The following is a 68,296-nucleotide window of genomic DNA, read 5'->3' on the forward strand; positions in this document are numbered from 1 at the left end:
CTTTTTTCTAAGCTTGCCGGTTGACATGTGGCGTGACTACAGAAAAACACAGCATTCGTAGCAAAAGGAGCGTCTTCTGTGGCTAGGCTAATTGCATGCGAAAGGCACCCGGCACCAGTCCTGTGGTTTTAGGACGCGCAAGCTGTACAATAGCGCGAGCTCGGAAAATGTGTCAAACTGCACTTGTCTCGGAATCGGATCACTCGGACATTGATATGCCCTATTATTAAATGCACACACGGTTCACAGTGCTCCTCAACGTTTTCAAAACTAGTGCAACTGTGAGAAGGAGGGGACACCGCGACACACCTCTCTCTTCCTCTTAATAGCCTAGATCTCTATTTGCGCGTATGCGCCCGAGAGAGGGAGTCATATTTACCTCTCCAATCGCAAAAGTTCACAGACAACGGTGTTTCGTTACCAACTTTTTAGTAGTAACTCGTTAGGCCTACACTACTTTTATCAGAAAAAAGTAGTTACATTACTGCAACCCAACACTGATAATTTACCTTTTAGGTACCCCTAGAATGGCCTATTTTTACCTTAAAATGTCAAAAACTCCGCACCGCGGATGGGGGGAAACCCCCCTTCCGCACCAACCCCCCCCTCTCGGTCGCTTCACTCCCTCGACCGCTACGCTATACTTTCATCCTAGCTAGAAGCCTGCCTTGCACACAGGAGCGCGGTGTAAGCGCGGTGCATGTCCGTCCCGCCCGGACATCTCCACGTTGCTCCTTGAAAATAGAATTCGAGTCTATTTTCCTGCGCGGACGTCCACGTTCAATGTGCAGGCTCCATTGAAAATGAATGGCTGCTGCCCGCGGATAGAACGTGGATGTTGACTGTGCAGTGTGCAAGGCAGCCCGCGAACCTCTCGGACTCGCACTGCTCACGGAGACGTTAAGGAAACGTGCCATCCCTGTGTGCATGTACCGTAAGGGATACCCTAGGGTAATTTTGTCCCAAAGCTCCTATTCTGTCATTTAAAGTTTGAGTGCCCTAAAACTTTTGGAATACACTGTACAGTTCCCAAATATGATTCAATTATAACTCTCAAAGCATACATAGTTTCTAAGATCTAGAACCCCAAAATGGCCAGACTCTTCATTACCCTTTTCACAAATTCAGTTTTCAAGGCTTAATATAACCACGAATAATAAAGGTATACTAGGTACATCATCTGATAGGCAGGGTCATATTGAGGGGGCATGGGGATTTTTAGGCCTCTATCTTCCTTGAAACTAAAACCAGAGGTGTCAAAATCTGCTCATAAATTTTGTGTGCAATTCAAAGGCTTGAAAAGTGGGTGTGGCACCCAAACTTTGGAGAGCTTCATCTCCACAACTGTTGGACGAAGGATGGTAATACTTTGGATTCTTTCAATTGACATCAAAATGTACCTGTATCAGGCAAATCGGAGATGGTCACCTGGGGAGGGTGTGTGAATTGACATGGAATGACCCTTCATTAACATTTATGAAAAGATCATATTGTGAATAGGCAGTGCATATTTTGAAAATAAATGACTCAAATTACATGCTCCACCTGTAACACATAGCTTTTTTCACATGAAAGCTATTTTTACCGACTTTCACACCTATGGGAGACATGTTTTTAACATTCACCTCTATTGTTCCATAAAGTTACAATGGCCTATATATCATTGCACAGCTGTAGAAAATACCACCTGAATGCAAGCCTCTTGTGCCTATTGTTATTGTCCTGTGCGTTTCTCTCATCTCTCCGTAGCCAGTGGCCAGATCAGGCTGGTGGGTGGCTCTCATCGGTGTCAAGGTAGAGTGGAGGTGTATCTCTCTGGGCAGTGGGGAACTGTGTGTGATGATAGCTGGGACATGCATGCTGCTGCAGTGGTGTGCAGACAGCTGGGGTGTGGCAGTGCAATCAGTGCCCAAGAAAAGGCCTTTTATGGTCAGGGGAGCGGGAAGATTGTGATGGATGATGTCAGATGCTCAGGTAGTGAGAGGTCTCTGACAAGCTGCTCATACAACAGCAACCATAACTGTGGACATAGTGAAGATGCAGGGGTCAGCTGCCTTCCAGGTGAGTGGATGTATTTCATCATCTTTTGTAAATAAAATTTGAATTCGAAGGAAAATATGTGTAATATGGTGAAGGTGTTTTGTTCATCAAATGTTTCTGTGTAGGGTTTAAACCAAGAAATGATCCAAAGATCAAGTGATTTCGAGCCAGGTATACATAGATAGAGTATATATACAGTACATATATTTTAAAAATCAATAAATATTAAAAAGAAAAAAAAAAAAAAACAATTTGATGATCTATGGGTAACAAGCTGGGTCATACAGGTACGTGTGCCCCACTACTTCAGTACCCCCTAGGTGGACTGCAACTACAAACCAAGTGTACTGCAACTACAAACCAAAGTATGCACTTAATACACACGTCAATGCTTTGTGATGACAAGCAATTGGACCCGTGCTGTAGGTACGATTGAAAGGTGGAAGTATGCTATAAATGTTACCTAAAGCCTCAGTTAAACAGAAAAACCAAAGTAATACATGGAAATAAGCTTTGCCACAAAACTCAGTCTGAAACCCAATGGCTTGGAGGTGTTTACCATTTACAGAGGGGAGAAAGTGGCAAACTCTCAAATAGGTACTGGTGTGTCGCTGCAACAAACCAACACATCCATAAAATAAACATTTGTCCCCACACCACTCCCCTTCTTACTTTCCCATAGCTATTATACTGTATAGCTTTTCTTTTATTACCATGTACATGAAAATATTCACCCAGAGTGAAGAATCTTTTCAATAAACGCATTTGGCAAGGTTAGGGGTCTTACACACCAGGGCGGTAAAGCGTCGCGGAACGGCCACGTTTTTTTACTGCCGTCGGTGAAAATACATTGAAACATATCTGTCCTTACACACCAACCGGCGGTAGTCGGGCGTCAGCGGTGCGGGAGTCGGCTCCGCTCCGCGCTGGCTCCGTGCCGTGCTGCATTTGGAAAATAGAATTTATGCATATTTTTCACGCCGGTGACCAGCGGTGTCTCATTCAAATGAATGGCAAAGCACACTAGCTTTGGCTGTGGGGTTTTTTTTAACAGGACTGGCCGCGCACGCCGACGCTGTCAGTGTGAAAGGCAGAGAAAAACACACCGGCCGAAACTAAGCAGAAAGACCACGTTCGTCCCGCGACCGTTCCGTTCGGCTTTGGTATGTTTTGCCCCTTAGAGGGCGACTAGTAGACATGAGACAATTAAGCATGGGGTACCTGTTACAGTGAGATTAGAAGTACACTCTGGTGGATGTAAAGCACAGCAGCTCCAACCACGCAAACCCCTCTCCTGTTTTTAAATATAAGTATAAACATGCCAGAACATGAGCATTGGTGATAACTCGCTACAGTCACTCGACACAATGTACGGGGCTAGGGACAGCAAAACAATGGGAGCTACCTGGTACGTTGACGTCTTAACGTGCTACTCCTTCGACAGCGTGATGACTGTACTGGGCCAAGTACGCGAACAATTCCCCTGTGATTAAATGCAGACGTAGGATTGTTGTAAACAATTGCTATGATGTTACACCAAAGGCGATAAATGAATACATCATGAATTCAACCATGAAGCTGTAACTACCTGACGCCGACTCATTTGTTTCCTCGATGGCGTGATGTTCCACACCGGGCCGTGGGAAAAGATGAGGTGATGTGTGTGAGTACGCTTTAGCTCAACACTAGCTCTGTTGTTACGGTTTATGGCATGTGAGTACGCTTTTGCTTAAAGGCCAACATTCAGGATGAAGGCTATTGTGGACAAAAGTATTGTAAAATAGTGTAAAACTAGTACATACAACTACGTAACTGCAATCACCAGAGAGGACCAGTCCACCATCAATGTCTTTTAGCTCTCGGATTTTCTCTTCTCTTCTGCTCTTTCTCCCAGGCGGTCATAATTGTAGGAATGGTATACATGGGTTTGTATGTTTTGATTCTTCCTGGCTGTGCAAAATGCTATGTGGCTAGGCGTTTAACATGGGAAGTTCCATTGGACCAGTGTAGTACGTGGCAAGAACCTATTTTCTAGTTGGCTAGATGTTGTATCGGGTTCTGTGGTTTCTGTACTCCTACTGACTCCATTCTGGGATAACTTTTCTTAACGTGAGTACATCAGAATCGATTCCTATGCTTTTTTGTTTTATTGTATCACACCAATCACACATGAGGGCAATGTTTGAGTGACAGCAGCTTCCAAACAATCAGAGGCTGCCTCTGATCCCGAAACCCCGCCTTGTCGGCAGCGGCTATCACTTTGTAACACGTGCGCACTCCAGTGTTGCCAAGTCCGCTTATTATAAGCGACATTGGGCTTCTTTTTTTGAGCAGTCGCTTTGAATTTTGTAAAGTCGCGGGTTGCGTTTTTTTTGGGCTTGCTCTTTTCAGGGTTGGGCTTGCTGTTTTCTCCTGCTCTGCCGGTCATTTGGATGTTTTTTTCAATGGCAACTCGTTTTTTCTCACTCATCCTTACAAGTGACCCTACTACAGCATTGTTAACTCCCACTTTCTGTGGTCACTTGAGGGGATTTTAGCTGCCACGCAGACCCCCTCAAAGAGCAAGGTCTTCCCTGACTAGGCACGCAACTGACGACCCACCCCTTCGGTTGCTTATTTTGGGCTTGTTTTCACTACGCCCGTCAGTCGCTTCTTTTGGGCTTGTTTTCAGGACGTCAGTCGCTTATTTGTCGTAGAAAATCTGGCAACACTGGCGCACTGCCATGTATACAAAACAGCCAGAACCCATGTATAGAGTGAGAGGCGTTGATGTAGTTTGGCTTTTCTTGCTCAGAGAGCGATGGAGACAATGTCCAGTGACATTTGAGTTGGTACACCCAGCACAAACACAAATATTCACCATGGTTGAATTTAAAAATTCAAAAAAGGAATGTGAGAACAGTGACGAAAATCTCACTGACACCTGCTAACAATAGCACTGATAACTACCACGAGCTATACCACAACAATGGGCATTCCCCTGTTGCCACATTACAGGATGCGTTGCCGCCATACCTGTCAACTTTGAGCTACCAAAATTCGGGAAATTTCCATATTTTAAGCCAAAATTCGGGAAATTTTCCATCGGCGAAATCCTGAGAGTCAACGGGACAACAGAGATGGATTGGGTTGGACGGTGCGTTCTACTCTGCTTTGAAGACAGTCCTGTCTAAAATCCCCCAGCGCACGTTTTAAATGAGCATACAGCGTTGTTGTTTTGCCGGTAATGTTGTCTGGTACTGGTCCAAACTTCGTGCTGGTGCAGGTTGTGATTAGGTTAATCGCATGATTTGCTGTTCCGAGGCCGTTTTATGTTTACAGCGTTGTATGAACTGACTGTTTCTGAGGCAGAGAGTGGGCGCACACACACCTAGAGCTCGAGAGTGACTGGCATAAAATCTACTGGCAGGTAGCTTGATAAGCAAAACCCTCTCAGTCTTTGGCTCATCTGGTTGACTGACAGGGCCTTGGGGATAATTACTGATCATTTTCTGATAATATAAAAAAGCGGGAAGAAAGCGGGAAATGAGTCAAAATTAGTGAGTGTCCCAGGGGATGGTTGACAGGTATGGTTGTCGCAGAGGGCATGTTTTTCAGACCACACCCTGAGATTTGCTAACTTTTTCCTATGGGTGTTATGAGTAAGTCTCAATTCCCTCCAGTATGTTTTGTTACATGACACAATCATGTTCAAATTATGCTACAAAATCAATCTTTAATGCTAGCCTCATTATTTGAGGCCCTGGGTCATTCTACAGAAAAGGTTGAAAATGCTGTCACTGACATTGTAGATACCAATACAGCCAAAGTTGACCTGATAATCACATACTTTACATATGTTCAATAAATAGAGACTGTTTTTGTAATGTAGAAGTCAACTCTATTGGTCTACTTATTAATATTTTATTTTTTATCAATTTTTAAAAAAAGGATACCCTCTGTGTCACAATTATGATACATGAAAGTGTATTGCATGTTTTGTTTAAAAATACATTTTTCAATGAAATTAACCTCATTTACATTTTCATTAACATTACATGGAATGACTACAACATATACATATTTAAGAAATGGTTTTATATTATTTATAATATTAAATAAATATCTGTCACTCAAAATTGCGTCATTGGTGTTACTGCTACACAAAATACTGTTATTTTGAAAATTAAATTGGCTCTTGGGTGTTCCTTCAGGGCAAGAGGTCATTTAAGGAGGTGTAGTGGTCAAAGACATCATACGAGTCAGATATCTGTCTTCATTTATTCAAAAATGTCATGATTTCTTGAAGAATTGTACATGAAGCTACGAAGCCTGTCATTGGTGTTACTCAGTTTAAAGCCACAGAGGTGAGCCAATTCAAATAAAACTTGAATACATCAAATAAGTAAAGGATTTTGATATCACTGAAAGCATATTGTCTCCCACAGATTCAGCCAGTTTGTTTTAACTGTGGTTTTCCCCTAAAAAAGTCATTGGTGTTACTGTAATTTGTGGTCATTGGTGTTACTTTTCAGCCTAAATTAACCCATAACACCAATGACATTCATGTGTAAAAGCTACACCAAAAACATCAGAAATAAGGGAATTGGAGTAGGGAAACCAGTTTATGAAATCAGTTTATGAAATGAAATGCTAATAATATGAGTTTATGATTGAGTTTAAGCAATTAAAAAAGGTCATTTCCAAAATAAATTGGCATCTTTGCGGCAGTTTGACGTTTTGTGTCATTGGTGTTATGGCACGTCATTGGTGTTACTTTTCACCTCTTTTTGACCTGGTTCACTTGAATTATTGTTATATTCATCAATGTTTTCTTTTTCATCATTGATGTATTCAGTAGCTCATATTTTAAAGTTACTATTCAAGAACTTATTTGTATACTATTCCACTCCTTTTTGTTTAAAAATTAAAACATTGATGGCGAAAGTCACATAGATTCACATGATGTTGACTATTTACATTTTTAAATGAAGTTGTAAATGTTTAATCAGATATTTCTCTTGGTTTTATGGTTCCATGTATCTGATTTTAATGGAATATTCAAGTTTATTACATATTTGTTAAAAAAATGTTCTTTAATTTACTGTGTATTGTAGGTAACACCAATGACGAAAAAACAACAGATGCATTCTTTAATGAAATATATTTAAAAAAAAAATACATTAAGCTGGCCCTGGTGTGGATTAACTAAGTTAAGAAGTTATATATTAATATTAAAGAAGTTTTAAGTGCATTAGAAGAAATACATTTCAGTGGAAATAGGTTTCCCAAATTCAACCTTTTCTGTAGAATGACCCGCCTGTGCTACAACGGACCCAGTTACACAGGGGCTGAAGATGGTTCAGTGGTTAGCTTTCGTTGGAGCTAAGCTCTACACCCGGTCACACACACACACACACACATAGTGCCTATTGCGTCCACAGTTAATCCTTCTTGATGGTATGCAGACATTACCTTGGATACGGCAGAGAACCTCTAACAGGGAGAACGCCCAGTCTCATTGGTTCCCATTGTAGCCAGTTAGCTTTGCATGCATAATGCAGTAACGAGCGTGGGCCAGTCCTTCATGTGGGAAAATGTATGGAATGGAAAGGGGAACCCATGCTAAATACATTGCTACTGCCATTTCCAGTCACAGATATTATCAACAAAACATTCCTGGTAAGCACTATGACTGTTGTTTAACAATAGGCTGTATTGACAAATCGTTCAGGTGTGTAGTTTTACAGCAGGTTAGAAGATTTCAACATGTACTCGCTAGCATCGTGCTAATGTTTATGGGTTTGGCCCCATAAAAATTGAGCTTTGTGACCCAGTATATAATAATCTAGTGGCGCAAAATAATCGAAACGCTACTCAAATGGGGTCTTATTATTTCTAGCTTCGAACTTAATATTAGTATTTCAGGACAAAAAATGATAAAAAATCACAAAAATTATAATGGTAAAAAACTCCATTGACACCCATTCATTTTGCACTGTCCCGTGGTTAGGGTTAGCCAATTGTGGCTAATAGCAAGTTCCGTGAGTGAACAGCCCCTGGTTATACGGTGACTCCTGATACATCACAAAGACTTCCTGTCTCGGTCAAAGGTGCAAAGTTACACGCACACCAAGAATTTCTCCTTTTTGAACTCTGACATGTCACCCATAATGTTGTGTGCATTGTAAAATTTTGGGCAAAACTGTGGTCTTACCCTGCTAATTGAACCTTCACACTTCACTTAACTGGTGAAATGTGCCATTAATGAAGATCGGCCAACAGGCTGGTCCACTTGAGCCATGAAACTTCCCACACTAAACTGACAGGTGTCTCAGTTTTTTTTATCCAACCCCTGTATGTATATGGGAGGGAGACGTGACGCCTTGTTTTTTCGTAACATTGGTTAAAGACCTACAAAAGTGTTATTTTTCCTCTTAAAAACAAATGTCAATAAAGAAGATGTGGTACTATATGTTTCATATTAGTCTTAGATGAGAAGAAACATGTTTGTTAAGATTCATGGAAAGGTTTATATGTCAAATATCCTGCGGTGTGACTGTAACATTATTGAAACTTGGAATATAATACATATATAAATTATTCAACAGCATTTTGAATAATGTTTGAAGCATTTGGCATGATCACGTAAATATTAACTACATATTAAGATATGTGAATGTGAAAAAAACTCAAGACAGTAATATTAACTACAAGTTCCATTTCGTAACACAAATTGCGTCCTGTGGGGTGACATGTATGTCAATGTTGGTGAACGGGCAGCTGCAAGGCCAACTACAAGGGTCTTAAAGACAGCCTCCTAACCAGTCTGTACCTCAGCTATTGGAGAGTGGTCTGGAAGTTTAAGGTGACTCTTCACCTCTTAATATGTCTACATATTGCAATGTTTCTGTCACGCAATGCTTAGGTTCATTTTATGGTGTCCTGTGGTGTGACTGCTCTTATAGAAGGGGAAAAAAGTTTTTTTTAATAAATGAAAACACATATTAAGATTAAACACAATATCATTATCTAGTTAGCATGATCTCAGAGGTCAGTCATGTATACAAAAGGATTAAAATGGCCACAATGCAGTGAATTTCCTGTGGTGTGACTTCATGTCATGCGGCGTGAATTTGCTTATGCAATGTGTTACTCAATCCTTACTTGTTTTTCATGTATCATGCAAGGATATAAGGATACCAGGAGATTTATTTGTCACATTCACACAATTATTACAAGTAATACAGTGAAACCATGCAGTGAAATCACAGTAATCTGCCTGTACAATGCATAAGCGTGTGTGGGTGGGGGTGGGGGTGGGAGTGCGGATGGGTAGTAGTGTGTGTGTGGGGTGGGGTTAAAGGAACAATAGTACAAAGAGCACAGGGGATATATTTGTGCAGAATGTTAATACTTTTATTGTATCTAACAGAAATGTCACACCAAGGATGTCACACCGCAGGACACATTTCCCCAAAAATGGCAAAAATTAGGCGAAATTCCACGGACCACTATGAGCTTTATTTTTTTCTATTTTTTTCCAATTTTTCCTATCGTTTTTTTCAGGAATTGGAACAACTTTTTTTTGCGTTATGCCAACCACCCATATATATGTGTGTGTGTGTGTGTGTGTGTGTGTGTGTGTGTGTGTGTGTGTGTGTGTGTGTGTGTGTGTGTGTGTGTGTGTGTGTGTGTGTGTTTATCAGTATCAACTTTTCTCTCTCTTGTTGTCTTGTGGTTCTCATCTCTCTGTAGCCAGTGGCCAGATCAGGCTGGTGGGTGGCTCTCATCAGTGTGAAGGTAGAGTGGAGGTGTATCACTCTTCACAGTGGGGAACTGTGTGTGATGATGACTGGGGCATGGATGATGCTGCAGTGGTGTGCAGACAGTTGGGGTGTGGCAGTGCAATCAGTGCCCCAGGAGAAGCCTCTTATGGTCAGGGGAGCGGGAAGATTGTGATGGATGATGTCAGATGCTCAGGTACTGAGTGTTCTCTGACAAGCTGCTCATACAACAGCAACCTTAACTGTGGACATGGTGAAGATGCAGGGGTCAGATGTAACCTTGAACGTAAGTAAACATCTATGTTCATCATCTTTTGTAAATAAAATCGAAAGGAAAATGTCAGCAGATTAAATGAATCTCTTACACCATGACTCCCTTCTCTGCAGCGACCTCCCTCTCTCTCGTCTCCTCATACTCAACAGTCTCGCCAGGAGAGATTCTTCAACTTCAATGTTCTCAAAGAAGTAAAATCTGCAACACAAACTACATCAATTTATACAGAAATGGTGTATCCATAAGTACAAAGTCTATCAGCGGGCAGACCTATGTTACCTTCAATATTAATATTGGGAGTTCATCTGACCAGGGCAGCTACACATGTGCCATCCCATCTTCCTCCACACACAGTAATTCCATAAGCATTACTGTAGGTGAGTACACATAACAGCAAAAACTCCCAGAGAGTCTAATGCTTAGTCGGTTTAGACCTAAACAGCTATAAATAAATGCATGTATTCCTTTGAATATCACAATATGTGGCAAGACCAAAAAGATATTACATGTTTATTATTGTACTGTAGTGTAGACAGTTTCACTCATCCAACATACCGTAACTACTCCCATATGACATTCTCGTACAGTCCGAGTGAATCTGCCGACTCCCAGTCTGTCACTGGAGCCTGGTGCATCTCTGATCTGGGGTCAGTCTGTCCAGATGAGCTGCTCCATCTCCACTCAGTACCTGGGTGGGACGTTCACCCTCCAGCAGAGCTCTGGCTCATTCAGAGACACAAAGGCACCTGGGCATTGGGATACTCTGCCACCTTCTCCATTCCTCAGGTGGACTTCATCCATGAAGGAGCCTACTACTGCCAGTATCAAACACGAGTGTCTGGCAGAGACTTCACATCATCTCAGAGTAATAGCGTCAGCTTTGCTGTGACAGGTGAGATTATGATTTTTACCATATCGAAGTTTGGTGTTTGGCCACACATCGCTTATTAGAAAAGTAATAATTAGAAATGAAAAAGAAGAAAATAAGAACAGCTGGAACTTGGTGCCAATGCTGTGACTCTGATGGATCTGCAGCCATCTTGAAAGTGATCCATCCTAAACATGTACACGTATGCCCCCAAAAGTAAATCAGTTCATGCATCTTGTATTAGGACATAACATCTGGTCAAACTCTCCACCCATTCAAAAAAAAGTATCGCTCAAACAAAAATCTGTCTTGAGTGCAGACTTGCATACGGCCGATGATCGGAGAAGTAGACTCCACTGCCATTGTCCATTTCAGTGACTAGTACAGCCTTCCACTGGCAGAACAGTGTACCCTGAAGTTTCTTTTTTTACATGGGCTCTCTTTGAATAGCTGATTTAAAGCGTCTCACTCATTTCTATCCTAGTGAATCTGCCAACTCCCAGTCTGTCACTGGAGTCTGGTGCATCTCTGATCTGGGGTCAGTCTGTCCAGATGAGCTGCTCCATCTCCACACAGCACCTGGGTGGGACGTTCACCCTGCAGCAGCGCTCTGGCTCATTCAGAGACACAAAGAGCATCTCGACACGCTCTGCCATCTTCTCCATTCCTCAGGTGGACTTCATCCATGAAGGAGCCTACTACTGCCAGTATCAAACACGAGTGTCTGTCCGAAACTTCACATCCCCTTTGAGTAATACAGTCAACATTACTGTAGCGGGTGAGATGTTGAATTTGACCATGTCTAAGTTTGTGTTCTGCCATGTATCGAATATTCGAAAAGTAACGATTAGGAATTGATATATGCACGGCTGGAACATGGTGCCAAAGTGTTGACTGATGGATCAGTAGCCATCTTGTAAGTCAGCCATCTTGAAAGCGTAGGCCTCAATAAGTAAATCAGTTCATGCACCTTGTATTAGCCCATAAGATCTGGTCAAAGGCAGTTCACCCATTCAAAAGGTATCTCTCAAACAAAATCTGTGATTTGCACGCAGACTTGCATATGGCCGATGACCGGGGAAGTATGCTCCACTGCCACTGCGTTAATTTCAGTGACTATTACAGTGTTCCACTGGCAGAACAGTGCAGCTTTAAGTTTTTTTTACATGGGTTTGTGTGAATAGCTGATTTGAAGCGTCTCAAACTATATTTCTATCCTAGTGAATCTGCCAACTCCCAGTCTGTCACTGGAATCTGGTGCATCTCTGATCTGGGGTCAGTCTGTCCAGATGAGCTGCTCCATCTCCACTCAGCACCTGGGTGGGACGTTCACCCTGCAGCAGCGCTCTGGCTCATTCAGAGACACAAAGAGATCCTCGACACGCTCTGCCACCTTCTCCATTCCTCAGGTGGACTTCATCCATGAAGGAGCCTACTACTGCCAGTATCAAACACGAGTGTCTGGCAGAGACTTCACATCCCCTCAGAGTAATACTATCAGCATTTCTATGACAGGTGAGATGATGAATTTTGACCATATCTAAGTTTATGTTTGGTCATGTATCACATATTAGAAAAGTAATAATTTGGAATTAATGAATAAGAATGGCTGGAACTTAACTCCAGAAGTTAATTAGATCATGCACCTTCTATTAGTATATGAGATCTGGTCGAAGTTCATCCACCCATTCAAAAAAGGAAATAATCAACAAACATCTGTGTCTTGCCATAAGGCAGATGACCAGAGAAATATGCCTCCAGCGCCACTGTGTGCATTTCAGTGTCTAGTACAACATTCCACTGGCAGAACGGTGCGCACCTGTACGCTTTTACATGGGTTTTCTGTTAAAGTTGATTTGAAGGGTCTCACTCTACATTTCTATCCTAGTGAATCTGCCAACTCCCAGTCTGTCACTGGAGCCTGGTGCATCTCTGATCTGGGGTCAGTCTGTCCAGATGAGCTGCTCCATCTCCACTCAGCACCTGGGTGGGACGTTCACCCTGCAGCAGCGCTCTGGCTCAGTCAGAGACACAAAGAGATCCTCGACACGCTCGGCCATCTTCTCCATTCCTCAGGTGGACTTCATCCATGAAGGAGCCTACTACTGCCAGTATCAAACACAAGTGTCTAGCAGAGACTTCACATCCCCTCAGAGTAATACCGTCAGCTTTGCGGTGACAGGTGAGATGATGGAAAAATATGGTGTCATACAGTGAGGAGAATAAGTATTTGATCCCTTGCTGATTTTGTTGGTTTGCCCACTAATAAAGACATGATCATTCTATAATATTAATGATAAAATGTATTCTAATATAGAGAGACAGAATATCAAAAAGAAAATCCAGAAAATAACTTTGAAGAATATATTTTAATTGATTTGTATTCCATTGAAGAAAATTTGACCCCTCTAGCCAAAGAAGACAAAATACTTGGTGGCAAAGCCATTGTTTTCTCATACAGAGGTCAGATGTTTCTTTCAGTTAATGACAATGTTTGTGGATATATTAGAAAGGATTTTTGTCCACTTTTCTTTGCAGATCATCTCTAAATCACTTAAGTTGTATGACTGTAGCTTGCCAAATGGGAGCTTCTGTTCCCTTCACATGATTATTATAGGGTTAATATTTGGAAACTGTCTAGGCCACTTCATGACCTTAATGTGCTTCTGCTTGAGCTACTCCTTCGTTGCTTGGGCTGTATGTTATGGACTATTATCATTTTGGGAGGCCAATCCATGACCCACCTTCAGTCTAGTGGTGGTGGGAAAGAGGTTGGCATGCAGCATTGTACGTTTACATGTCTCCCTCCATCCATTTCTTGACGATGTGATGTCTTGTGTTTTGGCCATACAAACAACCTCAAAACATAATGTTACCACTTTAATTTATGATGTTGGAGCAGGTGTTGTTCTTGGGATCATAGGCAGCATTTCTCTTCCTCCAAACACATCGAGTTTTGTTAATGCCAAATAGTTTGATTTTGGTGTCATCTGATTCCAGCACCTCCCAATCATATCCTAATCCAGTTTGACGTCCATTGGCAAACCTCAGGTGAGCCTGAATAGGTTCCTTCTGAAGCCGGGGTACCATACATGCACTGCAGGATTTTAATCCGCTGTGGTATCAAGTGTTTCCAATAGTTTTCTTAGTGATTGAGGTCCCAGCTGCCTTAAGATCATTTCCTAGCTCCTCCCATACAGTTTTAAGGTGCTTCATCTCCTTTTTTTCTGATTATTAAATTCCCACAAGGTCAAATCTTGTATGGAACCAGAGACAGGCCTAAGATTGATGATTGATGATCATTTTGTATGTCCTAAAATTGGGAAGAAATGCACCAACAGTTTGCTCTTTAATATCCAGGAGCCCATTTCAGCCTTGTTGAGTTCTAAAATCTTGTCCCTGACATCCTTTGACAGCTTTTTGGTCTGTCCCATGTTGGTGAGTTTAGTTTGATTGATTGACTGATTCTATGGACTGATTCTGCAGATTCAATGTGTCTTTTGTGCAGGTTACTATTAACAGGTGTGTTCAGTTCAGATAACAAGTTGATTGGAAGTGCCATTTGATCTGCGGGATCAGAACTCTTAATGGTTGGCAGGGGATCAAATACTTATTTCCCTCAATTAAATATAAATCAATTATTATATATTCTTTAGAGTTAATTTCTGGATTTTCTTTTTGATATTCTGTCTCTCCATATTAGAATACATATTATCATTAACATTAAAGACTGCTCATGTCTTTATTAGTGGGCAAACCAACAAAATCAGTAAGGGATCAAATACTTATTCTCCTCACTGTATGTAGGACAACTTCACACACAACTTACACATTTACTTGAAGTTTAAAGTGATACTGTCCCATTTTTGGAAATAAGCTTATTTTACACCTTCCCATGAGTTAAATAGCACATTTTACATCCATGCTAGCACTTAACATTGAGTCCTATGACACCAGCTGGCGGCTAACTGGTCTCATAGGAGTCCATGTTAACTGCTATTTGGAGGTAAAATTTGTACTGCCGTACTCAGAGAACGGTTGAAAGGACAGGAGAATGGTAAAGCCCTACTATTTAACTCAAGGGAAGGTGTAAAATAAGCTTATTTCCAAAAATGAAAATTCTGTGCTAAGTGAGTTTTGATTCTGATGTCCATGTGGCCATCTTGAGTTTGGACTTTTTTGATGAGTCGATGAGCCATTATTATCCTGCCCCCCATTCCCCCCTCAGTGTCTCTGGTGCAGCCCAACATCTCTGTAGTTGCCCCAGATGGAGGGCTGTTCTGGGGGCCTCAGGGGCCAGAGGTGACCAGGGGCCACAGCCTCTCCATCCTCTGCTCTACTGAAGCCCAGTACCCAGGAGGCTCCTTCCACCTCCTCTTGGACGCCAACTCCAACAGCACCAGGACTCAGAGCGCCCTCAACCACTCAGCCTCCTTCTACATCCCTGAGATAGAGCACAACCACCAGGGCAACTACAGCTGTGTCTACCAGGTCACAGTGTCCAGCCGCACCTTCAACTCAACACAGTCCGAACCACTAACACTCACTGTAAGAGGTAGGCTGTAGATTTTAGTGATAGATGTGCCTATGTACTGTAGGATTTTTTTGTCAAGTGTTTTTGCTTTATATTGTCATTAGTTTCTCAGTGGTCATGTCTTTTCTTCCACTATCTACGGTAAGTTCATTATATGCATGTTGTCTTTAAGTATTTTTTTACTTTGTGCCTTTATTATGACAGCATAGTGAAAGGTGGAACAGGAAATGATTGAGAGAAAGGGTCAGAAAATGCTAGAATCAAACCTGAGTCTCTATCGGTAATTTGCTCATAGCACAGGAGCTTCAGCATGGTGCATTTGCTTCCTTATATTGTCATTAGTTTCTGAGTTGTCTTACTGTTCCCCTATCTACGGTAAGTTCATTATATGAACATTGTCTTGACTTCTTGACTTAAGTATTATTATTTTTTGTGCCACGTTACATACTGTACATGGTACTGGAGCTTCAGCATGGTGCACACAGATGCACTTGATGAATTTAGTCCTCATCATTGTCCATGGTGGTGCCAAAGCCTGGCCATGTGACATCTAATCTGTGATAATTGTTAGGGCTGGGCGATATGGAGAAAAAAACATCTTGATATATTTTGTCTATATCTCGATATACGATATATAGGCCTATCTCAAATTATTTAATTCCCCCTAAAAGAATGGGAAAAAAAAACTACGTAAACATTTTTAGTATACAAATGGCATTTATAAATACGCTTCGAGACAAAACTGTCTGGGCTGCGGCTGTGCAGTCAGAAATTTGACAAATTGAAGTAACGGCATAGTGGAATCGGAACATTCTCTTCCGGTATTTCTATTTATGCTATGGTAATCGAGTCACAGACATAAGGCAGAAGCGTGCCCTGGTGCAAGAGCAGCGTGGAGGAAGAGAATTTGCTTCTGGAAATCTCTGAATTTTGATTTGATCACTTTTCTCGATAAATTTGATAGGTCAAAATCTACTTTGAGATGTTTCTCCTTCTCGATATATCTTAAATCTCGATTTATTGCCCACCCCTAATAATTTTCTGTCCTTTTTTCCAGCATCTCTGGTTCCCATCTGGGTGTATGGAGTGAGGGCATGCCTTATTTTCTTGGTCATTGTGGCTTTTCCTCTGTTGGGGAAGTATTTCATGACAAAACGGACAGCTCAGAGGACTGGTGATGTAGACTGTAAGTCTGGAAAATCCAATATAATCTCTCCAGATTGGCATGTAGGCTGCAAATTTGTAAATAGAGAAGCAGAGGACAGTGTCCTCTGCTAAAAGATCAAATGAATTAAGCACAAATAAAATGAGCTCTAAGTCAGTTCCAGAATCTAATATTTCAGAATCAGTTTCAGAATCTAACATTTAAATATTTAAGCCCTATTTAGGTACAAAAGTGGGCTTCAACTGGAAACATATGTAGGATATTTCTTGTTTATTGATTATGATTTTGTTATCATTAAGACAGATGTGAACCAAATTGAGCTTTCTGTCCTTGGCACGCGAAATGACGAGGACGCTGATGGCGGCCTGGAAGAAGATGAATAGAAGAGACACACAGACACTCAGCTGGTGGAAAACAGTTAAATACAGTTTAATACAGTTAAAATCGTTAGCCAGGGTTTATAAAGGTGGTAAAGTGTCTTATTTTTCATGTTAAGCGTTGTCTTGCTTTAAGACAAGTTACAAGAGGGAATATGTTGCTAAGCTAGTGAAAGTCAATGGATCCGTACATGGATCCATTGACTTTCACTAGCTTAATGACATATTCCCTCTTTTAACTTGTCTTAAAGCAAGACAACGCTTAACATGAAAAATAAGACACTTTACCACCTTTATAAACCCCAGCCAACGATTTTAACTGTATTAAGCCCCAAAATAGTGGCATACCCCTTTAATCGGACACTTAAAGTGGTGGTTCGCTATTTTAGACATTAAGCCCTGTTTGTGTGATTTCTGGGGTGAAGTAGAGATGTTCTCATAACAAGTTTGACATTTGGTGCTGAACAGAGCATTTGGGTATCCAAGACTGCAGCCCACCGACCTTTACATTGATTCCAATGGAGCACTCAAGCAATCGATCATAAAATGGCATTAAACTTTCAGGATTTTTATCGTCCCCTCCCCTCTGAATCTTTGTCTTTCAGTTTGTTGCTCAATCAATTGAATAAACATTTACAGTGATATAACGTATAACATGTTGCACTATTGAAGGACCAACAGAACACATGTTTTTTTTGTGCTGTTGACTTTGCTGCAATGCTATTTCCCATCAGCAAGAAACAAATTCTTTTTTTTAATTGTTTTTATATATATATATTTTTAGGGGCTTTTATGCCTTTATTTGACAAGACAGTCGAAGATGGTGACAGGAAGCGAATGGGACAGAGAGACGGGGGAGGATCGGGAAATGACCCCGGCCGGACTCGAACCGGGGTCCCCGTGGGTGGGCATGCAAGCCCAAATGTGGGGGGCTTAGCGCGCTGCGCCACAGCGCCCCCAAGAAACAGGTTCTGTCCAATGAATTAAAATGACACAGGCTAAAGTCAAGGGGGTAGCCATGGAAAAATAAAACACACATACAAATTTGTATTGTACAAACAAATGTGGGAAAGAACTACGGAGGGAGTTACTGACTTGCTGTTGTATCATGCACAATGCGATGCCTTTTTTTCCCCTCTCTTCTTATTTCTACATTTTGATATTTGTATGTCATTTTGGAATTAGGTAAATAACATGCTTTGACTATTGTTAGTTTTAACTTCACTTTTTCTGTCTTTTATTTAATTTATGACCTAATTGGTGGGTCATGTGATTTGTATAAGGTTGTGGTGGGGTGGGAGGGTATTAATCACTGACTTTGTAATGCTCCTGTTTCCCAGCTTGGGACTTTGTTCAAATAAAAAAAAAACAGTGAATCACAAAATTTGTATTTTACTCCTATTTTACTGCTTTGCCCACGTTTTGAGCTTTTGGGGAAATGCGTCTGAGCGATATGAAACTTTTGGTTGGTGCGCTTGTGAGGAGCTCCTGCAGGATTAGGCCTACTTATAGAGCTTCAGTGTCTAATGTCCACTAACCACTTAACTGTAAGTAATAGTTAAACAAGTTAAGCCTACAGTATAACCACTGCATGAGAAAACATGCTAATTCAGAAAGACAGATATTATTCAAATGTTGGTTAAATTCTGTCTGCATGCATAACTAGCTTGGCATCACGCAAGCCTGAGCTCTCACATATGCAGTGCTGGCAGCAGAAATACCAGTCTTTTACCCTAATATGAGCCAGACTATTTTTGGTTGCTAGGCGCCAAGTTTGACTAGTTTACTAGGTTATTTTACCCTGAGAAGTCACTGGAATTATTTTTGCTTCACTGGACTGGAATTCTCTTTTAAAATGATACTAACACCAATATCATACAACACTGACAAGTTGTAGGATGTGCACAGGTGTCCAAATGTTACAGATTTTAATGGGGTGGGCAGGCTATTTTATTAGGTGATAACCACTAAAGCTACCAATCTCAGAGGTCTATCATAACATGAACAAGGGATTTTAGAATTTCACCTACCAGATGGTACTGTTATCTAGTCTGGCCCATGGACTAATTGCATGGGGTGTAGGCCTACTGTATTTTCACAGACATGATTTTAACACATTTCACAGACAAAGAAACGCATGAAAAAGCTTTCTTTAAGGGGAAATACTGTCAGCTCTGACTTAACTATGAGAGGGAGGAATGGGGATCTCTTTTCATAGGTAATTACATTACATTGCGTTTGGCAGACACTTCTTAACCAAGGCAATTGAGGACATAATCACAGCCAACATCACTAGCAGGCAGTATCAACTCAGGACTAACGCCGTAGCCTTTTGGATTCAAAAGTAGTTTTCATCATTTCATGAACTACTGCAACGATTTTGCAACGGCATTTTAAGGTCAAAAAATTATAAATAAATACATTTGGAAAGGCTTTTTTTACATTTTTTCAAATCTCAGAGTGCCTCTGCTTTTTCCTTCCTTTTTTGGACCTACACTTCACCCGGTACAGATGAGCACCTGAGTAATATTACCCTGCAAAGTCTCCTGAGCGCTTTAAGCCCTTTAGTGTCTTCACATTTGGAATTACTTTCTATTTCTCCTCTCAGCCTCTGTAAACACACAGTCATGTAAAAAGAGATCGTCCTAAACAGAAGATAGACACAGAGGATGTTGACAACCACAAACTTGAGAGTGTCATATAAGTCACCATGGCAACTGGGCACTACGTGCACATTACGACTGACATTAGAATGGCACCGAATCTCTTCTGAGATGACTTTATGTGTAATGTCTAATGTGTAATCTGCCACATCTAAACTGAGCTCAGTGGAAATGTTTTAGTGAGAATACAGGAAGAGGGTTTTACTGAGAAACCACACTCACCAGGAGACCTGACAGGTGTGTGTGCCGTGGCATGCACAGACATTTGGGGGATGGGGGGGGGGTGTGTTGCTGAAAGGTGGAGGTTGGGGCATGTGGAACTTTCGGCCTAGGCTACAGAGGCTACATCGGGGCATCATTACCTCCGCCAAGGAGGTTATGTTTTCAGTCGCGTTGGTTTGCCTGTCTGTGATTAAAAGTGATTACATTTTTGTGGCGATCCAGGTTCCAGGAAGTTTTAAAGATTCTTCACCATTGTGGGATAGGCCGAATATTGACACTCCAGTTTCTAACTCCACAAAAAGAAGGCAGAAATACTTGGGAAAAAATAGGGTGTAACATAGATAAATGTTCTGTCAAACTGCTCCCTTGGCACAGGTCTGCACTCTCGTATGGCTTTCAGGCCGACCAGAACGGAGCCGGTGTCGGTGCTCGCACCAGTTACGTTTGGCACCAAAGTGTTTGTCTGCGAACCGCCAGTGTTCATACCGGGCTCTGAACTTTTTTCGCACGTGACTGTGTTACCCGGATGAACCTGCTGACGACAACGCTGTCGTCACGGTTCGCAGAGAAAAACCTAGTATTTTGCGGTTCGCATTGCGAACCAATTTTCTGGTTCGCGAACGCAAATATCTGTGGCGTGAACACGACGGTCGGTTCGCGATTAGGTTCGGGAACGGGCTCCAGCACGGTTCTCAGTCGGCCTGAATGCGCTATCTGAGTACATCTCTAGTTCTAGTTTGTAGATTATCATGTCAACATGGACCACAGTATATTGTAAAATAGAACTTTCAAAAGGGGCATTTTTTGTCCCATGGGGCAGGTACTTTAGCACTACCTCGTCCCTATCTGTGCATGCCTATGCGTGTGTATTTGTATGTGAGAGAGGGTTGGAAATGCAGGTAAAGCATTTCAGTTGGAGACCTCCGCCCCAGTGATGTAGACGGCAGTGATCCTGACGGTACGTACACACCAAGATATTCGCGAATACATGTAAACAGATCATGCCTTGCACACAGGAGTCCCGACCGGACATGTCCACAATGCTCCTTGAAAATAGAACTTGAGTCTATTTTCCTGCGCGGACGTCTGCGTTCAATGTGCGGCTCCATTGAAAACGAATGGCTGCTGCCCGGATAGAACATGGACGCTGACTGTGCAGTGTGCAAGGCAGCCCGCGAACCTCTCGGACTCGCACTGCTCACAGAGACGTCCGTCCCTGTGTGCATGTACCGTTATACTCATACTTATCAAACACTTGCTGATACCAAGGGCCGATGCAATTACATGAAACAACATAATAGAACTTTGAACTCTGGACTTTGCCCAGGTATAGACAAATGCTGAGGCACTCAAGGTTGCAATTTTTCAGTTTTTTTATTTGGCTACAATGCCTATCTAAGCGTTTCGGCCCTTATGGCCTTCAGTTTGCGTGGAAATGGGAGCACTGATGATGCCATCCCCCTTGTCCTTCATTCTACTCTCTCTCACCTGGATAAAGGGAAGGGCAACTATGCAAGACTTCTATTCATTGACTATAGCTCAGCATTTAATACCATTGTGCCCTCAAAACTGGAATCCAAGCTGAATAACATTGGACTTACAGTAGTCAGTCATTATAAACAAATTTGCATTAAATGGTGTCAAGCATGTGTGGTGGTAAAAAGTGATTCGTACAAAGTAAAGTGCCCCATGCTTAAAGTCAAGCATGGTGGTGGGACTGAAATGGTTTGGAGCTGTATGGATGCCATCAACAGTAGAAAACTGAATTTCATCAAAAGAAACATGCTTGTCAACATGTACTGTGACCACTGAAGCAGATCACGATACTCTCCATAGGATGTCATTCAAATCTCACACACATCTAGTTTAGCCAGGTGCAGACTCAAAATGTAAAAGTTCAATGTAAGGCAAGGATGAAAAGCACACCGATGACCTCCATTTTAATCCCTTTCAATATCGAGACGTTTCGGGCCAACACGGCCCCTTCTCAGACACTACAGTAGGCCTATATGAGAGTTTATCAGAGGGGTGTAGTCACTTTTGCATCAGCATAATTTAACAAAAATGGACAAACATGTCATTTCAGTTATAGTATTGACCTTACTTTTCTGTCATAAGCTCAACAGATGTTACATTACACTACACTTTCGTTTTGGAAATAACATTTGTTCTTATTGGATTATTGTTCAAAATGTTACTTTTCCACAGGTGTTTACTCATTATTGCTGTGTACTGTACAGTACATACATACATGGAGTAGGCATACATACACAATGTACATACATACAGGCCTACATACATTTTTATTGTCCCCATTGGGGAAATTCGTTTTCAACACCATCACAAACTTGTCACAGACAACATGTAGCACACATGACAGACACCAATACATACACTCAGACATGTTCAGACAAAACCAAGACACAACATAGACACTGTCAACACAAAAACAAGATTGATGAGTGTCATATGGTTTTAAGTCATAATAGGGTCATAAATAATAAGATAATAAGGTTAGCGTTGATTGCAGATTTTACTTGGACAGTGGTGGGGGCATTACAATGGCAAATTAGCCTGGTGTTCTATTTTTATATTATAGTCCTATTTGTTTAACACCCATGGTTGCTTGTACTGATACATTAATTACACAACTAGCTATTTTGCACTGACATACCAGTTGGGCAAATGCTTGTGTTAGTATGTCCAGTATATCACAATTCTATTTAATTTCATTAATTTCTATTTAATTTCATTTACAAAGCACTAGCCTGTATGTGAGTATCTGGGTCACACTACACTTTGCCTACATACTGTATGGTGTGTGTGTCTTAGGTCACACTATACAGCATCTACAGTGCCTAAGTAGGTATAGGCCATTGACAGTATATAGATATATTTACTCTCAATGGTATAGGCCTATAGTGTGTGTATTGGGTCCCACTATATTGCGCTACCCAAAAGTGTATTCATAGTTTTCATGATTTCATAACCTACCGAAACGATTTTGGAAATATTTGAAGGTTACAAAAATCATTTGAAATTACTGTCTATTTGTCCTCTCAGCCTCTGCAAACACTCAGCCATGTAAAAAGAGATCGTCCTAAACAGAAATGCACAGTGCCCCGTGTAAAGAGGACGTTGAAAACCACAAACTTGAGAGTGTCATATAAGTCACCATGGCAACTGGGCACTATGTGAAATTAGAATGGCAACGGATGACTTTATGTGTAATGTGCTCTGCCACATATAAGATGAGCTCAGCTGAGTTTTCGTAAGAATACAGGAAGAGGGTTTATACTGAGGGATTTACTGAAAAACCACACTCACACTCAGGTGTGTGTTTGCATGTGTGTGTGCACGCGTGTGCATGCATGTGTGTGTGTGTGTGCGTGTGCGTGTTTGTGTGTACGTGCGAGAGGGTTGGAAACACAAGTAAAGCATTTCAGTTGACTTCAGATTCTGTCCCTGCGTGCATGTGTGTGTGTGCGTGTGTGTACGTGAGACGGTTGAAAACGTAAGTAAAGCACTTCAGATTCTGTCCCTCTCTCATTCAATTGACTCGTCCAGAATTCACATCATCACTGAATGCGTGCGCATTGTTGATTCAAACACACCAGAGAGGTTTTAAGTATTACGAGACTCCACTCTTTCGGGTGGTACTGCACTCTAGGGGCGCCAACGGAGGACTGCAGACTCCTTTCAGAATGATTATTTTGGAAAAAAAAAACACCTGGCTAGTTTCTGTACAAGTGAATAGATCATGCTCCAACGATGCGCACACAGCCAATCTACATCATATCTGTTAGGGGGTCAATATTCCTCCTCATTGACCATTGGCCTGGTCTCCCCTTACTCAACTGTCTCCCCTGGTAATCTGATCAGTTTTAAATGCTGTGGAAACAAAGACAACCGTCATAGTTTAAAGTTACACCCAGTACCTCTCTCTCTCTCTCTGTGTCTGTCTGTCTGTCTCTGAACACATGCATGTGAGTATCACGACATGTTCATATATCTCCATATATTTTCATGTCATTAGCAGTATACTGCATGATAATGGATCTTGCCCACAGAGCTTGAATGAAGAGTCTGCCAGCAGCTTCCTGTGTCAGCGCTGTCTTTAACCTGCAGAGGGCACCATAACTGGCCCTACATAAAGGCCCCTACATTCCAACAGTTCTTGTTGCTGCTTTTCTCCATCTCTCTCTTCTGTGAGAGATGCATAGTTGTGGATGTTGTTTCAGGGATGTACTGGGAGTCAGTTGCTACAGGGTCTCATTTGAAATTGTTCTTAAAATAATGTATAGAAATATTAACAAAGTAAACTCACAGTGAGTTAAAATCCCAGAACAAGTTAAGATCAATCAAATCACAGTAATAAATAAATAAATACATCAACTAGAAATGTACTCAGAGAGTGCAGACCTCTGGTAAGGAAGATGTTTGATAGAACAATTGACTGTGTTACACCCTATTTTTTTTTCAAGTTTGCCTGCCTTGTATTTGTGAAGTTAGAAACTTGAATCTTTCAAAAAAAATTCCTGGATCCAAATTGTCATCTGGATCACCACCAAAATGGAATCACTTGTTCTTGTTGTCATTTCCAACAACTCCACATGATTTCACCAAAATCCTGCTGACAGACAGACAGACGAACAGACAAACAGACAAACCAAAGTGACCGAAAACACAAGCTCCTTTGAGGTGGTAAAAAAAGGCATCAGACAACAGAGACCCAGGATGACATAGTAGGATAGTCAAGATGAACACCTTTCAACAGAGATGTGGACTACGTACAGACACATGGCTTCGACTTGAGTCAGACTTAGTTTTTGAATGTTATTACATTACATTACACGTAGCTGACACTTTTTAGCGACTTACAGTTTCATTTCCAGTACAGGGTATTGGTTGCAGTCCCTGTAGCAGTGTGTGGGGTTCGACGCCTTGCTCGAGGGCACCTCAGCCTTGAAGTGAGGTTGGGAGTGGAAGGGTGGGATTCGAACCTGCAACCCTCTGACCTGATTGTAGTGGTGCTCCCTCCCCTTTAAGCACTGCCATAGCTGCGCCACGTGGCATCATGTCACCACAAGTGATTGTGTTTTAGAATTTGCGGAAGCCTTCAACGGCGTGTAGCCGACATGGCCAGGTGAGCACACCCGACTTGTTCTCCGCAGCATCAAGGTCAAGGTCAAGGTAAACTTTATTATCCCTCAGGGAGAAACTCAAGTGGTCAACATTTCACATCTCCTCAAGACATACTACAACACAAAGACAGTAGACGCTGGACATACCACATTAAAATAAATAAAGGATAAGAACATGTGATGTAAAATAATATAACAGTAAACAATAGGAGATGAAAAACAGACAACAAAAACAGAAGTGAAAACAGTGCTGTGTAGAAAGAGATAAAATGCAATGAATAAATTAGGGCATTGGGTCTGCTGCGGTTGTGTGTCCTCATGCTGTTCCTGCTGAGGAGAATTCTGTGTTTCCACTGTTCCGTTTTGGAGGTTCTGTATCCCTATGTCTCAATCCACGCACTTGTGTCAATGCGCTGACGGTTAGTGCACACAGTGCACTGCAGGGCCAGCCCAAGCCTTTACGGGGCCCTAAGCAACATTTCTTCCAGAGGACCCCCATACCACCACGTACTCAGCATCAGATTTACCCTCCCGATATATATTGGCTCCTGTTCCCATATGTGGCAGTAAGTGGCACACGAGAAAGAAATATACGACTAGGAAAAATGGTGGAGAGTTCATTTCTTGCTGCTCACAGGGGGCCCCTAGGTGTGTGGGGGCCCTAAGCCAGCGCATAGTTCGCTTATGCCTCGGGCCGGCCCTGGTGCTCTGAGGTCTTCAGTGCATAGTGTCGGGGAAAAGTTTTAGTACTATGCACTGTGCCCTCTCTGGAAGTGACAACTGAGCATAGCATTAGCTCGCAAAAATATTGGTTAGCTACTGTTTAAATTGCACAGTGTCTCCTGCTTGTATTTACATTTCCTTCACCCCAAAGGGCAACTATCACGCATACAATACTTGGCTTGGCATGAAATGGTTGGTGTCTCACTAAACACTCTAAACAGTTGCCATGTTGATAATGGAAGAACAACGGCTTTCAGTCCAGTAGAAGAGTTTGGTCAACAGTCTCTTAATCCTGTAAATAATGTTGCTGAGACACGTTTTATGCCAAGTCAAGTATTGTACAGTATGCGTGATAGTTGTCTGTTGGGGTGAACTAACTGCAAATACAAGCACGAGCTAATTCTATGCTCACCCGTCACTTCTAGTGAGGGCACAGTGCATAGCGCTCTTTCCATAACACTATGCACCGAAGACCTCTGTGCACTGTATGCACTATGCACTTACGGTCATTACACTGACACAAGTGCATGATATGACACACAGGGACTGGGTCTGTCTTAATTGCTCGAACCTGTTTGCCTTGTGCGGGTACATTGTGAATTATTGTAACTGTGATCGGTTTGGGGTGTTTTGTAACCATAAACTTACTTTCCCTTGGGGGCCCATGTCCCCCAGGGGTGGCGTAGTCAAAAGTACTTCCTGGTTTCTGCCACCTTACTACATAAAGCCCACCTCCTTAACCTTTGGCCTACAGCTGCCCCCACTGGTATCCACTCGAGACCTGACTTGGACTTGGCGCCATTCTGCATAGAATACATGGTGACAGGTTAAGAGCTGGGAGAAAGAATGAGACCTGGATTCGAATTGGTAGGGTGTGACTTTAAGAATTTTGTCAAATGTGTCTTTAATTGTAACCTGACTCGACCTTGAGTGTTAAGACTTAAGTTAAGACTTTAGACTTTACTGTTATGACCAGGGGTCTAAATTAACACCCGCCAACCCGCCAAATGCGCGTGGAATTTAATTTTGGCTAGGGGAGAAAATGATCTACCGGCCATTTTGGCTGGTAGCGCCGGACTGGAATATAGGCCTATATGAATGCCGAAACCGCTGCTTCTGTAATGAACCCAACGACGACAAGGTTTCCTACATTACCCATGGACACCTGACATGATGTAGGCTACAGCCATTGGTTAGTCATTTAATCACAATAGCGTAGCCTTACGCCTATTGGCTGCCTGCTTCAGCGCGCGCACCAGAGCCACTGCTTGTTTGAAGAGCAGAGAGATTCTGAAAGCGGTTCATGGTATCGGCTCGCGCAGAATTCAGTTTCAATATGACAAGCACGGGTTACTTCTGTTTTCTAGGTTTTGTACGGGTGATACAGAATGCCGTGGTAGTAACGGCAAGGTTATGTGTCGGTGAATGCTAGTAATAGTTACAGAGACATTCAAATGGAGTGGTGGTGGAGCGAATCCGAGGAGGACAGATGAGATCTGTGCCTGTCAGTTTATGAGCATAGCTGTCAGTCAGAAGTCGTCTGACATTTTCTTAGTCCTGGCGCAATTGAATGTAGTTGCTGATTCGGAAAGCCCACGCCATCGGAAAAGAAGGGCAGACCTTGCATGGACGTGTGAGTGCGTGAAAAAAAAAACCCATTACAAAAAAACTACCGACTATGGAAGTAACAAAGAAAGCGAACAGTTCCGTGACCTGGCGTAATAAGGGACGGGCACAGCGCTTCCATTCTGGGTACGCCGCCATATTGATAGCTAGTTGCTATGGTAAAGGGAGAGAGACTGCCTCCACCATGCATGCAGTTCTGGTCTCTAACATCGACAAGCCGGCTGTGTCCACAGTCAAGAATGTATGCTACCCAAAGCACAGACACAGCACGCACTGAATACCTTCAACATCAAGCACCACACCACGATAACTTGACAATCGAGCAGTCTGGCTTCTGCATAAACCCGGCGTTCCCACAGGTAGGCGCCTCACCTGATGGCCTAGTTAGCTGTGACGGCTGTGGACAAGGCTGCCTGGAAGTGAAATGCCCTGCTAAGCACAAACACAGCACTGTCCAGGAGGCTTGTGACTAGGGTGGCCATCGGTCCGTTTTTACGACCTGTTCACGACGTCCGTGTGTCCCTCTCTTTGTCTTTCCTTTCCTCCTAGCCTTTTGCTTATGGCCTCGAGATGCGAGGCAACGTCATTAACGCAAACTAGACCTTGACAGTCGGTCGCGTTTCCGATATCTGCGGCCGCCATGTTACTCCAGATATAACCCTAGATTTCGCCCAGCGAATTAACCAGACCTGTCTGTGGAATTAACTGTATTGCTGTCGCCTTATGTCGGGGAAATCTCCGTGCAATAGCCCTATATGAAGGTCATTAACTGACTGTATGAAAGTTAAATAAGGTAGGCCTAACTAGCCTATATACAGTGAGGAGAAGAAGTATTTGATCCCTTGCTGATTTTGTTGGTTTGCCCACTAATAAAGACATGATCATTCTATAATGTTAATGATAAAATGTATTATAATATAGAGAGACAGAATATCAAAAAGAAAATCCAGAAAATAACTTTGAAGAATATATTTTAATTGATTTGTATTCCATTGAGGAAAATAAGTATTTGACCCCTCTAGTCAAATAAGACAAAATACTTGGTGGCAAAGCCCCTGTTTTCTCGTACAGAGGTCAGATGTTTCTTTCAGTTAAAGACAATGTTTGTGGGTATATTAGAAAGGATTTTTGTCCACTTTTCTTTGCAGATCATCTGTAAATCACTTAAGCTGTATGACTGTAGCTTGCCAAATGGGAACTTCTGTCCCCTTCACAGGATTATTATAGGATTAATGTTTGGAAACTGTCTAGGCCACTTCATGACCTTAATGTGCATCTGCTTGAGCTACTCCTTCGTTGCTTGGGCTGTATGTTATGGATTATTATCATTTTGGGAGGCCAATCCATGACCCACCTTCAGTCTAGTGGTGGTGGGAAGGAGGTTGGCACTCAGCATTGTGTGTTTACATGTCTCCCTCCTTCCATTTGTTGGCGATGTGAAGTTGTTCTGTGCCTTGGACATACGAACAACCTCAAAACATAATGTTACCACTTTCATTTATGATGTTGGAGAAGGTGTTGTTCTTGGGATCACAGGCAGCATTTCTCTTCCTCCAAACACATACAGTTGTGTTAATGCCAAACAGTTTGATTTTGGTTTTATCTGATTCCAGCACCTCCCAATCATATCCTAATCCAGTTTGACGTTCATTGGCAAACCTCAGGTGAGCCTGAACAGGTTCCTTCTGAAGCCGGGGTACCATACATGCACTGCAGGATTTTAATCCACTGTGGTATCAAGTGTTTCCAATAGTTTTCTTAGTGATTGAGGTCCCAGCTGCCTTGATATCATTTCCTGGCTCCTCCCATACAGTTTTAAGGTGCTTTATCTCCTTTTTTCTGATTATTAAATTCCCACAAGGTCAAATCTTGTATGGAACCAGAGAGAGGCCTAAGATTGATGATTGATGATCAGTTTGTATGTCCTAAAATTGGGAAGAAATGCACCAACAGTTTGCTCTTTAATATCCAGGAGCCCATTTCAGCCTTATTGAGTTCTAAAACCTTGTCCCTGACATCCTTTGACAGCTTTTTGGTCTGTCCCATGTTGGCGGGGTTAGTTTGATTGATTGACTGATTCTATGGACTGATTCTGCAGATTCAATGTGTCTTTTGTGCAGGTTACTATTAACAGGTGTGTTCAATTCAGATAACAAGTTGATTGGAAGTGCCATTTGATCTGCGGGATCAGAACTCTTAATGGTTGGCAGGGGATCAAATACTTATTTCCCTCAATTAAATATAAATCAATTATTATATATTCTTTAGAGTTAATTTCTGGATTTTCTTTTTGATATTATGTCTCTCCATAGTAGAATACATATTATCATTAACATTAAAGACTGATCATGTCTTTATTAGTGGGCAAACCAACAAAATCAGCAAGGGATCAAATACTTATTCTCCTCACTGTAGGCCTACTATAATTGTCTACAGTCTGTTTCCTATTTTTTCCTGCACTGGTGGCAACGCATAGCCTAGTGCAACTAAGTTTGTCCGCTAAATGCCTTTACAACGATACGAGGGTTCTCACAACTTTACAAACAGGTCAAAGAAACGTCTTTCTGCACGGGCGCTGTCTGTATTTTGAGCTCCATCCAGCGTCTGCATGAAAAAAAAAGGTTGACAGAAGCGGTTTGCCTCCCTTAAAACACCGCTGATAAACAGACTTTTGACCAACTTTGAGTAATATGAAATAGCCTACACAGACAACAACGGAAGGATTTGTCTATCGTAACCTGCCGTCTCTGATACAATATTAAGTTAGTGGTACTGATGAAATGCGAAAATCCTTCCCCAAAAAAATATTGTTTTACAAGTAAAACTGCTGTTGGCAGCTGAGGTATGATGGCAGTGCTGTTCCCTGATTTCTGCCTACAGTTTAGAATGCCAACTTCAGTGTTTTCTCCACGGAGGCGGGGATTCGGCAAGTCGAAGCAATGGGTGCACGCGAGGACGCTAGGTTAGAAAGTTAAGGGGCGGGGTTGTCCGGCCGAAGTCCGGACAGCTGGTCACCCTACTTGTGACGCAGACAAAGACTTTTGTCTCCACAGAGTTGATGGCATTGTTCAGCTCAAACAAGGTCATATGTACTACACACAAGTGCAGAAACAGATGTTAGTGACAGGAACAACCTACTGTGACTTTGTGGTGTGGACACTGAAAGACGTTGCCTGTATCCTGCCAGATGTCAGCTTCTGGGAGTCCTGTCTGAGGAAGGCACAGGAATTTTTTCACAAAGTTTGCCTCCCCGAGCTCATCTGTGGGTATTAGACCAGAGACACCTCCACACCGGGATAGAGTGGAAAGTTATATTTGACCGTCTTACAGCAGCGACCCATGCTAGCCGGCGACTCTTTGTTATGGAGGACATTTGTTCTCCATTGAGACGCCTCCAAGTTGGAAAACGGTAAAAAGATAATCCATTTGGGATTTTTTTCCCCGTCCCGTCACAGCTTGCGCTTCTAAACCCTACGACACAGCAACGGGCGACCATAACGACAGCAGAGGTCAAATGAAACGGTAAAACACAAAGCAAACTACTAGCAGAATAAAGCAAGTCCTCACTGTAAACAATGGGCTGGCCCGCTTCCAAAATGTCTGCCGCACAACGTGTGACGTCATGTGCCCGAAATGTATTGCTACTTGTCATTTTGTTGCGCGTGGTATGAGCTGAGTTCCTGGAGGAAATTAAGGTGTCTAGCAGACTACTAGCCTACTGTACAGAAACACATAAGACATCATACACTTTATTGCACAACGTGTGTGTTTGCGCGCGCGCGTGTGTGTGTTCTCTCCATCTCTTCCCCTCCGCTCCCCTCTCTTCTGTGCATGGTCCATGGTATTTGGCTGTGTGTTGAAGGCATGCTCTGTTTGTGTGAGGTTTAGGTTTCTACTGTAGGCTTACAGTATTAGTTAGGGAAAGATATGGATATTTTGAGAAATCTGTGAACTAATTTCTTACCAATAGATTTTTTTACCATGTGTTCTTACAGGTGTCTGGACACACCTCACAATTTATCCACGGCCAAATCCAATGGGAATTTCCGTGACACCCCGTCAAAGTTGGGGTGCACAGAAGGCCTATACAACCAGTGATTTTCTTCATGAAAATGGTGTGTAATCCAGAGAATTGTGTGTAGTGGTTTGAAAAGAGTGTGTTTTAAAACTGAAATGTGAGTGTAAAGAAGGGAAAGGATGCATAATGGGTCATAACTTCTGAAGTAAACTACATACAGAGACAAATGAACACATTGTTCCATACTTGCTATTCATTTCTCATTTATAGTATGGCAATATACTGTATATGGTCTGGGTTTGATTATTCTATTGGTATTAAGCTGAAATAATAACCCAAAGTTTACCATTTTTAACCCTTTAATGCCCTAGACTGGAACCCAGACAAAAGGTTGCAGAAGGGGCCATAACTTCTGAAGTAAATTACATACAGAGACAAATTAACACATTTGTCCATACAATAGTGACCCAGTGAATACAATTGAGTGGTTGTATATTGTCATACTGTAAATGAGAAATGAATAGCAAGTGGTTATAATGGACACAACTTGGAAATATGATTAAAAAAATGAACATTTCTAAACATTTAAGGCCATTTTTTGCCGTTTTTGACCAAAAACAGAGTTCAAATGTGGTCAAATGTCCAAAAATACCCCTCCATTGAATTCACTGGGTCAGTAATGTATGGAAAAATGTGTTCATTTGTCTCTGTATGTAGTTTACTTCAGAAGTTATGACCCATTATGCATCCTTTCCCCCCAATCTGCAGTGTTCCAATTTTTAGATAGGCCTTCTGTGCACCCCAACTTTGACGGGGTGTGCTGGAGATTCCCATGGGATTTGGCCGTGGATAAATTGTGAGGTGTGTCCAGACACCTGTAAGAACACATGGTATAAAAATCTATTGGTAAAAAATTAGCTCACAGATTTTCCAAAATATCCATATCTTTCCCTAACTATATGTGAGGTTTGAGTGAGGGTGTGTGGGGATGTGACGGTTTGTGGTGATGGCTGTGTTTGGTTAGTGCTATGTTAAAGGTCTGGCTTGTGGTATGATTCACTGTTTTCAGTGGAAATGAAAGAAAAACTAATTAAATGGATTGAGTAAGAAAAATTAAACAGTGAAGAAGTTTAAAATTATTTTTTAAAGTTTATATAGTAGGCCTATGTAAAGGCCTATTAGTATGTGTATTTTTTATTTGTGTTGTGGAAATAGTTGAATAAAATAATTTAAAAAAAACATAGGGCCTAACACATAGGCCTAGAGATTTTTTTTTTAAATGGCTAGTTGAAGTTCTATTTGGTAAGAAAAAATATCTACCAGCCAAATTGGCTGGTGGTGGAAAAAGTTAATTTAGAGCCCTGGTTATGACTTACTCCCATCTCTGTTATTCAGCATTGCTAATAATCATCACTTTTGATGTAGTATCAACGCTTTCCTATAACACTTCTGCTGTTTTTTGTTTCAGTTCCTGTTCATCAAGGTTTCTTTTTTTCTCAGCTTGATTTTGTGTTACCTTCACCCGAGCATTTCACATTCAAATGAACCCAGCAGCAGCTCACACCAACCCCACCCCATGTGCTATGGTGCAAGTGTGAAAAACACATTTTCATATTTTTTTTTAGAATGTTAAAGAGCAATAGAGTGTCTGTGTTTGATGCATTTAGTATAGCTTCTGGCTTTTACGTATGGGACTGATGACAGGGCTGGCCTGGGGTCAAAAACCAGCGCAGGCATTCTTTTGTTTTACAGACCAGTCCACCACACACCATATTGAACAGCCTACATTGGCTTCAGCCACTACTTAGTGGCAATGGGAATCGAACCGGCAACCCTCTGATCCCTGAACCAATTCCCTAATCAGCTTTTACCGCTCCATCTCATTTTCTTCTTTTTTATACTTCATTGCGTTCATTCAGTTTCCAAAAGGTCCAAATAGACGGTCATCATGATTCTGCATTTCTAAACACACACGTTGCTATCTTTTTCTCCCCTTGTATTTGTTGCTACCACAATCAAACAAAAAGCCTGATGAATTCCAGGAACAAAGATAGAGGTGAACACAGTTTATCATATGTCTCATACAGCAGTAGTTTAAAGTTAATAATTTGCTGATACAGGCCTAGCTGTAACCGATGGCCAGCCTATAGACCACAACAGACTGTGGTTGGGTTTAAATACGTCCAAAAGGAAGAAGAAAAGAGGAAGGCATGCAGGCACTTCACATCAGACCTAGAGATGGAGAGGTCTCTGCTCTTGTTGATCTCATGTAAGTTGCATTTCATGATTTTGTTGTTAATAAGTCTAAGAAATACCTAAAATGTTTATGTTTGTTTGTTATGATACTTTATGCTATGAGAAACAGGTATATTGAATATGTTCAAGCTTTATACTCCATTACAGACAAAGTCAAACGTGAAACTGTGAGAGAGATTTCTAGGAGTGGGGTGACTAGGCCCTGAGTCATTTACCAGATGCAAACGTTTGGTTTCCTTTTTGATATTGAAACTACTTTAAGATCATTTTAGGGACTTCAAATGCACTCTATCATGGCAACTTGTCCAGTGAATAGTTACACTGTGTGCACAGTAGACAAGTTTGGCCCTCAAACCTAAATCTTTCAAAAAATCTTCAATTTTTAAAAGAAAAAGTCAACACATAGTTCTTACAATATCCTGGGAACATGGGCATCACAAGTTAAGATCTCTTCAAGTTCAAATACTACCTTACTGGACCTACGGGCTTGACATTAGGCCAACCTTTTCGCTTGCCTGCCACGGTGGCTAGTGGTCTTCCAGAGTCACTAGCCATCCAGCTATTTTAGTAGCCACGAATTTGAAATTGTTTTTTCTTGATCATGACGCTGTACATCTAACCTCAGAAGATGAGGTGCTAAAGCAAAGTGCAGAATATAGGGTACTGTGATATGTCATACTACAGAAACATGGCCCTCTCTTGCGATGACAACTGCAACTTTCTCCTTGCTACCTTGTGTAATCAAGCCACTGTAAATGGTATGCAGTGTGGTGGCACGTTGGGTGTTCTTTCAACCCAAAAGAGCCCATGCTATTTTTCTGTAAATTGATCTACACTAGTGACTGTCATTTGCGCGAATGAAGCACAAAACCTTAATCCTGGAATGCAACTCTACCACAGGGAGTTCTTTGGCCTATGTGAAGATTATACTAATGTTGCATGCTCCTCCTAGCCTTTCCCTCTGTTCTCCCTTACAAAAATCGACCATGGTTTTACTGTAGTAATAAGTAACCATGGTTTTACTGGAGTAACCATGGTGGATCTCTGAACCAACCATAGTATTACCAAAGAAACTGGATCTAACCAAGAAGCGTCATTTTGTTTCTTTTCCGGTATCCACTTTATGTCGGGTGAACGCCCCTTTAGGAGACCTTCGGTTAGGAGACCTTCGGAGTCCTGAGGTTGAGAATAGATCAACCCCCCTTAGCGCTGTAGATGGCGGTAGCGCACGTCTTGAGCAAACACCTCAAAAATAGAAGAAGAAGGAGGGGACAACGCCCCCTTAGGAGACCCAACTTGAGCCCACGCTTTTGCATTGAGTGGGCGTGGTTTGCGTAATCTTTCTCTTATCCAGTATTTTTGGTATTACTATAGCTTATCCAGGTTTTTTGGGTAACCATGAAAACTGTGGTTCCTCCTGACAAACCATGGATCATGGTTTTTCATGGTTTAGCCAGTCACAAACCATGCTCAAAAAAACATGGTTAATTGTGGGTTTCATGGTCACCCCAAAAAACATGAAAACTTGTTCGCAGCCGTGCTGTATTGGTTAGGGAGTTGGACTGAAGATCGTATAGTTACAGGTTCGAATACCACCTCTCAAGGTGAGGTGCCCTTGAGCAAGGCACCTAAACCGACATTGCTCCAAGGACTGTCAGTCACCAATATGTGCATTGGATAAAAGAGCAACAGCTAAGTGTAAATTAATGAACAATTGTAAACCGTGGTAGAACCATGATTAGTTTTCAGAGTAAAACCATGGTTCATTTTATAACCATAGTCAAAGCAAAAACTGTGTCAAACCATGCTAAAAAAACATGAAATCATCAGTCCCACTACCATGCTTGATGAGACAGCTGATACACTTTTGTAAAACTCACTTGTTTACCACCACACATGCTTAACACCATCTAAAGAAAATGTGTTCATCTTGGTCTCCTCAGACCACACAACATGGTTCCAGTGATCCATATCCTTGGTATGTTCATCTCTCTTGAGACCAAGACAAACACATTTGCTTTAGATAGTGTTAAGCATGTGTGGTGGTAAACAAGTGAGTTTTACAAAAAAGTGTTTAATCTGGCTAGTCAAGCATGGTAGTGGGACTGACATGGTTTGGGAATGCATGAACTCCGTCAACATTGGAAATCTGAATTAAACATAAAGAAACATGCATGTCAACGTACACTGTGACTACAGAAGCTGACCATGATACTCTGCTTAGGATTTAATTCAAAACTCACACCCATCTATTTTAGCCAGGCGCAGACTCAAAATGTAAAAGTTCAATGTAAAGAAAGGTTGAAATGCACACAGATGACCTCCCTTTAAATCCCTTTTCATTTCGAGACGTTTCGGCTCAGCACGGCCCCTCAAGCAGCACTCTCATTATCCTGGGGTGTACTCGATTTTGTTACATGTTGTATAACATTAACGGCTGTATTTTGATTTTTTTTGTGAGTGTACAAGAAATGTAAGTGGTTATATGTTGTTAACAGGTCACTAATCATTGTGTCAAAGTGAAATTTCTTAAATGTTGTCCTATGAAAAGACATATTTAAAAATTTGCAAAAAGGTGAGGGATGTATTCACTTCTGTGTACGTACATGTTTCACATGGTATACATGTTCTATGTTGTCTATGGGAAAAAACTTAACAAAACTGAGCTTAATATTTCTATACACTTCGAACGATAGAGAAGTGACAAGAAAGCTGTAAGAAAAAAAAGAACAAACCACCCTTCACCCTATGTGTTTCTCTCACCCTCAATGCCAGACATATCTCAACATCCTGCTGTGCTGACACACTACCAAACATGGACATCCCACATTCATAAAGTAAAACACAAATAATAATTGAAGAGTTAGATGCAAAACCCTACAAGCTATTCCTATAACCTGGTAGAATTCATTTTTAAACAGTATTTCTCCAAGCGATCACAATAAAATCCCACTGTTCTTAAAAAGTTGTCCTCCAACAAATCCAAAAATGAGGCGGACTGAGTTCTTCTTAGTCTACTTAAAGTATAGAAATATGGGATATTTTTTGTAAGCTTATGAGTCATTCTACGTTTCCAGTGCGCTTTTGGCAAACGCAAAATTGCAAAGCTTAATCTTAAATCATTTGATAAATACTCTTATGAAAGCGAACATTTGTTTGATTATTTTGTCAACAGTGTAATGGACAAATACTATTATTTCAAACATATATAAAAATACTACAGAGTTGAAACAACATACGTTTGAAAGTGCTTATGTCCCTTACCAATAATGTTGTCATTAATCTGTGCAACTGATATAGAAAATGTGATTGTTGAGCTTCATTAGTAGGATTTTATGATTCACTGTGATACAGACTGACACATTTTTCATTATAAATCCCTGTAAAGCCTGATTTGAATTAGTCATCCTCCTTACACAAGACTTCCCTCTCCAGAGATAATCTATAGTGTCTGTTCATAGAATTTTTCCAACACATAAGGGATCAATAGCACAAAACACTTTCAAAACAGTCAACCGTGTTACTCAACTGTGTTACGGTCAACAGTGCAGGGGAACAAGTCGTTTTTTAGGAGAAAAAACAGAGCAGACAAACCCATCTCCCTAGAACACTAATTATTTTGTTTGTCTTTCTATCAATATGGAGATAAATTGGCAAAAACATAGTCCTCCTCAACTGTCATAGCCGATGCGTAACACCATTGACGGTAACACGGCCTGACATTTCAGCCATTTTCATGGTGTTGTGCTAACAGAGGACCTCAGAAGTGCCACCACAACACCTTAATCAATTCATGTATTTGTATGCTTTATCTGTGTCTTTCTACAAGTGATTTCTAATTCAGATTCTTATGAATATGTTGATAACACAGTTGACAGGCAATTTTGCCGCTATGGGAACATGAAAAAGAATGGATTAAATTATGGAGGAGTGGAGCTCAGACTTCATTATAGGACTGGGTGTTAAAGTCCCTTCATGTGCATAACAGGTGATGGTGGAGTGGGGTTTAGTGAGGTGCCACCATCGCAACACATCGTCAGTTGTGTTTCCTGTATCATTGGGTGTTTTGGCCATTTCACACACGACACTCTCATACAGGTTGGCCCACCACAGGCTGATCAGACCCGGGTGTGTGTTGTACGGTGGCATCACATGGTCACCTGGTGGCCCACGTTGTGTCCCTGCGCTTCAGCCACAGCCAGTGACTGCTCTGCCCCGCCCCGCCCCTCTGCTTCCACTTAAAACTTACCAAAAAGTCTTCCCATATCCTGCCAAAGAGGATATGACCTCAAGTGATGATATTCATATGGCCTAAGACAAATCCCTTACTGATTTATAGAGGGGTTTTAGACCGTGACACGGTTGACAGTTTTCGTGGACACACACAAAATGGCAAATTTCATGTATAATGGACAGTTTTGTCATATTGTGATGATTACTGTGAATCAACATTTGCAATCGTCTTGGGCAAAACAGGTTTCTTTACATGCTAAGAAGACTGCATCTGACATTTGGAAAACAGGACGGCATGAGAACACCCAAAACCACTATTAAATATTCATTCTTGCTGAGGGAAATAATGTTATGTCTTGACTGTTTGTATTATATGACAGATAAATGTGTGCTAATGTCCAAAACAACATTGGATGCAGTTAATAGTTAGTGGAATGGGCAAATAAAGTCGTAGAATGACCCTTATGTTTGTTCCAGCAAATTCACTTTAAGAGCAATATTTAAGTTGATTTTGTAGCATAATTTGAACATGATTGTGTCCAAATACTGTAACAAAACATATTACGAAGGAATTGAGACTTTCATAACACCTGTCAGCCACAATGCATGCGATATGAGTTTTCGAACCTGTCGGCCCAACGTGGCAAGGCAAGGCAAGTTTATTTGTACTAAGCGCATTTCATACACAGGTGCAACTCAATGTGCTTCACAAGATTCACAAATACAAAAAAAGAAAGGAAACATGGAAGAAAGAAAGAATTATATTAGAGTCAAAGAACATTTAAGACATTAAGATAAAACATAAGGTAAAATGATAATAATAATAATAATAATAATAATAATAATAATAATAATAATAATAATAATAATAATAATAAATAAATAAATAAATAAAATAAACATTAAACATTTTCATCTTGCTCTTCTAATTAATTCCAAATAATTAACCGCAATATATGTTTACACTATTTTACTATTCATTCGTCCACAGTAGTCTTTAAAGGCCAACTTCCGATAAAACTCAGTTTTACTCACTCCTTTCGAAGATCGGACGGTCACCCCAAGTTAAACTCACTCGCAAGGCTCTCATAGCGGTGCGTCAACTCTCCTGGCTGTGTTTCCCGGTGTTTCCCAATTTACATAAATAATGCAGAGAAACGAGCGAATCACGAAAGCCTTTCTGTGTTTCGTCACGTCGAAAGAAGGCGTAGCCCACAAAGGTTTATATCGACCCATTTATCTAAAAACATGTCGAGTAATTTTTTTCTGCTTGTTTTCAAAACAAGCAACGTCTGGTGGCCCGAAACATAGCTTAGCTTAGCTATCAGCTGGTTGCTACTCTCAGGTACACACACAGCACAAAGCCTCATACATAAAGCCTGCTCACTCCGGTTGCTCCGTGCCTACAGCTCGCCTAGGGGTCGCTGTCGAAAGAGCACAGCCCTGAATGGAGCCTGCACGCCTCCGTTGGCGCCCCTATAATGCAGTACCACCCGGGGAAGTGGCGACTCTGTTTCCCATTACATTCTCTCCAAGGGCTGGAGGACTGAGCCAATCAGAGACGCGTTTCTTTGAGAGCAGGAGGAGTGAGCCAATCAGAGACGCATTTCCACGAGAAACACGGAACACTCTCTCGTTTCTCCACAAGCCACCTTGCCAGCTTGCAAAAACGTCTTGAAACAAAGCAACCAGAACGTTTTTTAAAACAGGACCAACGCGTAACACATTCAATAACAATTGGGAACACGGCAATATTAATTAAATTACGTTGAGAGGCGATCTTTAACCTGAATGTTGGCCTTTAATAACCAGCTGAGATGATGGGTGAAATCACCAGTTGAGAACACAACTAGAAGGAACACAACATGACAGGACTGTAAACTGCCCCGGTAAACTACCATGTAACTTGAAATATGGCAGTGAAAGTGTCTACGTGAAACTGATATCTAAGCAAAAATAACTGAAAGGGGTCTCACTTAGTGTCTCTATGAAAATGGATATTATCCGCTCTCCCTCCCACTCAGTCAACATATTGGTCCTACTTATTGTCATTATTTTATTACATTTATCAATAGGAGCATTTTTAAAAATCTTTTTTTCCTTCATTATTTTGGTGATAAGATAATGAGAGACAGGAAATGAGTGGGGAGAGAGAAGGGGAAGGATCTGCAAATTACCCTGGGCCGGAATCAAACCCGGGTTGCCGGTGTAGCAGATCCAGCTTCCTAAGTTTTAAATCTGTATGGAGGTGAATAGTTTGTGAATGGAAAGACTGAATAGAGTACCAAATAGAGAACAAGTCATCCTTCAGCTTCCTGTGTCTGTTTTCACACCATCAATGTTTTGTTAAAATGCTGCTGTTGCAGAACCAAATGCAGACACTCACAAAGTAAACATACCGTATTCAAACATGTTTGTTCCAAGACAATCCACCAGCTGAGATAAATGAACTCACCTGCTGAGATACAGGCAGATGGAATTCCCAGCAGGACTTTCACTTTCTCAATTAAATTTGGCCCTCTGTTCATAGTATGTCTATGATGAGACTGCAACAATGATGAAGAGTTTACAGAGATAAGAGTTTGCTGAAAACAAATCAAAAGAACTGCAATTGGTCTTGCAATTTCTGTATTTGATGCAATTTCTGCATTAATACGGTGAATTACAACACCGAAAACCCATGCTTTTCACCACCCTTTCTCAAAGGCATCTCAATCTTGCAGGTGTGTTGGAGAGATCCATTCTTGTGTGAGTGTTTTGTTAGTTCACTACATATTAACTGCTTCTGGTAATTTGTTGTCTTTCAGTGCTTCTGTTGGGAAATATGACTTCGCCAGGTGAGTTCACTATTCTTCTTGGGCATCTTAAAAACACTGACGCCTATATAGGCCTAACTGTAAATCATGAGATGCTCAAAGTAAGTTCACTTTTTGTTCTTGGGCATGTGAAACACTGATGCCTATTTAACTGTAAAGCATTAGATGCTCAAAGAAAGTTTGGTGGTTCTCAGGGCTGGCCTGGGAACAAAAACTTGGCATTTTTGACATGACATAGCTACACTGTAATATGATAGTCCACTGTCTATAGTTTTTCACGATTGTTCAGAAACCATTTCTGGAATCATGTCTCAAATTCTCAAAACTCTACACACAAATCCAAAAACTCACAACAAAACTCCACTCCACACCTCTCCTAACACCTTGTCTCAAAACAATACTCTTCTAAAAAGGCAATTTTGTTCTCAAATGACACACACAAGCCATAATTGTACAGTAAAGACGCACTAATGGCTGCCCCATCTAAAACATGGGCTGTTCTGGGAGAAATTAAAACAAAAGTATCAGCCCCAGATGTCAACACACCAGGAAAATGCCCTATATGATGACCTGTCCAGCCCTGGTGTTTCGTTAGTTACCTTCGCCAAGACAAAGTCGGCGAAGGTTATGTTTTGACCGCTGTGTATTTATTACCTTCGCCAAGACAAAGTCGGCGAAGGTTATGTTTTGACCGCTGTGTATTTATTTATTTATTTATTTGTGAATATGTTTGTTTGTACTTCGTATAACTCAGACAGAACTGAGCCGATTTTTATTAAATTTGGTGGGATGATTGGTCATGACCCAAGGAACAATCGATTAGTTTTTGGGAGTGATTGGGTCAAAGGTCAAAGGTCAAGGTCAAAATGTTTGTTTGTACTTCGTATAACTCAGACAGAACTGAGCCGATTTTTATGAAATTTAGTGGGATGATTGGTCATGACCCAAGGAACAATCGATTAGTTTTTGGGAGTGATTGGGTCAAAGATCAAAGGTCAAGGTCAAGGTCAAAAACGTAAATTGAGCCGATTTTTATGAAATTTAGTGGGATGATTGGTCATGACCCAAGGAACAATCGATTACTTTTTGGGAGTGATTGGGTCAAAGGTCAAAGGTCAAGGTCACGAAAAGGTCAAAAACGTTTTTCTTTGACAAGCACTACACTCGCCTCCAAAAGAGTTGTCGCCTACCCATCTGCTTGGAATAACAGCTAATAACCTGACTTTCAATTAATCACTTGGCTTCAGAAGTCACACACACACACACACACACACACACACACACACACACAAGCACACTGCACTTTCTGCACTAAACCCAAACATACACACACTGACACACACACACACACACACACACACACACACACACACACACCACACACACACACACACACACACACACACACGAACACACACACAAGACGCACACCGCACCTTCTACCTGCACTAAACACATACACACACACACACACACACACACACACACACACACACACACACACACACACACACACACACACTGCTGCTGGTGTACTTGAACAGACCTTTTATATTTATTTTCTTCAAAATGCTACTATTACCATGTCAGAACGCTATAAAGGACTTTTTTTTTAGGAAAAGCACAAAACACAACAAATACCTCTTAATGTATGTCCTCTACAAGTCTTCTGTTGTCCAGTCTTGCACTTTAAATGTCTGTATGAGCACTGTCTATGTCCATACTGTCTTAAGTCCATGTATAAGTACTGTCTATGTCTATACTGTCTATGTCCTTACCTTAATTAGTCTATGTCTGTATGGGAAAGCAAGAAATGTAATTTCAAATTCTTTGTATGACCAGTGCATGTAAAGAAATTGACAATAAAACCTACTTGACTTGACTTGACTTGACTTGACTACTTGACTTGACTTGACTTGAAGTCACTCATATAGAAGCTACAACCCTCTCGAATGAAAATGTACCGGTATGTACAAAAATAAATTTCATGCACCAAAGAAAGATTGACCCTTTAATGAACAGAGACAGGGCAGATTTTGAGAAGACAAAAGTTTTGTCGCCTATCGAACATAATGTGAAAATGAGCAGATAAGTCACTTCAAAACACTTCAAATACGCATATCGGGTGTCATACTTAATCACTGATTCACTCACACCTCTCCAGAAAATCAACTTTGGCCTTAGGTGTATGTTTAGGGTAATTGTAATCATGGAAAGCAACACAATGAAAATCAATGGAGTTCAATGAGAGATGGTGACATATTTGCTATTCGTAGAGCAATACATTTTTAACTTCATGATGTAATCAATGATAAAAGCCCTCACACACCAGCAGCATGCATGCAGCTCCACATAAGAGCTGTATCCCTCCCATGTTTGACTTTAGGCAACATGTATTTTTTCAAAATTCTTCACCTTTAACACCAAAGAAGTCTCTCCCACTGTCCTGTCTCAAAAAAGCCAGCCAAGAGTATGTCAGGCCTAATTCTGACAAAAATGAAGGCTAATGGGACTCATACTCTGAAGTCAAGATCCCAAGATCAACCATTTTAGAACTGATAGCATCAAAACTATATGGTGTTGGAGATGAAGAATATGAAAAAAGAGAAATGGTGCATAAAGTGAAACATGGTACAGATAGAGCTCTTGTGACGAGCTGCATGCATGCTGCAGGTGTTTGAGGGCTTTTATCATTGATTAAATCATGAAGTTAAACATGTATTGCTCTACGAATAGCGAATATGTCACCATCTCTCATTGAACTCCATTGATTTTCATTGTGTTGCTTTCCATGATTACAATGACCCTAAACATACACCTAAGGCCAAAGTCGATTGTCTGGAGAGGTGAGAGTGATTCAGTGATTAAGTATGACACCCAATCTGCGTATTTGAAGTGTTTTGAAGTGACTTATCTGCTCATTTTCACATTATGTTCGATAGGCGACAGAACTGTTGTCTTGTGAAAATCTGCCCTGTCTGTGTTCAATAAAGGGTCAATCTTTCTTTCATTTATCTTTGTACACACATTTTCATTCGGGAGGGTTGTAGCTTTCATATGAGAGACTTCTGAAGCCAAGTGATTAATTGAAAGTCAGGTTATTAGCTGTTATTCCAAACAGATGGGTAGGCGACAACTGTTTTGGAGGCGAGTGTATATGGCAGAACAACGTGTGCATGCGGAATTGAATAAGAGGTCAAGACTGGGCCAAATATGTAATATTACGATATTCCGGTCCGATTTAAATGAAACTAACACCAAAATTTGGAGAATGTTACGCCCCACTTTCTGAAGATGGCCAGAAAAAAATAAGTGACGTAGGCGAAGGTTTGCGCTCTACCGAGTGCCCATTCTAGTTTACCACTGTGGTGGGACCTCTAACAGTTCTCTGAGCATCCTTCAGATGTACTGTGTTGCCTGGCTCTTGCCCGCCCTGTAATTCCACACAGCTTTGTGAGCTCCACACAGAGGTCTGGTGAGTACCAGGCTAACTGACAGGCACCTATAGGAGGATAAAATCACAAATTAGTTCTTAGGAACTTCAGAAATTTTAGGGCCCCCACAGGTGAGCTTTCAAACATTTCCCTCTAGAGTGAAACTAAAGAAACCATAGGAAATGTATATGTCTCCGGTTCTCTGAAGGAGAAAGAGAGAGACATCTCTCTATGGGTTACGTGTCATCGTATGAGACATCCAATGAAGCATCTTTGTAATCACTGCCAAAGGCAAAAAGCTGCGAGGACCCATCACTGCTGCTTTCCAAGATGGTATAAAAGCAGGGATCGTGCATGTGTCGGGTCATCTTTAAACCCAATCCTTATGAATGAGAAGGGAATGGAAGAGAGATGTCTCTCAATCTCCTTCAGAGAACCAGGGACATATACATGTCCTATTTTTCTCTTATCATACGAATGTTGTCGACATCTTTCTATTGGGAATATAATCACTCCCGATCGTAACACCGGACTCCCGGTGGGTCACCCACCGCCAGGTCTGTCGTGCATAGAGAAGCCCAATGAGGAAGATTTGGACCCAAGGACACAGCAAGTGGCCTTCGGACTTGACGGGAACCTCCGGGTAATCGGGCCAGACCCTGTACCCAAGCTCCACATCCATGTTCAGCCTTGAACGGGCCAAATCCATAACGCCCACAACTCTGGGTGTGGGTGAAGAGTTCACCACGGGCAGGGAGAGGAGGTCCCTTTTGGGGGGTAACTCCCAAGGCTCAGCCAAAAGCAGGCTAGTGATTTCTGCCAACTACGGACGGCCACGCCATATGGGGGCCACCAAGAACAGTCTGAACGTTCTCTGTGGAGAACTGCTATTAATAGAGCCACCGGGGGAAAGGCGAAGAGTCTCCCGCTTGGCCAGGGGCGTGTCAGGGCATCAGTGCCCATGCCTACGTCACAGGGATCTTAAGAGAAAAACAACCGGCAGTGGGTGTCTTCTTCTGAAGCGAACAGATCCACGTTGGCATTGCCCGAAGTGTTCCTATATCATATCCACCGTCTCGGGATGGAGCCTCCATTCTGCCAAACGGGGTCCCTCTCTTGAGAGCATATCTGCTCCCACACACCTGGCACATGCAAAGCCCTCAGTGAAAGGAAGTGCCCATCTGCCTAGAGCAGTAACTGCATCGCCAGGGAGTGCAACTGCATGGAGCGTAACGGTATATACACACCAAGATATTCACGTTTATGAACGTGTCCAGGAGCATTGCGAGTCCGAGAGGTTCGCGGGCTGCCTTTCACACTGCACAGTCAGCGTCCACGTTCTATCCGAGGCCAAGACCAGCGTAATTTGGCGAATTTCTAGCTAAATTGTGCCCAAACCTAAACCACCCCTAAACCTAACCTATCACGGGGCGTTGTGGAGCACGCTTTAACTTGTAAAGGCGTATTGGACACACATCATCTATTCTATACGCGAGGGGCACCACATGGATACTTGAAGCCATGAGGCCATAACCGCCACCTTATCCTTGTCATTCATGGACAAGAGGTTAAGCCAGGTGTGCCTCAGTCCAACCACGGCCAGAGACGTGGCCCTGCCAGTGGCTTGTTCTGTACAGCGTAACATGCGTAAAATCTCAAAGCTCAAGGCTCAAGGCTAGCGTGGCTGGGCAGAGGATCCTTAGGACCTCACCCAGAGGCTGGCAGCAAAGTGGTCTGATTTGTGACGCAGCTAGGGAGCAGTAGCCGCTAGAGAGGCTGCCCCCAGAGAGGGGACGAGATGGTTAGCCAGGGCACACTCCATTTGGGGAGGGTGGTCCCATATACCACTCATCCCTTCCATGTCTAGCATAGAGAGGCCGCCAACGGAGGATCTGGTCAAAAGCGGGCATTGCCACTTTTGTACCTCTGTAATGAGGTCTGGGAAAGCAGGGAGCACCTTCTGAGCAGGGGGTGCCGCATGTGGGAGATAAAACCCATCCAAGAACGAGCTCTTCTTTTGCAGCCACTAAACACCCAGCTTCCACTTCAGAGTGTGCATCGGAGCGCGCCTGAGAGGAGGGAGGGAAGTCTGTCTCGAGCGAGTCGTCCTGATCTTCCCTTTCATCCAGTGAATCCGTAGCCGCTATTGAAACGCAGTCAGGTAGAACATTGGTAGTGTCAGAGATGGTTGACCGTTGCAGGCTAAACTGTGCGGGCATAGGGGACTTAGCAGCCCCACCGCTGTCCTTGTCAGTGCCGTCCCATACATCATCATCTGACTCGGGGTCATGGTTGATGTGAACCCACAAATGACCAAGCAAGCGAAATCTCTGATGAGGCGATACATTTGCTTAAAGTCAAGAGGAGCGTAGATAATCGGTTAGACAGCGGACAAAGGGGGTAACAGTGGTCAGAGCTAGTCGGAACACTGGGCATAGTGCCGAGCTCCTTAGCTCTTGAGTATAGCTAACAGCTTCGTCACAGCAAAGGCGGGAAAGCCTGCGTGAGAACTTATAACAATTTTGTCGAAACAAAATACCTCGTACCAAGTGACAAAGCCTTCGCTATTTCAATGCGATACAGGCTGCAAACTAAGACTTAGCAACTGTCGAAGCAGCTAAGCTTAATTCAGTCACACAATGCGCCAACCTTGACAAAGACCCCAATTCCAACAAGGCAGAAAGGGGTGATACGACACGCTATATCGTCACGTGGCCACGAATCGCCGATCAACAATCTATAGCAGTTGTCGTGCCGTCACGATAAAGCCCCGTTTTTCGTGGTTCAGCCACACTTCCGCGGCCAATGCATTGGAATGGGCTGTTCGACTCGTGGTAGATTTACGATTGATGGCCCAATTCCGTCAAAAAACTGATTAGGGAAAGATTATCAGTGAAGGGATATACTATAGCATGTATGGTCCATCACACTGTGAAGTAGGCTAAAACAAATTAAGTTGGACAGTGTGTTTTCCAATGCAATGTTCGCTTCTCTACACTCTGCTTCTTCCTTACATTTTCCTGGAAGCTTGACAGGTCCATCAATCGTCAAACAACCACGAGTCGGACAGCCCATTCAAATACTTTGGCCGCGGAAGTGTGGCCCAACCACGAAAAACGGGGCTTCATCGTAACGGCACCATTACCGTTATAGATTATTTTAATTTAGTGGAAACACAACGCATCTCGTGCGATAGGGCTCGGTGACAAGATTGTGGAAGGCTTGACAGCCACACTTACTATAACCACTGACACAGCGATAGTTGGGGAAAGTGATGAGAAAGCTGAAAAACTTCGTAATTGAGCCAGGCACGTTTATAAGTGGACAGTTAAGCTGATGCGAACTCTGGTGTGCTCATGAAAGCGTAGAGGATTAAAGATGACCCAACGCATGGGCGACGCCCGGCAATGATGGGTCCTCACAGATTTCTGGCTTCGGCAGTGATTACAAAGGTGCTTCGTGGGATGTAACCCATAAAGAGATGTCGAACAAAATTCGACTCATAAGAGAACTAGAAGTTACTGACGGATCCTGTATTGTTTAGTGTAACATGCTTTAATGACAGCCTTTTACAGGCCTAGTATACATGTACAGTAATACCAGCCTTTCATGCCCCTCTGTGTTTGTATCTTATTTGTTTCTCAAAATCAACTTTTGTGCTATTTCTCTGTGTATTTCTCTCATCTATCTGTAGCCAGTGGCCAGATCAGGTTGGTGGGTGGCTCTAATCGGTGTCAAGGTAGAGTGGAGGTGTATCTCTCTGGGCAGTGGGGAACTGTGTGTGATGATGACTGGGACATAAATGATGCTGCAGTGGTGTGCAGACAGCTGGGGTGTGGCAGTGCAATCAGTGCCCCAGAAAAAGCCTTTTATGGTGAGGGGAGCGGAGCGATTTGGATGGATGATGTCAGCTGTTCAGGTACTGAGAGGTCTCTGACAAGCTGCACATACAAAAGCAGCCATGACTGTACCCATAGTGAAGATGCAGGGGTCAGCTGCCTTCCAGGTGAGTGGAAGTATTTCATCAGCTTTTGTAAATACTGTACATTTTGAATTAGAAGGAAAATATATGAATACAATCCTTCTGTGTCCCTCTCTCTTTATACCTTAATTGTTTCTCAGTATCAAATTTTCTGTCTCTTGTTGTCTTGTGGTTCTCATCTCTCTGTAGCCAGTGGCCAGATCAGGCTGGTGGGTGGCTCTAATCGGTGTGAAGGTAGAGTGGAGGTGTATCTCTCTGGGCAGTGGGGAACTGTGTGTGATGATAGCTGGGGCATGGATGATGCTGCAGTGGTGTGCAGACAGCTGGGGTGTGGCAGTGCAATCAGTGCCCCAGGAGGAGCCTATTATGGTGAGGGGAGCGGAGCGATTTTGATGGATGAAGTCAGCTGCTCAGGTACTGAGTGTTCTCTGACAAGCTGCTCATACAATAGCATCCATAACTGTGGACATAGTGAAGATGCAGGGGTCAGCTGTAACCTTCAACGTGAGTAAATATATACATCATCTTTAATAAATAAATTCGAAAGGAAAATGTCTTTAAAACAGGATCAAGCGAATCCCTAATGGTGTAATCATGTCTTCTTTGTATGCAGCGATCACCATGCAGATGCAGCTCTCTCGCACCTCGTCCAACTCAGCAGTCTCACCAGGAGAGACGGTTCTACTAAAATGTCAAAGCAGTAGAATCTGTAATACAAACAACATCCATTTATACAGAAATGGAGCCTCCATAAATACAAAGTCTACCACCGGACAGAACTATGTGACCTTCAGTATTAATATTGGGAGTTCTTCTGACCAGGGCAGCTACACATGTGCCATCCCATCATTTTCCTCCACACACAGTAATTCCATAACCATCACCGTAGGTGAGTACACATATCAGCATACTCCAAAAGAGTCTAATGTCTAGTCAGGTTAGACCTAAACAACTATAAATAAGTGCATGCATTTCTTTGAATAAGACAATATGTGGGAAAACATATATTACATGATTATTAGTGTAGACAGTTTCACTCATCCAACATACTGTAGCCCAACTACTGTCATATGACCAGTGTTGGGCAGTAATGCATTTCAAAAGTAATTAATTATTGTAATGCATTACTTTTTGCTGTAATGCAGTAATGTAAGGCATTACAGGGCAAAAAATCTGTAATATTTACTTAGCTACAATGCTAAATAACTTCAGTTACATATGAGCTTGATTTACACTAATAAATTGCCAGATATACATTTAGGCCTACAGTTCTTTTGGTGAAAGTAACTAAAGTACAGTAATGCAAAAGTAGTGTAATGGAGCGTAAAGGATTATTATGAAAAGACAGTAACATGTAATCAGTAATGCATTACAGTTTTTTAGTAACTTGGCCAAAGCTGCATATGACATTATTTCATGTACTATCCTAGTGAATCTGCCAACTCCCAGTCTGTCACTGGAGTCTGGTGCATCTCTGATCTGGGGTCAGTCTGTCCAGATGAGCTGCTCCATCTCCACTCAGCACCTGGGTGGGACGTTCACCCTGCAGCAGCGCTCTGGCTCATTCAGAGACACAAAGAGATCCTCGATACGCTCTGCCATCTTCTCCATTCCTCAGGTGGACTTCATCCATGATGGAGCCTACTACTGCCAGTATCAAACACAGGTGTCTGGAAGAGACTTCACATCCCGTCAGAGTAGTACTGTCAGCGTAACAGGTATCATGAAGAATTTTGTTTGTGTTTGGCCACATATCATATACACATATTACAAAAGTAATAATTAGGAATTAATAAAGAAGAAAGGTCGGAAAGGCCGTGCCAAAGTGTTGACTCTGATGGATCAGCAGCCATCTTGAACGCGTAGGCCTCCAGCAGTTAAGTAGTTTGTGCGCTTTGTATTAGCACATAAGATCTGGTCAAATTTCGTGCACATTCAAAAGGTATAGCTCAAACAAAAATCTGTGACTTGCACACAGACTCTTGTATGGCTGCCAACTGGGAAAATGTGCCTCCGACACCAGACAGAGGCATGAATATGATGTCAAGTCTAATTGAATTGATGTTTATAACCCAGCAGTATTGTTTTTTTATTGTTCTACATTGAACTTTGATAGAAATGCATATTAAATTAACACACCTATGTCACAGGCAAAAGCTCTAAAAAGAAATCCAATTTCTGATCAAGTGATCAACACACTGTTGTAGAGAGTCCTGCACATGGCATTTCATCCCAATTATGGTGATGATTTAAACAAGGCCCATGTTAAACATTTCATGTTACCGGTAGTGTAGTATGGTGGTAATTAAGTCTTTTCAGTGACAACAGCATTCCACTGGCACAACGGTGCACCTTTAAAGTGTATATCTCAGGTTAATTTGTATTCAAAATAATGGAATTCCTCTGATAGTTCTACCACTTCAACAATTATCCATCGTTTTTTTCATGCAACAGGGCATCAGAAAATGAAATATAATGGGGAAAAGTGTGTATTTTCAGTAACATGTTCAAAAGAATTCTAATCTATTGTGTGACGTCAGGCGAGGCCATTCAGTAGCCCGCAGTAGCGGTAGCCCTGCATTCTGTACGGTGTATGATTGAGTTATGCCGTACGGGTATGTAATAAATATCATTGGCAATATTATATCATGACCGCTACAGGGAGCCATGTGACAGTGAGGCAGTAAAATAGCCTACCAGTGTTCGAACTATGCCAAAAATTTCATTTGGGGGGTGGTGGGGGGTGGGGTTACAATTGCGCTTGCCTCAGAGTGCGAGTCTCGAAAGCTTGAATTTGGAGAAGTAGGCCTACCTGTCAGGATCCGGACCCACATGTTACACCGCTGGGCGCACCAGAGCCAGAGGCTGTCGCACCTGCCCAAGCCAAACCCCTGGAGGATGATGCGTCCACTCTAACCGAGACCCTGGCGGGTGAAGCACCTGATTCTTGGACACCGCCTGCCGGTCTTCCAGCGCCACTCGTAACTGGCCTTCCTGCTGATGGTCCACCCAATCCTCTCCTTGTTTGCTCTGCCTCTGTTCCTGTTTGCTCTGCCTCTGTTCCTGTTTGCTCTGCCTCTGTTCCTGTTGGCGCCGCCTCTGTTCCTGTGGGCGCCACCCCTGTACCTGTCGGCGCCGCCTCTGTTCCTGTCGGCGCCGCCTCTGTTCCTGTCGGCGCCACCTCTGTTCCTGACGGCGCCACCTCTGTTCCTGACCCTCCCGAACCGGACCCTGCCTCGCCAGCTCCAACACCTGGTTCGGCCTGTCCTACTCCTTGTCCCGCGTTGCTGATCCCAGCTCCTGCCTGCGCCACCTCTGTTCCTGACGGCGCCACCCCTGCTCCTGGCCCTCCTGAACCGGACCCCGCCTCGCCAGTTCCAGCACCTGGTTCGGCCTGGCCTACTCCTGGTCCCGCCTTGCTGACCCCAGCTCCTGTTGGCGCCTCCCCAGCTCTTGTCGGCGGCGCCTCCTCCCCAGCTCTTGTCGGCGGCGCCTCCTCCCCAGCTCCAGTCGGCGGCGCCTCCTCCCCAGCTCCAGTCGCTCCTCCCCAGCTCCAGTCGGCGGCGCCTCCTCCCCAGCTCCAGTCGGCGGCGCCTCCTCCCCAGCTCCAGTCGGCGGCGCCTCCTCCCCAGCTCCAGTCGGCGGCGCCTCCTCCCCAGATCCTGTCGCCGCCTCACCTGCTCCAGCTCCCGCCTCTCCTGCTCCAACTCCCGCCTCCCAGTGTGCTCCAGCTCCCGCCTCCTGGTCTTCGTCTGTGTTCCAGCCTGCACCGCCCCCTGTGTTCCAGCCTGCACCGCCCCCTGTGTTCCAGCCTGCACCGCCCCCTGTGTTCCAGCCTGCACCGCCCCCTGTGTTCCAGCCTGCACCGCCCCCTGTGTTCCAGCCTGCACCGCCCCCTGTGACCCAGTTCGCTCCCTCTACTCACCCCAACCCAGTGTTTTCGGAAACCCTTCTTATTCCTGTGCCAGTCACCATCCCAGTTACTCTTCCACTCACCGTCCCAGTGTCTGTCCCCATCTGTGTCCAGGTTCCCACTCCTGTGTCTGTCCCTGTTCGTGTTCCAGCACGTTCGGCCCGTTTCCGCTCACCAGTTTTTGTCAATGTCACTGTGACTGTGCCCGTCCCGGTCTTTATATCTGTCTCCGTTCCTGTCACTGTCCCGGTCACCGTGCCTGTCAAGATCCCTGTGTTTGTTCCTGTCAGTGTTCCCCAATCTGTAGTGCCATCCTCCCAACCCTCCTGTTCTCCTCCTCCGTTCGTGTCTACCTGCCCCTCTGAGTCCGCTCGCTCTCCTGCCTCTGCCCTGCCCTCTGCATGCCCCCCTGACGTTGCCCAATGCCCCGAGCCTGCCCGGTTCGCCTCATCTGTTCCTTGCCCTGAGCCTGTCCCATGCTCTGAACTCTGTACCCCTACCTGTTTGACCCCTTCTCTGGCCAGGCGCCCACCACCTGAACTTGCTGGACGTTCCTTGGGCCGTCTGGGAGCCGTCCCTTGAGGGGGGGGGTACTGTCAGGATCCGGACCCACATGTCTTGTTTTTGGACCCTTGTGTTTTGATGTCTCTCCCCCCTTGTGCTCTGTATGGGTTTCCTTGTGTTTTTGTTTACGTTTTTGACCTGTCACCTTCTCTGTCCATGTGCTTTTGTGTTTTCCTGTCATGTGTTCTGCCCCACCCCTCGTTTGTGTCACCTGGTCCTCTTGTCTCGTTTGCCTTGCTTAGTTCTCCTGATTGTTTCCATCTGGTACCTGCCCCTTTTCTCGCTTCCTTGTTATCCTCCCGTTACCCATGCCTGCCTTCAGTCACTGTCTGCACCTGCTTACCTTGTTTGTCATTGCGCTCACCTGTTCTAGTTAGTCTCGTTTGCCCTGGTCATTGTCTCCACCTGTGTCTTGTCCTATCGTCTGCCCTGCTCGTGTCCTTTTGTTATTGGCTTTGATTTGTCCCATTTTGGTTCCTCGTTTGCTCGTCTGCCCTCTGTTATCTCTGTCATTGTCTACTTGTCTCCTTGTTCTCTTGCCACCTGATCCCTGTTGTCTTCTGCCCTATCGTGTGCAACTTTGTAATTGACCCTGTGTATTTATGCCCTGTGTTTCCATTGTCTTGCGTGGAATCAATTTGTCCTGTTGTGTCGAATCGCTGTCCGTGAAACCTGTAAGTTTATCCCTGTATCCTGTAACTGTTATCCCGTGTTCTGTGTAGGCTAATGATAGTTTTTTCCCCCTCGTGGGTTTTTTTTTCTCGTTCCTTGAGCTTTGTTCTGTTCCGAGTTTTGAGTTCTAATAAACCCCTGACCTTCCCTGGATTTTTTGTGTGCTGCATTTGGGCTCTTCCTGAGAAAAACCTGACACTACCATGTGATTTCAAATTTCAAGTAGGCCTACACTACAAATTACGAGACATTGTTAGTATCAACCTTTAGTAGGTCTATCACGCCATTTCAGCATCATGTCCAAGTGGGAGTGTAAGGGTTACAGACGGAGACCCAAATGCAGATCAGAGTTGAGTGTCTTTTATTTTGACAAGCAAAAAGTCACAAAAGCAGGGCAACAGAAACTGGCAGTCCAAAACTCAAAAAATCAGTAGAATGTAAAAAGTCTCAAAAATCCAAGGCAACAAAAAGGCACAGAAGATCCAATCTTCAGAAGCAAAGTACTTAGTCCATAAGCATCAAAAATACAGGAGAAAAAGGTTCAAAAAATAGAAGGTTTCAGTATCACAGTGCAAAATATCCAAGAGGTTTCCAAAAACAGGTTTTCAAGCAATTCAGAGTCCATGAACAAAAAACAAAAGTCCAGAACAGATTCTTAGGTTACTCACGAAATCTTCAGGCATCAGAAAAACAGGCAGATGTGGTCAGACACAGAACTATGGATTCACAAGGCTTAAATAGCACTCCAACAAACACAAAAACCAAGGCAACAGAGAGCACTAATTGCACTCAATAATAACATGAGGGGAAACAGGTGTGGCAAGGGGGCGTGGTAACCCATGAAAACAAAAGGCACATGAGAAACCAAAACAAAGAGCTGTCAAGAAAAAACAGTGGCAGTACAACAGCCAGCCAGCAGGGTGGAGTAAAGTGTCCAAACACAGCAGATCTTAACAGGGAAAGAATGTAAACAGCGACAAATAATAAATAAATAAAACCGTTTGGGTGAATCATTCGCTCCAAGCTTTTTAACGGCAAGGTACAAAGCAGTCGGCTTCTGTAAGAGTGCCAGAGATGATCAAATTCAAAGGACTGCAAAGCAATCTGTCTGGGCACAGCGGAAAGCACCTGTGCGGTCCACGCGGCCGTCAGCAGAAAACGAATGAACCTCCCCTGCAATATGTCAGAGAACATCAGTACGCTGTATGTCAAATGGCGCATTTGCCTACTTGTTTCGAGCACCAAGTTTCATTGTCATTGCCGCGAGTTTCTGACAAACAAAATAGTTGAGCTGCACAACGTGACACTATCATACATACAACATGACGAAGTGCCCCCCCTCACGTTTGACATCCTCGGACCGAAGTCTCATAAGGGGGTAAAGACCGTGAACATAGTGACACACACTTCACAGTGGTGTTGGTGAAAACGAAACGAAGTTGCCTCCCACGGCCCAAACGCAAAATAATGCCGAAAATTGAATGCCCCCCTCAGTTGTCCTGGCTAGGGCAACTGGCGCGTTATCACTGCTTCTTATTCAATGTACCAGCACTTGCATTGTACTCGCGCTGCACTTGTCTCACAATGCAATCGGCTGCGTGCTCCAGGCCAAATAGTCAACTCTCCCACCTTGTGGACACAGGAGGGAACAATTTGAAGAACGCGTTTCAGAGGGACGGACGGACAGACATATAGCCTATGGGACTCTGGGACGCATCTAAAAACGTGGATCCAACGCGCGTAGTAGGAAATGAAGGGTTTATTTGCAAAACGGTGTATCTCCATTTTGGAAAATTTTGGGAAATTGACATTTTTGTACCGGGCAGTAACTATCATGTTCATTCACATTTTTTTTTCATCAGAGTATTTCCTGAGCTAATTGAAGGCAAATGACACATGTTTTGAAAATGTATTACGTATTATTATGAAGTTAGGGTCAAAAAAGTGGTAAAAATGAGTGGAAACTGATACCCACATGCAGCATATCTGCCGTCATTCTGCCCAACAGCTTCAACCAGTTAGCAAAATAATTTTTCATGAACGCATGGAACCCTAGGTACAATACCTGATTAACAATAATCAATCAGATACATGAAATAGTAAAATTATGAGGTAGTTTTTTACACAATTACCGAACATACTTATTTTCTTTGCAAAGCGATATAAGCGACGCACCACGGCAGTTTTGGCCGCGCGTCCCCAGCTGTCGGTCCGATATTTCGGCATGGTAGTAGACCCATCATCGGAGTCGAGGACACAACTTCAACACTCGCCGTTTTCGCGGGTTTCTCGCCTGTTTAAACCCATCTCTTGGACCAATCGTGGTAGGCTATTCTCAATAAAGTCTGTGGTGCTCTCTCTCTCTCTCCCTCTCTCTCTCCGTTTAACATCAGCCACTGGTTTCACCGCGGCTCCACCCCAAACGCCTCCGATGTTGGTACTCACGTTTGCAGGTCTACAGCTGTTGAACTCCGCTGCCTCGTGCGTGATGGTGCTTGCTTATGGAGCTCATAAAAGACGAAGTTTGCAGTTGAATTTGAATAGCCTACTTTGTCGTCGTGTGCTGTGAGCACAATTTCAGTTATTTTTCCGGTCAGATCCTCTTTGTTTATTGCTGTCAGCTGACTGATGGTAAGTTAGGACAGTATAGCGCAGTTTCCCCACGCTTCTCATGTCGTCCGAGATTCAAATAGAATGCAACGTCGTTTTGCAAAGAAAGTGTTATGGCGAATACACCGTTTTGCAAATAAAGTGTTCTGACAGATACACCGTTTTGCAACTAAAGTCATTTTAGATAGCTTTAAAAAGTATGTTGTCAAAATATTTGAATGCCAATAATTTGCACATAGATGAAATGACGTCTGAACAGTCGTTTCCAATAATAAAATGCAAAAGTCAAAAATTGTCGTTTACACCGTTTTGCAAATAGACCCTTCAAATATAGACTGAAAAGATACAACCAAAAGGCTCTAGGCCTACTCGAAGGCTCCAGCTAACGCTGTTGAAAGATTGTTTGTTTTGTTGTGACACTCTGACTTTTTTTTTTTGAAGGAATATAACCGAAATAGTCCCGCCGCCGCGTGGGTTACCTAGGCTATTGATTTGTGATACGCATGTGGGTGACCTTTACTGAAGTTGCATGTAATATATTCTATAGAACAGTCAAAGGAAATTGAAAATAGGCCATGTGATTTTTACAACAGCGGCATTGACTCGGGTGCTATACATTAGCCTACTGATTTGCACCTAGGAAAAGTTTGACGCGATTTCAGCACCATGGACAGTCACTCCACAGTCGAGCGAATAGCACCACATTTTAGGCTACGCAGATAATTTCAAGAGACCCGTTTGTGCTGTTTGTAATTTAGGTAGCCTATTGCATTTAGCTGACACGATGTTGGCAGTTAATTAAAAATGATTAAAAGCAAGCCCAAAAATATGAAGGGACTAAAAAAAGAAGCCCATGTCGCGTAGGCCTAGTCTATAGGCCCAAGCAGAATTTGCAACCCTGCATGAATAGCATTTCTACTAAAACTAGTTGGCCAAAAGTTACCAAATCATTTGGAAGTTTTTACAGTGTCCTGTGTGAGAAAAGCCGCACGATTACCGGTAGTTGCGATCTCTATTATAGACCTAAGGCCTATGTAAAATTCCAGGCAAATAAAATTAGAACGTTCACAGATGGCCTCGTCTGACGTAGTCACCAAGTTACGGTTAAACCCACATTTGCCACAACAAACAACAAAAATCGTTGTTTAACATCGTTTTTGGAGGGACTTATATGTGTGGATCATTTATTGAATACAGTGTGTACACATTGATCCAAAGTAGTGGTTAACCTGCGATATACACAACTTTTTTTACAGGGAGTTTGTGTGAATAGCTGATTAGAAGCATCTCACTCTACATTTCTATTCTAGTGAATCTGCCGACTCCCAGTCTGTCACTGGAGTCTGGTGCATCTCTGATCTGGGGTCAGTCAGTCCAGATGAGCTGCTCCATCTCCGCACAGCACCTGGGTGGGACGTTCACCCTGCAGCTGCGCTCTGGCTCATTCAGAGACACAAAGAGCACCTCGACACGCTCTGCCACCTTCTCCATTCCTCAGGTGGACTTCATCCATGAAGGAGCCTACTACTGCCAGTATCAAACACGAGTGTCTGGACGAGACTTCACTTCCCCTTTGAGTAATATCGTCAAAATTACTGTGGCAGGTGAGATGACGGGAAAATTGTGTTAATACGTAGGGAAATGAGTCATAGGATAACTTCACATACATTTTAAGTTACATTTTAACTTCAACCTTAAAATGAAAATGGGTGGATTTCTGTACCCAGTGAGTGTGGTCATCTTGAGTATTTATTACATTTTTGATGATTTTATGAGCTATTATGAGCTACGCTCAAGTAGCTACATTGTTTTAAATGTCCCCATAATTAAAACAGAATTTGGTAAAACTGCTTTTATTCATTGTGCCCCAACTCACTGGATTGAGCTTCAGAAATCTCTGTTTTTATGTCTGTAGCTGAGTTTAAAGCCTATCTTAATGACACTTTTAAATCTGTCTGCACTTGCTTTTAATCTTGTAATCTCCTTTTATGTTTATTATTTTATGGTTTTTATTGTGTAATTTTATCTCTTCATCCATATTAATTTTATTTCTGTTTTGTCTGTGTCCTGTCTGTAAATGTAAATGTAATGTGTGCTGCCGCCTTGGCCAATTGGAGCCAATTTGGATTGGACTTGTAAAAGAGAACTTTATTCTCAATGTGATTTTATTTCCCTGTTTAAATACATCTAAAATAAAATAAATAAAACAAATTAACCTGCCTCCCCTTTCCCCCCTCAGTGTCTCTGGTGCAGCCCAACATCTCTGTAGTTGCCCCAGATGGAGGGCTGTTCTGGGGGCCTCAGGGGCCAGAGGTGACCAGGGGCCACAGCCTCTCCATCCTCTGCTCTACTGAAGCCCAGTACCCAGGAGGCTCCTTCCACCTCCTCTCGGACGCCTCCAACAGCACCAGGACTCAGAGCGCCCTCAACCACTCAGCCTCCTTCTACATCCCTGAGATAGAGCACTCCCACCAGGGCAACTACAGCTGTGTCTACCAGGTCACAGTGTCCAGCCGCACCTTCAACTCAACACAGTCCGAACCACTAACACTCACTGTCAGAGGTAGGTGGGAGATCTTACTTTATGGAGAATAGGCCTACAATGTTTTGTCTTGTTGTGCTCACTAGCAAAGTTGTCTAAATAACTAATTTAGGTCTTAAGGTGATGATAAGGTGATGATACAATCCAATAGAATTTGAATTAGGCCTCTTACACAGCAGGGCGTGGCGTGGTGGTAGCAAGAAGACAGAAGTCTTTCCGCCAAGTCTTGGGCAGTTTGTTCTACTCTGCGTTTCACACAGGACACCGCAAGCCACCTCCTGTTCCGTCAGGAAATGAACGGCAATCATGATGTTGCCCGGCAACATTCAAAAAGTCTCAAAAGTCTAATGATATCTTTTGCTTTATGCCATGCTAACACAAACATATTCTCAAAGACCAATCACACCCAGGACTATTAAAAAAACTGAGATCTGGAAGGCGACTGTGCTGTCACAGAGCTACGCTTTTTTCCTCATGCCATCTGCTTACTGAATTCCTCCTAATTAAATTGATTGAACACACATGCGCACACATGCGCACGCACGCACGCTTCTTCTGCACACTTGTTTTGCACCGGCCATGCATTTCAATACAAGTGACATGAAGTGTCTCTATGTACTTGACAAATAAATATCCTTGAATGCTTGAATATCCTTTCTCTTCCAGCATCCCTGGTCCCCATCATTGCCTCTGGACTAGTCTGTGGGTTATTCTTCCTCATTGTGATCCCTGCTGTCATCTACCTGGCTATGAGGAAGCGTGGAACCAATGAGGACAGCCTGCCCATGGCAACTATTGCTCCCTGTGAGTCTGAAATGAACCCTAGTGAGCTCATTCAAGCAATACTGAGTAACGTTAAGATTTAGTTGACTAACACATGGGAGGGTGACAAAGAGAACTCAGAAGTATGTTTCACTCAGTTACAAAATAATGAGTTTGTCAGCTCAGCCAGTTACAGCAACAAACTGCATACCAGAATGAAGCATGCGTGTGGTGTCCCTCACCCAAAATTCATGGCTGAGTGTTGAGCAAGGCACCTAACCCTCACATAGCCTCCTACAGTAGCTATCACTGTACATTTGGTTTGGTCACTTTGGATGACAACAATCACTAAGTGTAATGTAACGCTATCATGTTTTTCCTGTTTCCCAATGTACTGTAGCTGTATCTGGCACTGTAAACACCTACGATGGCAGGCCAGATGCCACACCTGCAGATGACAACATCTACATGAACACAGTGGAGCTTGCTGACAGCGGCCATCAATGCGGAGGAGGTGCAGAAAATGATTCGGATGATGACTATGAAAACGTGGACAACTTAAAGAATACTTCAACTGGTATAGACAATGACTATGAAGAGGATGACATCTATCAAAACTACTGAGAGCTTGGCGGGATCTTTGTATTTGGTTATTTACTGTATGTTTATGTTGTGTTGAGTACTGGGTCTCTACACTATGAGTATAGTGTACTTCAACCACTCGTACATTTGAGTTAGAGTAGGTTTAGGATTATGATGATGTTGTAGGGTTCAGACTTGTACGAAATTCTGAATTGAAATTCACAGTAATGCCATAATATGAACACTAGGTGGTAGTGTACTATGTACTCTCAATGGGTGGTGCAGATTAAATAAAAAAAAAATCAAGGTAATGACAAAATGGGAAGACTAGATGGTGCTGTATATTTATCAGTATGTGTCTATTCCCGGCACCTGTTGGGCTGCTTCCACCACCACCTAGTGTTCGTATTATGCCATTACTTTGGATTTCAATTCAGAATTTCGTACAAGCCTGGTAGGGTTAAGATGAGGGTTTGGCACGCAAGTTACTTTTTGAAATATTGTTTTAGAAGCTTAAACGCCTTTATTGACAGGACAGTGTGAGATGGTGACAGGAAGCGACTGGGAGAGAGAGATGGGGGTGGGTCGGAAAATGACCTTGTCCGGAATCGAACCCGGCTCCCCGGTGTAGCAGCACAGTGCCCCATCGTTTGAGCCACAGCAGGGTCGTTGGCACGTGAGGTTTTAGTGCATAATATTATATGGTGACTATACACTCAGTGAAATAAAGAAATCATAGACATTAGATTGGATGTGCATTAGATGTGGATTAGATTTGATAAGACTTGTCAATGACTGGTTCTTAAACTGTACCAGTAAGTACTAGTCAATTCGTTTTCATATACTTTTCATATATCTTTCGTACTTGTTCACATTCATAAAAGCAATATATTGTGTTTGTATTTAGTACTGTAGGTGTTTGTGTTGTTTTCGATGTATATAAAGTTATAAATTCCTTTTATTATACATGTTTTCATAAAGTAAAGAACAATTTTAGTTTTAAGCACTGATACATAATAATCTTGCCATGAATTTACGTCTGTATTTGCTGTATTGCTACAGTCAATGTGGAAAGTATTCACAGCGCTTCATTATCTTACAGCCTTATTCCAAATGCTACAAATGAATCTCTGTTGTCAAAATCCTACACAAATTATTCCATTATGACCATGTGAGAAAAAAATGTCCTGACAGTTTTGAAAATCAAATAAAAAACAAATAAATCATATTTACAAAAGTATTCACAGCCTTTGCATAATACTTTGTAGAACCACCTTTGGAAGCAACTACATTCATTTTTTCATTTCGAAATGAAAAGGGAGGTCATCGGTGTGTTTCAACCTTTCATTACATTGAAATTGTACATTTTGAGTCTGCACCTGGCTAAAATAGATGGGTGTGAGTTTTGAATGAAATCCTATGGAAAGTATCATGATTTGCTTCTGTAGTCACAGTGCATGTTGGCACCACACATTCTTGACGCCATCTAAAGAAAATTTGTTAATCTTGGTCTCGAGAGAGATGAACAGATCAAGGATACAGTATGGATCACTGGAACCATGTCGTGTGGTTTCATGAGACCAAGATAAACAAATTTACTTTAGATGGTGTTAAGTATGTGTGGTGGTAAACAAGTGAGTTTTCAAGACAGTGCATCAGCTGGCTAGTCAACCATGGTTGTGGGACTGACATGGTTTGGAAATCTGAATTACACCTAAAGAAGCATGCATGTCAACATGCACTGTGACTACAGAAGCAGATCATGATACTCCATAGGATTTCATTCAGAACTCACACCCATCTATTTTAGCCAGGTGCAGACTCAAAATGTACAATTTCAATGTAATGAAAGGTTGAAAGTAGGGCTGCACAATATATCGAAAATGTATCGATATCACGGCTTGCGATACACGTATCGCAAAAGTTGGTTATATCGTGATACCTACTTTTTAATTTTTAATAACAGCCAATTTGGTGAAAAGTTTGAAAAAGGTATTAAAAATGTTGACATTTTAAAGTTGATGCTGTATATTAGCCATGTTTTTTTCAGAATAAAAATAATGTTGGAAATAAAACATTGCTCTCAGTTGTTTCATACATGATACAGATACAGATGCACATGATACAGTAGAATGGCAAGTAGAGAGGGGAAAATATATGTATATATTAAATATCGAGAGTAATATCGATATCGCAATATACAGCTATGCAGGGCTGTAGTGATCAAATTAGAGGTGGGTAAACTATGAATTTTTTGATCAGACAGACCGTGACGCGACGCGACGCGTATCTGTGTATCTACAGGTATGAAAATGGGTATGAGGCCAGGCATGATAGTAGGCCTATAAAGTATCGGTATCAACGCATCCAAAATGGTCATTTGTTTAAAAGCCACTAGAACTTTTTGGCATGCACATTCATTTGTCTACTATAAATGACAATTAAAATCTCTTCAGTTAGGCCTATAGGCCTATCACATAATTTGTGTGATCATATGATGCAGAGTGTGCCTTTGCTACAATCCAGGCCTAACACCTATATTGGAGTAGCTCAACAGCATAACAATGCAGCTCAATTTCATAGGCCTATTCCACTTTCTGCATTAGGTTTTTAAAAATAGATTCACCATCATGTACTGTAGGCCCATCTCAGCCATTCCCCACAAAGATGAATGGCATTAGGCTATAACATTGGAAACTAAATATAAAAAACACAACATTTGTGGTTTTCAACTGAATTGATAATGAAGTGCTATTAGGCTACATTTTAGGCTTATATGTTTAGACACCTCACAATTTACCCCTCCACCATCATCCATTAGGCCTACTTAGCTAGGCTAGGGCATGGTGCTCATAGATTAGCAATGGGCACTGCAGCCATTAAGAGAGGAACTGGATTTTTACCTACCATTAATAAGCTAACCCATACAGCGTTATCAATAACTGCAAAGGAAATAGACAGAAGAAGAAGCTGATGAAGAAGAAGCTTATAATTTCTTAACTCAGGAATGAGTCCTTCTAGCTCTGAAGGACTTTTGCAAATAACTTGGACATGTCAGATCATGAAAGAATTTTTAGGCTAAGGTGACAAGGTGTAACAAAATTTGTACCTCCCTAAATGATGGATTTGGTGGTGTTACTAGGCTTACTCCTGTGTTAGGTTACTTTCATACCTGGCTTCACACGCGGGTTTTTTCCCCCAACTCCACCGCGAACGTGCATTTGCGTTTCTATCGGCATTGCCGTCCGTAGAACCGGCGGGCAGATGCGCTTTCGCTTGTAAACATGGGGCGCACTGGCTTGTCCCCTAGTTCTACTTCTTTCGGACAAACGTTGCGAAGTGGCTAGATTTCATGAGAAGGGCGTGACTAATTTGCGAACGGTAGAGAGAAACCTGGAGTGGATGAAAATGATTCCTACTAAAGCGTTAAGTAGGCCTATGTTCAACAATATTTTTTAAATGACACCAAATTTATTTTGGATTATTACAACGGCAGATCACAAGGCGCAGGGAACTTTGACGTGCGTAATTGCCATTAAGAGCTGCGTAAACGCTATTTAGAGGTGGGTAAACGCTAATAGAGGTGGGTAAACGCTATTTCCTAAATTCCAGAGGTGCGTAAACGGCGTTTACGTGCGTTTACCCTCCACTACAGCCATACAGCCATGTCATCGTGTATCGCATATTTTTCTAATATCGTGCAGCAATAGTTGAAACACACACCGATGACCTCCCTTTTCATTTCGAAAGGGAAAAATGAATGTAGTTGCTGCCAAAGGTGGTTCTACAAAGTATTAAGCAAAGGCTGTGAATACTTTTGTAAATAGTAATAATAAAGAAACCTATGCATGGTGTGGCCTTTTATTTTCTCAATTTTCTGTTTGACTTCAATACAGTACATTACATTACCCAACCAAATCCATTCTCTTCCCTTAAACTAACCATCATTTGGCTGTATCATGTCCTTGCTACTTGTGTTTGTGTGATGTAAGACTGTATGTAGTGAAAAAACAAGACTGTATGTGTGACAAAAACAAAAAACCCAATAAAATTATGTTTGTCACGTCATTACTTTGTCTCTCCAGTGTGTTGTTGTGTCTTTGCACATTTATATTTGTTCCGGGAGTAGAATTCCCAAGTCTGACTCTTTGGGAGTGAGACTCATTCATTCTGTCCCTTTCTCACTCTACACTGTTTTATTTCTCACTCTGGAAAATTGTTTAAAAAAATAAAAAATAAAATAAAAAAGGTCACTACCAAGTCAGGTCAAACATTTTTTATTTTACCTTTATTTAACAAGGGGATAAAATCATACCATATTGAAAATCTTTGGTCTAGCCACCGTGTTAATAGAGGTAGAACATTAAACTAGAGGTGAAAAGGCATTTCCAGACAGCGCTGGAAAACAGCAAGCACAGCCTCCATCTTCTGTAGGTAGACACACACACACACACACTGCACTGACAGAAGACCGGAGCCCATATGCCTCCTTTGCCATGTGGAGGCATGAAAACATTAGGACATGTATATGTCCCCGGTTCTCTGAAGGAGATGATTGAGGCATATCTATGGGAATAGGTCCACTTGTGTGACATTTACTGGAGAAGCCTTTTGGCAGCCAGTGGCTACTGAGTCGCACAACTGTTTGCTTATTGCTGTGATTAAAGGCTGCTTTGGTAAATGTCACACAGGTGGACCTGTGGAGCCCAAAGGTTGCCGGTTCGACTCCCAACCCACCAGGTACCGTCCCGCTGCACTGCTCCCCAGGTGCGCCATTGAGGGCTGCCCCCTTGCACGGGTGAGGCAAAAATGCAATTTCGTTGTGTGCAGTGTTCACTTGTGTGCTGTGGAGTGTTGTGTCACAATGACAATGGGAGTTGGAGTTTCCCAGTTGGGCTTTCACGCTTTCACTTTTCTTCACCTATTTCCACAGAGATGCTGAACGAATCGACTAAGGTGCTGTTTCCACGTAGCCTGCTATTTTTAAAGCCTGCTATTTTTTTCCTCCTGTTTAGGTGTAAACGCAACATGTGGATAAAAACAAATACTCCATTGTAACAAATGTGTTTTAGCCCCCTAATTGGGATATTTTTAAAGCCTGCTTTTTGATATCTGAATTTTAAAAAATCTGCAACGTGGAAATGGAAGGCCAAAACCAGTGTAAGGGACTGTACGTTATTTACCGGGGGGGGAGGGCTGGTGCGCTGGAAGTCCGGTCCAAAAAAAAAATCATGGCCCCCCCCTCCACCTCAATTTTTTTCCCCATGGCCCTCCCCCCACTTCAATTTTGTTTTCCCATGGCCCTCCCCCTACAGGTACAAAAATGTAATATGTAAAATTGGTAGATGAACAACCATCATGACAACAGTCAGAGTAGCCTACATCAAGGGCGGTTGTCTGCACTATTATGTGCTATCGATATCAGTGGATACCTATGAGAAGCCGCTAGAATCTACCTCTGCGGCTGCATGGGATGCCTTTTAACTCCACTGTCACCAAGACAAATTGCAGGGACGCAGGAACTCATTTTGACCAGGGGGTGCTGTAGTCAGCGAAGGGTCTGGGAGTCCTCTCCCAAAAAAAATGTTTTTTTTTTAGATGCAATTTCCTGCATTCTAATCAAGTTTAGGATGAAGAATGGCGAATCCCATCTGACTAACTTCTTCATGTTTTATGTAGCCTAACCAAGGATGACTAGATTTTACCTTTTTTTGTTTAACATTTCACTTCAAAATTATTAAGTTCTTATGGAAGGGAAACGCGCACCTATGTGGAGGTGAGGGCGTGTTCAAGAGCAAATCGCGCTGCCGTGACAGTTTCTCTCTTCTCCATGGGCAGTCTACAATGTGTGAAATTAGTAGAAATGCATGACTAGGCTATGCGATGCACTTGTGAGAGGTGACCGGGCTTTCAAACAATTTAGATTTTCTTGCAATTGCGACTGTGTATCTCAAGATGCATACGATCAGGACCCCTGCCTTGTCTCCCCGCCCGCGCACAAAAGCACGCACACACAGACAGGCATAGGCCTACTGCTTCCCGAATGTGATTAGGCTACACTCTGACGGCCAAAGAGTTTGGGCTGTGATCGGAGAGAGAAGTAGGTTAAGCGCCAGAGCAGCTGGTGCCATTGCTGGCTATTGATACAGGGAGAGTGTGAAAGCCACCTTTAGTTTGCATTTGACGTAGGCCATACGCTAAACGGTGGTCAAATCAGCAGCAAGAGGCAAAAGGAACAAATCGCCACCACTACAAAAGTCCAAAACATCTAACAATAGCACAGCCATTTCACACCGCGGCAATTCAATTTTGGCAACAGTTATGATAGACAAGCCACGCACACCATCGGCTGTGCTATAGATTCACCCCATAGCCAACTCCGAGGCTAAGATAGACTTCACCAGCAATAGGCAAGACCTAGCCTACCAATGTGCTACTACGAATCCAATCTCCACCGCAAGAAACAAAAGTCACTTCTTACCTGACACGATGCACAATTTTGGTGACATTCCCTTCTTCCGTCGCACTTTAAATTCACCTAATTCCTTACTTAGTTGGTCCGTTTTTGATCACCAAAGTGATGAGACTTCTCTTCACAACAAGTTAGCTCCTCCAATGGGTTTAAGACCGTGTTGATGCATGCCCAAGCCAACATATCGCTGTTAATACCACTTTTATACCTATTAATACCTTGACACCACAAGCTAAACAAAACAAACGTCTCTCTCGGCGGTGCTATGCGACCATTGAACACAGATGTAAAGCACACGGCGGTGCCATTATATAAAATCATGACTTACCAGAGGCTGTGACCACCAGTTGACTACAACACAACACCTCTCCAAAATTCCTCTGGAAATGCCCATCCAATTCGTTGTCAAAACTTCCCAAACTGTTTAGCCCATAGGCCTATAGTTCACCTCAGCTAGTTTGATATTTGCTCACGGTCATTTTGATGCTCAATGTTCCTCCGTAGCACTAGCAATCCTACAGTGAAAGAGAGTCAGCGCGGGCAATCTACAGTAGCTGCACCTGATAGTTCTACAGATACACGCTTCAGTGCTAAAGTAGGCTATGCACCCGGGACCTTGCATCGCAAAGCGATGTGTTTCAGAGCATTTCTTTATTATTATTTAAAATAATATATGAAAATAAAATAAAATAAATTTGTTTTTTTCCCATGGCCCTCCCCCTAACTCCGATTTTTTTTGCCATGGCCCTCCCCTCCACCTCATTTTTTTCATCATGGCCCTCCCCCCCCTACGCACCAGCCCCCCCCCCCCCCCCCCCCCCCCCCGGTAAATTACGAACAGTCCCTAACCAGGAGGGGGAAAAAAATCCACATTTAAAAATATCCTGCTATGTGGAAACAGCTCCTGAAAAAGAACCTAACCTGCTTGGGGGAGGTACAAATGTAGGACTCCAGCCTACATCTAACAGTGAATAGTAGTGGTAATTAATGTCTTCCTAATTAGAACAGGGTCACATGACCAAGGATTTCCAATATGGCACCCAAGATAAAGCGAAGTCACCAATGCAACCAAGTGAGATGATGAATGAACTACGTCCTTGTAAATGGGCATAACTTTCCCATTGAACTCCATTAATTCTCTGCGCCTCCTAAATCCTAAAAGACCATGGATGGCATCTTAGAACAGAATGTATATATGTTACAAACGCATGGTTATCTAGAGTCTCTGGCAAGACCACTGCATGGAATAGGTACTGCCTTCAACCATCGTCTATGGTTGAGGAAGACACCAATCCTGGGGGCTGCTGTGGCTCAGTGCTCTAAGCACATATGGGCTTGCATGGCCATGGCGACCTGAATTCGAGTATGGCATGGGTTCATCCCTGCCTCATCTCTCTCTCCCACTCTCTGTCTCTTCCTGTCATACCATCGACTCTCCTATAGCCTAATGAATAAAGACACAAAACCCTTTTAAAAAAGCCAAAATGCACTGAGAGACAACAACACCCTGGGGACAAAGCTGTGATATGACACATATCATTTTATTTTATTTTATTCCACACAGAAATGCATAGTCTATAATATCATCACAAACATAGCAAGGACATCACACAGTTAACAGAGCAACAGCAACATAAAAAAACAATATGGTGGCAAGGCAAAATAAAAGGCTGCCACACTGTCTTTTTCTTTCTTACAACTATAGGCTACACATTTCTTACAACTACAATCTTTTCCCTGAACTACAAAGCCTTTCTCTTAATTAACACACCTATAATCAAAACAACTAATCAAAAACAGCTGTATAAATCTAAAAACGTGCAAACATATTGCTTGCAAAATTAATTAAATTAATTAATTAAAAAAAAAAACAATATATACAGTATAATTGAACTTGTCTTTGAACGGTGTATTGCTTGGTACGTCTGCTCAAAGGTTTAGAACTACTGAAAATAACTACATATTTAAATATAAATATATATGAATGGAGACATTGAAACGTCTGGTGCTCCAGCTTATGTAGACACTTTTTTGTTGT

The 68,296-nt window shown here is 42.5% G+C and overlaps 1 protein-coding gene across 1 annotated transcript; it reads left to right on the plus strand.

The window, feature by feature from the left end:
• The first annotated feature begins 1,952 nt into the window (after nt 1-1,952).
• LOC134453799 (uncharacterized) lies at nt 1,953-60,407 on the plus strand. Its single transcript, XM_063204547.1, has 11 exons — nt 1,953-2,061; nt 9,778-10,080; nt 41,580-41,593; nt 47,865-48,165; nt 48,331-48,645; nt 48,755-49,030; nt 49,572-49,859; nt 57,211-57,504; nt 58,140-58,463; nt 59,109-59,246; nt 59,605-60,407. The coding sequence occupies exons 1-11, from the start codon at nt 1,953-1,955 to the stop codon at nt 59,826-59,828; spliced, it is 2,586 nt and encodes an 861-aa protein (XP_063060617.1). The 3' UTR covers nt 59,829-60,407.
• Nucleotides 60,408-68,296: the final 7,889 nt, after the last annotated feature.

The sequence above is a fragment of the Engraulis encrasicolus genome, chromosome 8, assembly GCF_034702125.1.
Source record: "Engraulis encrasicolus isolate BLACKSEA-1 chromosome 8, IST_EnEncr_1.0, whole genome shotgun sequence".
Taxonomy (NCBI): Eukaryota; Metazoa; Chordata; class Actinopteri; order Clupeiformes; family Engraulidae; genus Engraulis; species Engraulis encrasicolus.

What these genes read in the sequence shown, in the direction of transcription:
- LOC134453799 (XM_063204547.1), top strand. Translation starts at nt 1,953, where the DNA reads ATGGATGATGTCAGATGCTCAGGTAGTGAGAGGTCTCTGACAAGCTGC. An exon ending in CGTCAAAATTACTGTGGCAG is followed by an intron (nt 57,505 to 58,139) that starts GTGAGATGACGG and finishes TTCCCCCCTCAG; the next exon opens with TGTCTCTGGTGCAGCCCAAC. An exon ending in CATGGCAACTATTGCTCCCT is followed by an intron (nt 59,247 to 59,604) that starts GTGAGTCTGAAA and finishes AATGTACTGTAG; the next exon opens with CTGTATCTGGCACTGTAAAC.